This window comes from Patella vulgata, chromosome 1 (assembly GCF_932274485.2).
Source record: "Patella vulgata chromosome 1, xgPatVulg1.2, whole genome shotgun sequence".
Taxonomy (NCBI): Eukaryota; Metazoa; Mollusca; class Gastropoda; family Patellidae; genus Patella; species Patella vulgata.
The window spans coordinates 38,675,764-38,734,517 of NC_065879.2; the positions used below are offsets into that span (position 1 = coordinate 38,675,764).

General features: G+C 35.4%; 3 protein-coding genes across 4 annotated transcripts; 1 reads left to right on the forward strand and 2 right to left on the reverse strand.

Annotated features, from left to right (window-relative positions):
• Positions 1–7,941: 7,941 nt before the first annotated feature.
• Positions 7,942–19,460, reverse strand: LOC126808426 (metallo-beta-lactamase domain-containing protein 1). The gene is made up of 6 exons (XM_050533129.2): positions 19,155–19,460; positions 17,352–17,431; positions 16,800–16,898; positions 15,456–15,619; positions 13,129–13,243; positions 7,942–10,266 (listed from the first exon to the last, which is right to left on the reverse strand). Exons 2-6 carry the CDS (start codon positions 17,401–17,403, stop codon positions 10,007–10,009), a joined length of 690 nt encoding a protein of 229 aa, XP_050389086.1. The 5' UTR covers positions 17,404–17,431; positions 19,155–19,460; the 3' UTR covers positions 7,942–10,006.
• An 8,409-nt stretch (positions 19,461–27,869) lies between these two features.
• Positions 27,870–43,728, forward strand: LOC126810001 (oxalate:formate antiporter; the record flags this gene model as incomplete). The annotated part of the gene is made up of 8 exons (XM_050534892.1): positions 27,870–27,885; positions 28,311–28,327; positions 32,391–32,494; positions 32,858–32,987; positions 35,320–35,442; positions 37,013–37,222; positions 38,217–38,316; positions 40,345–43,728. Coding segments are annotated over 8 exons (756 nt in total), but the record flags the coding sequence as incomplete, so codon positions are not given.
• Positions 43,729–46,833: 3,105 nt separating this feature from the next.
• Positions 46,834–55,911, reverse strand: LOC126808424 (uncharacterized). Of its 2 annotated transcripts, XM_050533124.1 has the most exons (16): positions 55,863–55,911; positions 55,326–55,392; positions 54,238–54,315; positions 53,580–53,738; positions 52,962–53,126; positions 52,446–52,610; positions 52,190–52,327; positions 51,578–51,688; positions 51,207–51,329; positions 51,046–51,072; positions 50,738–50,839; positions 49,257–49,283; positions 48,938–49,039; positions 47,820–47,978; positions 47,144–47,181; positions 46,834–46,904 (listed from the first exon to the last, which is right to left on the reverse strand). In XM_050533124.1, exons 2-15 carry the CDS (start codon positions 55,387–55,389, stop codon positions 47,147–47,149), a joined length of 1,455 nt encoding a protein of 484 aa, XP_050389081.1. In that variant the 5' UTR covers positions 55,390–55,392; positions 55,863–55,911; the 3' UTR covers positions 46,834–46,904; positions 47,144–47,146. The 2 variants fall into 2 exon arrangements, with proteins under 2 accessions (XP_050389081.1, XP_055954261.1); XM_056098286.1 differs by lacking the exon at positions 51,046–51,072 and having other exon boundaries at positions 50,738–50,809; positions 51,279–51,329.
• Between the last annotated feature and the right edge of the window lie 2,843 nt (positions 55,912–58,754).

Consider the following 58,754-nt stretch of genomic DNA (forward strand, 5'->3'; position numbering starts at 1 on the left):
TGGATATAAAAATATTCAGCTCCACCGTCCAATCGAGACAATCGAATAAGCCTGATCAAGAGTTTATGGTGTGATAAGAACCTGAATTATTAAATTGCTCTTTCATTCTGCTCTCACTAAAGAGGGCTTTAGTTTGAATTCGTTCGTATTCACTAAAGTTGATTGCTAGTGGGTGGGTTGCCGATGGCAAAAAAAAATTAAAAGAAATGGGCTTTAACGTCCTACTTTTCTGCTGCGGTCCGTTAATGAAAACGGGCCTACGCCATGCTGTGTGCTACGAGGACAATGTTGCACGGATAGCGGCGCTACGACCTACTCTTATTTCGAATTCAAACCGTCAAGAATTCGTTTACGCGGGCGCAAACATGTACACTGGACCTTGGTTTTTAATCCCATCCGACCGCATAGACGTTGTCTTGGTCGAGCCTTTGTCCTGTACCACTGATAAGGGGAAAACCCGAAATGAACTTAAGTGAGCCAGTGTTTTCTCACTGACCCAACGTTTTGCCAGTCCTTTAGATCCATTATGTAGGACTATAGTGCAATTATTTCAATGCTATGGATATTCTGTTTCTGATATCCTTCGTAACTAGGCTTCCACTAATCCCAATGTATTACTGTATTTTTTAGAAGGCGGAAATAAATCAATGATAGTAAACGAGTTGATTGGTATCAGGAGCGAAGCTGTGGAAACTGTGGGTGAAGTAGATGCAGCATTGAGAAATATCCAAAATTAGAAGCATCGGAGTAAACCATTACTGACAAAATAAATAGTATAGAAATTGCATGCTTATGTTTCAATATCATCGTCCGTATACGTCCGCAAACAATTGGTTCGTGAACGCGATTGAAGCTATATATACAGTCGTTAGCTGCCTTTTTTCCAAATTGAGTTAAAGCTGGCGACCCCTTTCGATTTTCAGCACCCCGCGACCTTTTGTTCCTGCTGAGCTATAAACTTTTATGAAAAACTTGTTGACCCGACACAGGCTAAAACTGATTTTTGGTTCCAATGTTGTGTTATGATTTTTCAGCTCGCGACTCTTCGTTCCTGAGCTATCGCCAAAACCAAAGGTGTGCTGGGGTCTTGGAATGGAAGTTGTTGGTTAGGAGTCGGTGGCGCATACTAGAGTTGATTCGACGTATATTGATTCGTGACACACTCACTATACCTTGATGCTTGGTTGAGGGATTGTGATTAATTCCTGGAGATCTGAATATGAGCATAGTTAGCAACCACAAAGCACTTAACTACCCAAGGGACTTACTTTCCTTACATGGAGGAGAGAGAGAGAGAGCGAGCGAGAGAGAGAGCGAGAGAGAGAGAGATGAATTGAAATGAAATGAAATGGGGCTTAACGTTCCACTGTTCTGCTCCTAAACTGGGCTATTGAAGACGGGCATACGCCATACAGTGTGCTATGAGGGAAATTTTGTCCGGGCAGCGGCGCTACGGCCTATACTCTTATATCGAATTCCAACTGCCAAGGGATCTTTTACGTGCACGCCAATGTGTACACGGGACCTCGGTTTCCGTCCCATCCGAACGACTAGACAGCTGTCCTTGTCAGGTCCTCCGTCCTGCATCACTGACAAGGAGAAATCACGCCGGAAAATCTGGATGAACTTTATCGGCCAATGCAGGGATCGAACTCCCGACCTCCAGAGAGAGAGAGAGAGAGAGAGAGAGAGAGAGAGATGGGGTTTAACGTCCACTCGACACAAACTAGGTCGTTTGATATTTGTGTCAAACTCTGACACTTTTTCCTCAAGTGCCCCAGGGCAAGTTGTTCTAATGATAAACATTGCAGTTACTAGGGGCCCAGGTCAGGGGCCCACCAGCCCCAATTGAAAAAAATATAATATGACATACTTTTTTCTTCAAATTAGCTGAAATTCGTCTTCACATCTATTGAAAAATATAATGGCCCCAATCTTAGGCCCGATGAATGTTAGGGAGGATCTAGGAATTTTGAAAAAGGGGGGGGGGGCAGCAAAACGAGTGCACTGACCGCGGAGACGGGGCACGCCGCTAAGAAGGTTTTTTTGTTTTTTTTTGGGGGGGGGCAAGAAAATTATCCGCCATTTCCTTACATCTGTAGCCATTCCAAGGGCTATTTGGCTGATATTTTCGTCTAAGTAAACGTTCGGAAATCATTGAAAAAGAGCCTTAAAATCGAGCAAAAAAGCCAGTTGAACATGCGACTCGAAAATTGTCATGGCTAGCTAGGCATTATAATGGGAAAAAAGACGAATCTATATTCGCTAGCCACTTCACTATTTAAAGTAGCTAAGTCTCTAACTCAATATCATCCAAAATCTTCAACATTGAAAACACAAATTATTTGTCAATTTAAATCAACATTGATGCTGTGATCTTACCGGAAATAGGTGAGCTTCTGATATCCAATATTTAAGACAAAATAAACATTTTACAATTGGTACTGCGTTTCAGCCCCAGTTCTAGCAAGAGACTCGAGGAACGAGGCTAGACATATTGCACCAAACCAACCGGCGTATGTAGACTGGAATAACCAGGCGCTAGAAATATGCATTCGATTGAGACTGCTGGCATATTTCGCGGAACATAACTGATTTGAAATTAGAGTAAAAACGGAAATCATTGAATGTATACCAGTTTATATACGTTCATATTACAGTATTATTTGAGTTGCGACCCACTTGTGTCAATTTCTAGGTCCCAAATGTTAGCGATTTAGCTCCTTTAAGCCTTGTAACTTGTACTGTATACTGTCCACACATGAAACAATGCTACATCAAGTTGCACTCATGCGCTTCGGGGATGGGCACGAGTGTTTACGCCGCCGATTCCACAAGATGCTATCATTGATGTCTGTCTATAGTCACTCTATAGGATTAGGGCGCCGTCAGCTAAACAACAAGAATTCGTTTGAAAGAGAAAGCATTTATTAGACGAGCGAGACTGGTGTGTTTGGGTCGATGGTTTGAGTCATTTGGGATCCCTGCAACGGGTTGGGAACGGACCATATTTGGGTCTGAGAAAAGGCACTTTCAGCAGTAAAAATGGGCACTGTCGAAAATTAGGGGGGCGCCCCCCCCCCCCCCGGATCCGCCTCTGCGTTTTTCCTACTATTCCACGCCGAAAGAATAGCAACTTAAAAGTGGTCTATTTCAATCGGTCAAGAGCCACATCTCTGTCGGAAATAATAGGTAATCATTGACATGCAGTGAGATATTTTTGGGGTGGTAGACGTACTGTTATATTCTGGGCTGGGGTAATGTTAGTGAAATGTAACCATTACATTTTGTAAGTAATGGAAGATTTCATGTAATGGTCAATTACATTTCATTTACATTTTATGGCACATTTAAATATTTCAAATATAACTAGCCTCAAATTTTATAGCACCAAAAAAGTAAACTAAGTGTATCTGACACAAATCCAGTTCAGTAGGCCTATAATTTTTAAATAATAAAACAAATTTAAATCAGTTTTAACAAATTATAATAAGAATAAGAAGGCATTAAACATTTTCTTTTACAACTTTTTATGTACTTGTGAGACCCTTTTTTTAGTGGATTTCTGAAAAGATGTATAATGCAATCAAAGATTACTGTTATTTTGCAGGCAATCACCCTGGCAATCAATCAATCAGTTAGATTAAGACATTAATAGTCTTACTACACTTGGGGGGGGGGGTGGCCGAATGGTTAGCACGTGCGCGCTGTATCATGAAGCCTGTCATTGAGTCAACTGGCGTGGTTTCGAATCCCCAGTTATAGTTGTATGTACGTGACAAGGAGTGGGGTCGCCTGTCCAACCTCATGGAGTTTCTCTGGGTCCCTCGGTTTCCTCCCACTGCTAAAGACCCCTACACGCAAGCGAATTATTGAAATAAAATTAAAACCATATGTTAGTCCCGACATGACCTAGTGGACCTCTCTCTCTCTCTCCACTGTAATCATAATCACAATTTAACTAGTTACAAACCAAACAATAGCTTTCAAGTATCTCATCATTTTATGGTAACCTAATATAAAATAAATACGTATATTATAGACAAACAATTTGGATTGATTAAGAATTGTATAAAATTACTTTTAAAAAAATACAGTTAACTCGTGTATACTTTCAGTTCATTTTTCAAGTCATACAGTGAAAACATCAGTTTTTGTCAGCACTGCACATCACTTGAAACTTTGCCTTGTTGTTATAATATATAGAAATAACAGTTTATACACAAATATCTATTATCGTAAATCAAGGATTATTTTGACTTTGGTATTTGTAGGGGCTTCATTGGAGAAAAATACGGTTGTCCTTTGATTTTCTATAAAAAATGTTTTGGTTTTTTTTATTGATATACTCATACAGGGGCGGAAGGGCCGGTCAGACAAAAAATGAAAAAAATAATTTTGTCCAATTCGTCTATAATTTTCTGCTGAACATTATATGGGGGGGGGGGGTATTGGACCGGCCATGGAGCGAAAATGTCGAGGGTAAAGCAATTCTCATAATTAAATTTGTGTGGACTTATACTCGAATATTCATTATCTGAACTAATGCTATGTTCATTAATCAATATGTAGTGTGTCAAATGTTCAAGTTCGGAGTCAAAGTAAAATAATTTACCTGGAACAACAAATCCAAAATTCAAAAAGCAGCTTTCATGAATTTCAGTTTCGTGATTATAATCAGATATGCCACCAAATCGCATATTTGGGGTTCATTTTTCAATATATTCCAAGGGGGAAACTGGCCCCAATCCGCCCCTGTACTCATAAAGTAATGGGTAATGCTAAAATGAGAAAGTAATTGTAATGACTACATTTAAAGATAGGTTGCCAGGCAACAAAACATACGCCCAAAGCAGCTAAATCGTCCGAGCAGTCGACACGGGTTGTCACATATTTATTCTTTTGTAGGTAATTAGGGGAATTTAATAAGACAATTCCATACAGATGGCATAATTTTCGTCGTTTGACGGTTCACAAGGTTCTAAAAACTAAAACAAGGGCCGTAACTCTGGCAGTAATCTACAGAAATTGTTGAAATTCAACAGGCTTTTTCGTTTTACTAGTTCAAATAATGCATATAAATTTCATACAGACAGATCAGATGATAACTTTTGTTGTTCGAACGTTCACAAGGTTCAACAAAGTAAAACAAGTGCCATATTCAATAGGCTTCTTCATGTAAATGATGCATATGAATTTCATACGGATTAAGTGATAACTATGGTCGTTCAAGCGTTCACAAGATTCAACAAAGTTAAACAAGGGCCATAACTCTAGATGTAATTAACGGAAATTTGCTGAAACTCAATAGGCTTGTTCGTTTTACTAATTTAAACGATACATATAAATTTCATACCGATCGGATAATAACTTTTGTCGTTAGAGCATTCACAAGGTACAACAAAGTGAAACAAGGGCCATAACTCACACCGTAATAAACAGAAATTGCTGAAATTGCATAGGCTTCTTCGTTGCACTAATTTAAATGATGGATATCAATTTCAAACAGATCGGATGATAACTGTTGTAATTAGAGTGTTCACAAGATTCAATAAAGTGAAACAAGTGCCATAACTCTAGATGTAATTAACGGAAATTGATGAAATTCAATAGGATTCTTTGTTTTACTAATTTAAATGATGCATATAAATTTCATACAGGTTGGATAATAACTTTTGTCTTTGAGCATTCACAAGGTACAACAAAGTGAAACAAAGGTCATAACTCACGGCGTAATTAACGGACATTGCTGAAATTCAATAGGCGTCTTCATTTCACTAATTTAAATGATTCATATCAATTTCAAACAGATTGGAGGATAACTGTTGTCATTAGAGCGTTCACAAGATTCAACAAAGTGAAACAAGGGCCATAACTCTAGATGTAATTAACGAAAATTGCTGAAATTCAATAGGCTTCTTTGTTTTACTAATTTAAATGATGCATATAAATTTCATACAGATCGGTTGATAACTTTTGTCGTTAGAGCGTTCACATGGTGCAACAAAGTGAAACAAGGGCCATAACTACTGAAGTTATTGAAATAAAATAGGCTTCTTCATCTCACTAATGTAAACAACATACATGTATATCAATTTCAAAACAATTGAATTTTCAGATATCCTCTCATCATCTCATATAACAACTTTTCATCTTCAACTGAATTATAATTGAAATGAAATTCGATCGTTTGTCTGTTACCGCTCGTTACTTCAGTCTTTTATATAGAAGGACAACTCGTGTTTGTCATGTTTGACGTCACTTCCCGTTTCTTCACGTACTTGTTACTCAGCTATCGTAGCAATGATCTCTTGTGTTAAAATTATACTATTCAAAAAAAGTAGGGGATATTTGATTTTTAAGTGTTATTAAAGTCACCTAATGAAACTGACGAAGAAACAAATGACAAAATGAAATGAAGTTCACATTCATCGATTTATTCCAAATGATCGTTAGACTAAGTAAGGCACAGACTGACCATTATAAGGGTAAAATGATACCCGGGGTCAAACAGCAAAGTTACCACAGCATCACAACCAAGTCAGTAACGGGTAAATCCTCCTCTGTTTGCCAAACAAGCATTGATCCGACGTGGCATACTCCTAATGAGACGTCTAAGGTCATTTTGGTCCAGATTGTCCCATTCCTGTTGCAACGCAGCAGCAAGTTCTTGGACATTGGCAGGACGTTGTTGATGTTGACGTTACCTCTGTCCAAGCATGTCCCAGACATGCTCGATGGGGGAGAGGTCGGGACTCAGTGCTGGCCAAGGTAATGTGGTGATGTTCTGTTGTTGGAGGTAACCTGTAACGATCCTGGCCCTGTGACATCTTGCGTTGTCATCCTGGAAGATGAAACGGCGGCCATGACGTCGTGCGAACGGCACAACATGGACTGCCAAGATGTTGTCCCGGTAGTACTGGCCTGTAACACGCCCTGCAACAACATGTAAAGCCGTTCTTCCAGCAACAGTGATGCCTCCCCACACCATAACAGAACCACCCCCAAATCGATCATGTCTGATGACGTTAACGTCTTGGAAGCGCTCGTTTCGACGACGCCACACCCTCCTACGTCTGTCCAAAAAATCAACAGTGAACCTTGACTCATCTGAAAACATCACATTGCTCCAGCGTTGATTATCCCAGTGTTGACGATCCCTACACCAACCACGTCTTGCCTGAATGTGATGATCTCTCAAACAAGGGATCACGCGAGGACGTCGGGCGCGAAGGTGACCCCTATGCAGTCGATTCCGAATCGTCTGGCCACTCACTCTCACACCAGTGTCTGTTTGAAGACGAGCGCTGATCTGATTTGCTGTGATGACACGATTTCGCAAGGCCAAGGTACGGATAAATCGATCCTGGGCTTGAGTTGTCGCCCTTGGTCGACCTGAGCGTGGTCTGTCCTGTACAGATTGTGTATCACGGTATCTGGACCATAGCCTGCTTATGACAGACTGAGAAACAGTCATCGTCCGCGCCACAACCGCCTGTGTTGTGCCGATCTGTAGCATGCCAAGGGCACGTAACCTTTCATTTTGGGTAAGCCGACGCATATCAAAATTTGTTTTCTGGTCACTAAAACAATTAAACTGATGTTTCCACCCTGGAATTCAATGCCACAATGACTGTAACATTCAAAGTCAGAGTCGTGCAAATCTTGGGTTGGACCCCCATGATGATCCCAAGCATCACCTGCATTCCATGCGGTAGCTATTGGTGCGTTTGGGCGTCACATGTAACTGGAAATGTTTCTTCTGTTAGGTTCTATAGTGACTTTTTTCGTAGTCATTTGCATATTTTAGTATTATGCCCCCAAAATCAAATATCCCCTACTTTTTTTGAATAGTATATATTTGGGATGTATTTAACAGGCTCTATAACACATTTTATAATGACTGACACCAATATTGTCCTTTAAGTCACAACAAAACCATTTGTTTGGGACAACTTTAATTCAACATCAAACGATAAATATGACGAAACTCTTAATGATAATGAATAGACAACATTACAAGCAGAAAATGAATTGGAGTGATGGTTAAAATTTCACTACATGATTTAAATAATTTTAATGACCATGTTTCCAAATAGAGATCACAACTCCACCAATAATAATTGTTTTTGAAGTGTAAATTAGGTGTATTGCTGTAGATCTTACAAATTTTTCTTCTACTTCTATCTTTGCCATCAGTCTTATTTTCAAGATCTGACACTGTCATTGTTATTAGCATAGTTAGGATATACCCCATTTATTACTTATTTCGGATAAAATTCATTCATTGTTAAGCAGTGTTGTGTGGTGAAAAATTGTTCCCAAAAACAGTGTAATATAACAACTTTTGTGTCCAGTAGTACTGCAATGAGGAGCCACGGTGGCTCAGTGGGTAAGACGTTGACTTGTTAATCTGTAGGTCCCATGTTCAATCCCTGCATTGGCCAAGAAAGTTCATCAAGATTTCCTGGCGCGGTTTCTCCTTGTCTGTGATGCAGGACCAAGCGCCTGGCAAGGGCCAACATAGTTGTTTGGATGGGACAAAAAAAAAAAACAAAAAAAAAAAAAACGTCCTATGTACACATTGGCATACATGTTAAAGATCCCCTGGCAGTTGGAATTTGATATAAGAGTAGACCATAGTGACACCACTGTACGGTGTCCGTGCAAAATTTCCCGGACAACAGCACACTGTAAGATATATGCCCATCTTCATTAGCCCAGTCGGAGCAGAACAGTAGGACTTAATTCCCATTTCATTTCAGTACTGCAAGGGCTAAATTATTAATATAATTTTTACCCAAAGATCCATGTATATTAAAATAATAATGAATCAAATAGGGTTTAACCTTCTACTTTTCAGCACAAACCTGGCTAATGAAGACGGGCATACACCATACATTGCCCCACCAGGGAGCTTTTGCTTGGATAGCAATTGAATTCCAACTGTCAAGGGTTCTTTTACACTCAAGTGTAAACTGGACCCTTGGTTTTTTAATCAGATCCAAACAACTAGACGCTGTTTCTTACCATGACCTGTCCTACACCACTGACAACACCTGGATCAAAACCGCGACCTCCTGGTTAGTGAACCAGCACCTTACTCACTTAGCAAGAAATGTTATATTTAAATATAATCAATGACTTTCAAATATTGTATATTCAAAAATATAAAATATATCTGATGGCTAGAATGATAGGAAATTTACAGATTTAAAAAAAACTAATGTGAGATTTTATTGATGTAGAATTTGAGAAAAGGGCAAGAAAATATGTTAATTCACCACAACAGCAATTAAAGCGCACAGCTTCCATTGAGCAGTATTTTATAATCACCTATTATCTGAGAACATACAATAAATGACATAATTAATGACATAATAAAGGTAAAGATAATAACATATCAACCGGTTTTTTTTTTCATGAAGGAAGTGTGATATATCAAAGCCTCTGTTACCGGTTGCTTATCTTCATTTTCTTCTAAACATTAAAGGAGAGACCCCAGATTTCTGTAAATACTAGTTAAATATTAATGCAAATTGAATGCTGAAGATTATAATACTGTTGTCAATTTAGAAACTTGTCAACATTCATACAAGAAAATTTACAGTATGAATTTCTTTAACAAATATGAATGTACTATCTATATAAACAACAAACCAAGTATGACGTCATCTTGCATTTGTGACGTCATATAAAAATCGAAGTCCATCAATCCATGTGCAACTCTCAAAAGAACAAGCATGTCAAGTATCATGTTAATCTTACTTGAATTATTTATTTTTTTATTTATTTTTTAAAGAGCTTGAACCCAATAACAAGATGATTAATAATAAGTGTATGCAACCAGTTATTGGTTCAATATGGTTTCATAGAGCTTCAGATACTTGGAGAGAACTTTGATTTTACACAGAATTATATCAAAAAATCTGGCACGACTCCTTTAAGTTTAGTAATGTTATCTAGCATCTGAATGCCTAACACTTCTGGTAAGAGTAGCCCCAGTTTAATCACATTCAAGCACTGTGTATTCAAAAGACGATTTCATATTAGAGAAATTTAGTTCATGGTATACACCTATCATCATAACACGCAAGTGCCTCTTGTACTCATCTGGTACTTTAAACATGGTGCCATGACCTGGTACAATGTAATCCGCATATTTTAACATCTGGATTCGACTTTCTTCCTGCATTTCACAATTTTCACTATTTTCTTGCCATATTTCTGGGTTCTCCAGATCCTCTTCACATTCAAATAAGTCCCCTGAAAAATTAACGAAAATCAGCTTAAGGGCTAATATAGATTTTCAGACCATACACAATCTGAACCAGCGGCTGCCAGGCAGGATACTGCCCACATTTTGCATGAGGTTGATAGAGAACAAGCTAAGAACAAACGTGATTTGTTGTATAATCAGGGGCAATAATCCAGAAAGTTATGGCCTGAAATGTGCAAATATCAAAAGGGACAGAGATATTTGTGATATAAAGATATGTTTTAAGTTTCATCAAAATCAGATAAAAATTGTGACCTCAAGTGGGTCCACAACCATCGCATTACACACTTCTACACAATTTGCGTACAAAGAGCGACCATTTTGTCGGGCAGTTTCATTTCGATTTTCCCGAAATACGAAGTCAACCTTCATTATGGAGTAATGGTGATGTATTTAAAACGTTTTTTAAAATTGGAAAAAAGAGAATCCGCAAGTTAAAAATGCGATTTTTTGAACAAACATAATCCAGGAAGTTAAGTTCGGGTATCCACGATTATTAAAAGGAACCAAGATCTTAGTGTGTAATGGTGATATATTCACACCTTTTTTTTTTAAATCGGATAAAAATTGTGACCTCTACAGGGACTACAAGCTAAACACATGATTTTTTGTTCAATCAAGGGCCATAATTCAGGAAGTTACGATCCGATATGCGCGAATATCGAAAGGAACCAATATCTTTGGGTTATAAACATGCATTTCAAGTTTTACCTTTAGAGGGACCACAAGCTAAAAACTTCATTTTGCATACAGAGGCCATAATTCAGGAAGTTACGGTCCGATATGTGCGAATAATGAAAGGGACCGAGATATATTCGAATGTGTTTTTTAAATCAAATAAAAATTGTGACCTCTAGAGGGACCACAAGCTAAAAACGTGATTTTGCGTACAATCAGGCCATAATTCAGGAAGTTACGGTCCGATATGCGCGAATAATGATCTTTGGTTTATAAACATGCATTTCAAGTTTCATCAAAATCAGATGAAAATTGTGACCTCCAGAGGGTCCACAACCCTGATACACAATATTGTGACACTATTTGCGAACGAGGGGCAGCCATTTTGTCCGTCAGTTTCAGTCCCATTTTAACGAAATTCGAACTCAACCATCCTTAGGGTGTAACATTGATATATTGTTTCATTTTTTTTAAATCAGATAAAAATTGTGACCTCTATGGGGTCCACAAGCTAAACACACGATTTTTCCTACAATCAGGGGCCATAATTCAGGAAGTTATGGTCCGATATGCGAAAATATAGAAAGGAACCGGGATGTGTGGGTTATAAACATGCATTTCAAGTTTCATCAAAATCAGATGAAAATTGTGACCGCCAGAGGGTCCAGAACTCTGTAACAATATTTTGACACTATTTATGAACGCGGGGCGGCCATTTTGTCTGTCAGTTTCGGTCCGATTTTTACGATTATTCGAATTCAACCATCCTTAGGGTGTATGGTGATATATTGTAACGTTTTTTTTTTTAAATCGGATAAAAATTGTGACCTCTATGGGGTCCACAAGCTAAAAACGTGATTTTTCGTACAATCAGGGGCCGTAATTCAGGAAGTTATGGTCCGATCTGCACGAATATCGAAAGGAACCGAGATCTGTGGATTATAAACATACATTTCAAGTTTAAACCAAATCAGATAAAAATTGTGACCTCTACAGTGTTCACAAGCCAAAAATGTGATTTTCGCACAATCAGGGGCCATAATCCATGAAGTTACAGTCCGATACATGCCAATATCGAATGGAACCGAGATCTTAGGGAGATAAACCTATATTTCAAGTTTCGTTGAAATCATATAAAAATTGTGATCTGTATAATGGTCACAAACAATTGTGGAAGGACGGACAGGGGCGACGACTATATACGTCCACAAGAAAATGTGGGCGTATAAAAAGTATACTGGTCTAGAAATTTTTTTAAAAAAAATAATCATTCCTAAAGTAGGTCTAAATTACTTTCTATTGATTTTTGTTTTAATCATCTTAACTATTCATTCTAATTTTTGTTAAATCTACGTAAGTTAAACGTACATTATGCAAGAGCTAAATCTGTCTATTGCAGGTCTTTCTTTAGGCCTGAAATGTTATCTAAATTATTGATTAGACATTATTTAACCTATCCAGACCTTAATCAAATTTAGGTGATTATGCTAGTCTGCGGTCTTTAGTGGATTATGAGCCGATTTACTGCATAACTTTCCTTCACGATTTAATGATTAAATGGATAATCAAGACTATGCTGTTTAACGTACTGACTTTAGTAATGATGATCGAGACTAGCTGGAAATTTCAACCACTTAGTTCTCGGTTCATAGTGGATCAATTTGAATGAAATTTTCAGCAAATTGCCTTTACATTATCTAGGTTTTAACTATTATAGTGAGAACTGCCAATTCGTTATCGAATCTCCCATAATGTATCTTTAAACCACATTTTGAATTTCACAGTGATCGATTAGGGAAGCAAGAGACTTAACTATGGTGTCTTATTTGCTTGTCTTGTCTCACCCTAAGGTTTGGCTTAATTTTACAAAAAACCTAAATTAAGATATATTTTATTATAGGCTTGATGCATAATTTGCATTTTCAATAAAATATAAAATAATGTCCCAAGTTGTTATGAACTGTGTTTAAAATACAAGCAAACATTTTGTTTTTTCAATAGATAATTACTGTAGGTGTTGGAATATTTATAGTTTTAAACAAATACCTGTAACTAATTCAAACATAATACCTGCACATTACTATGTTTTATGGTTTGTAACTAATACTATGTTTTCTAATTTTTAACTAATTTTATAGTTTTAAACTAATACTGGTATTATATCAACTCACCAGATACTAAAACATTACCATGTTTTAATGTTTTCACTAATACTGATACATCTGCTCCAGTATGTCCTGGTGTAGCAACAACTTCTACAAAATCATCGATTTCATATGGTATTCCCTGAAAATAAACCAAATTATCAATACCATAGCTATACAAGTAGAATGCAACAATTTCTTGAACATTTATACATTACTCAGTATAGTCAAAGACTGGAATTTTGTAGAAATAAATGTGAAGCATCATCTCCTCAAGAAAGATTGAGAGAGACAGAGAGATGAAACAAATACGGTTTAACGTCCCCACTCAACACAAACTAGGCCATCTCGGGACTAATATACAGGGTCTTTAACTGTGGGAGGAAACCAGAGAAAAACCAATGAGGTTGGACAGGTGACACAACACCTTGTCACATACGAGCATACAACCAGGGAATCGAAACCACACCACTTAACTCAATGACAGACCTTATGATCTAACGTGCACATGTTGAACCATTTGGCCACCCAACCCCCCTCAACTGGCAGAAGGTAACTGTAGAACAATCTTTTATACACAATGTCCTGTAACCTCAAACCTTGTATAATTCATTTTTTAGTATATTGCATACCATCTATGTCAGGTGCCATAGATCACAAATTAGTTATTCCTACAAAATAAATGTTCAAAACAGGAGTTAAAATTTTGCAAGAAACTTCCACAAAACAATACTATCATTGAGCACATGTGACTAAAGGATAGACGATAACAGTCCTCAACAATGCACATGTTGGAATTGACCTTGTGTACACAGCATATGTACACTGTGTCTGCATAACTTTGGCTAGTAATAATGCAGGGATCTTAATCGGCTGATTATAGTCAGCTGATTGATAAACAATAAACCGGCCACTATGGTATTCTAAATCAATCTACTTTTGACCCAATAACAAAGAGTTAATTGTTGATTAATAAATCAATCAAAAAAAATGAACCTACATGTACTGAAAACTTAATATAGTGATGCAGGTGAAGAAAGCAGGAGACTATTAAAATGGGTTCGTCCGTCTGTCTGTATGTCTGTTCGTCACACTTTTTGGGACACAATAACTGTCTTTCTAATTTAGCTAGAATGTTCAAAGTTGGTATAGGTCTTTATTAGTTCAATGCCTTGATGGAGTTTGAAGATGAGCATTTTCTGCTTAGGGTAAGCAGAGATAAGCAATTTGATTGGTTAATGCTTTGGGACACAATAACTTTAGTTCTAATTAAGTGAGAGTGATGAAACTTGGTGTATAGTTTTATTAAATCAATACCTTGACTAAGTTTGATAATGAGCATTTTCTGCTCAGGGTAAGCAGAGCGATAAGCAATTTGATTGGTCGATTCTTTGGAACACATAACTCTCATTCTAATTGAGTTAGAATTTTCACACTTGGCGAAGATGTCTATTAGGTAAATGCCTTGATGGAGTTCGAAGATGAGCATATTCTGCTTAGGGTAAGCAGAGATAAGCAATTTGATTGGTTGACGCTTTGAGACACGATAACTTTAATTCTAATTAAGTGAGAGTGATGAAACTTGGTGTATAGTTTTATTACAGCAATACCTTGACCAAGTTCGATAATGAGCATTTTCTGCTCAGGGTAAGCAGAGCGATAAGCAATTTGATTGGTCGTTTCTTTGGAACACAATAACTCTCATTCTAATTGAGTTAGAATTTTCACACTTGGCGTAGATGTCTATAAGTTAAATGCCTTGATGGAGTTTGAAAATGAGCATTTTCTGCTTAGGGTAAGCAGAGATAAGCTATCTGACTGGTTGATGCTTTGGGGCATGATAACTTTGGTTATAATGAAACGAGAGCAATGAAACTCTGAAAATAGATTCATTATAATATTACCTTGACTAAGTTCGATGGTGAGAATTTTCTGCTTAGGATAAGGAGAGATAAGCAATTTGTTTGGTCAAGAGTTTGGAACATAATAACTGTGCTTTTAATTGAGCTAATTTATTTCATTGGTCGATGTTTTGGGACAAGATAATCTTGATTCTGATAGAGAGTGATGAAACTTAGTGCATAGTTTGATAGCTCGATACTTTTGAAAAAAATAAATGTGCGATTAATTAATATGTGTCATCTTTTATTTTGGGATTTCGGCGGGGGACATCAGCCTCACTATCGGCTTGTTATTTTAGGCCTAAAAGGCAAAAATATTATTAATGCCTTTTTTATTTATGTGAACATATAATGCTGCATTGTGTGAATGACTGTAGATTTTAAAAATGTCTTGAGGACAAGAAAAATAAAAACATGACGAACTGAGCTAATTAAAAAATACATTCTACTTACAGATTTGAAATCATGTATCACATAATTATCACCAATACAGATATCATAGGATACGATATGTACAGCCTCTTGAAACAAATTCAGATTTCCTACATGATCAACATGGCCATGAGTACACACCACATAACTTATATTCTCAGGTGTCAAACCATTTGCTTTTAATGCTAAAACAAAAAGATAAATAATGTATTTTGTCTGTTTTTAAATAATTTGATAATATTAAAATTGTCCCCACCCCCACTCTGATTTTGTTTGAAACTAAACACCGAGTTCATTGGATTGTCTATGTTGGTTTGTTTGGTGAATTTTTTTTTTTTTTTTTTTGTCTTATTCATGACAGATCTAAAAATGAAATGAAATGGGGTTTAATGTCCTTATGTTCTGCTCCGATTGGGCTAATGAAGACCGGAGATAGAGATAGATAGAATAGTCCATTATGTGACGTTGTCAACATAATCACATTCTCTCAAATTGTAGACATTGGACCCCCCTCCCACCCCATCTCGAAAATGCCCAATTACCCCTTAAATTGCCTATCATCACCCAGATTCGGAATCTAGTAAAAAAAAAAGATAAGATAAACACCATATTCAGTCAGCATGTAAATTATACATTATGCATGAAAAATACATAAAAACTGGATGAAAAAATACATAAAAACTGGATGAGATATATAACCACATTAAAGTCTGCAAAATATCATATTCCTAAAGCAATGGCCCGAGAAATCCCTCTCTGGTCATTGCTGGAATGGCCTCTGATACTTGAGCTTTTGAAGGAGTGTGTCTATTCCTCCCATTCATCAAATCTATCCCAAGTACAGCAACAGCCCTTCGTTTAATCTGGAGTCTTCCGTAAAACTTTGGACAGTGATTTAAGGCATTAAAAACGGTGAAAGTATTGTTCGTCTCCAAACAGTATTGTTTACATTGTATCCGTTTAGATAGCCTTGATTGTCACGCAATTAGTTTTTCTGCAATATTCTGCTATGCACTGGTTAATTGGGCCTAATAAAATCATGAGTCATGATGTAACGTTATGTATGTAAACATATTTGGTCCAATTTGGAGCTCTGTTTAAAGCATAATGATATTATTACGCAGTTAGCTATTGGTTGTTAATCGAACTATTGACCAGTCATAATTTGGAACAGAAATTCGCTTCCATTACAGCACTGTTGAGTGGGATTAGCTCTAATCAAACGGAACACTGCGAAGAGTATGGTAAAATATCTATTTTCTGTCATACATTTCTACTTACAGTCAGCAATTCAAATTTAATGTACCATCAAACTTGATTGGCAAGTAGGCCTACAACCAAAATGTGCAATTGGGCTGTTTTTACCTGTTAATATTTTGTCTTTATCTCTTGGGCTACCGGTATCTACTATTATGTTGTGTCGTCCTTTAAGTAGAGTAACACTTCCATCAGCTCTCTGACAGCCTAAAACAATCAAATTAAAATGTTCAAGTTTCGCTTTTAAATATTTTGATGGGCTCTTTATAAATTAACTGAATCAAATACAGGAGATTATAACCTATTGTTCATAATAAAATTCCGAATTTGTTTTCTTAATTTAATGCTAAATAATCAATTTAAGTATATTTTATTTTAGCATGGATTAAGTCATGGAAAAATTGAAATTTTCTGAAAATTATTATTCATATTCTTTGAAAAAATGTTTTTCCAATCTGAAATGCACAAAATGCACAATAATGACAGAAAGCATTGCTTTATTGTTTTCTCTGTGGTTACTATGAACAATCAATTAGCTTTAAACAACCATGTTTTCAAATTTCAAAATAATACCTGCTAATCAAGCACTTTCACTATTGTCACGAGACAATAGGTCTTTCCAAGCTACATGTAAAGGCAGCATACTATATTTATACTTACCTTTTCCCCTGTCAAGATTGTATCCTTCTTTCAAGACAATAACTTCATACATTACTGCAGTTCTACCGACTAAACATCAACTGAAAATAATGTCAACAAGCAGTTAGACTTTAAATTTAATTTCATGGCATGACAAACACTGATCAGAACTTTAAGTTCATATATTATCATATTAACACAACACAATTTGAAAATAAGCTAACAGAACATTAATTAGCCATAAACTATAAACTAAAGCAGTTAATCGTGATTTAGAGACTGAGGAATCCCTTGCAAACTACAATATATATTGAACCCAATCTCTAAGTAAAAGAAATCAAAAATGGTTCAATTCCATTATCAATATTTATCAAGGATATGATATGATGATTTGAGAATTTGTCAACATTTGTCCACAGCAGACGATGCATGAATAGGATATTGCATGGACCTTTATAAGGTCCATGTATATAGTCAACACAAGAAGCCAATTAAAGTTACAATTTCATATTTTTAAGTTATATTTTTAAAATGTATTAAAATAAAGCCCTAAAATAGATGGTACCTATAAACAGTCCTACCTTGTTAAAGAATAATCCTATTAATCCTATAATTCACTATATTGCCAGTTGAGAAATTGGCAAAAATATCATTTTCAACTTCAAATTCAAGCGTTTGAAGATAGCTATTCCATGGTGGGGAATAGGAGAACAAGGGAGGTAATTGGGCGGTAATTGTGTTATTAGTTCCAGTGTGAAGATTTTGAAGTGTGAGAAAGATAACCTATGATCATATAATTGAAAGATAACCTATGATCATATAATTGTGAGTTGACAACCTATTGAGCAAAAGACATAGAAATAATTATATTTTGACTTTCTTAGAAAATATGAAATTGTAACTTTAAGTTTAGGCAGTGTATATTTTCCCGTCTGACGGTTCTTTTACTTTTTACTCATCACTTCCGTTTGACATGTGCAGTTGTCTGATTCCTGGACTTAGCAGGATTCCTGGACTTAGCAGTTTTCGCTGAGGCAATGATTTCAACTCCCCTTCTGACATTAACCCAACCCACCAGACAGTTCTATTCATCCTTTGTCTAACATAGGCCATAACTCCTTTCTCCGTTTCTTATAAGGAAGCAAATAGCCATACTTGCATTTCTGATGGTAGAAACTGGAGAATTATTTTTAAAAGAAAATAAGATAATAAATGTAAATTGTAGAAAAGCATTTAGAATATTATTCTATTTTGGTCGAGGGCGCATTTCTGCGGATTTTGGTTTTTAATTTAAGTACTTAGACTGTCAGTGGTTTATGTTTTTCCCGTAAAATCGTGCTTCTGTGCCGAACTTGAAAGACGAGTTGTTTTTAATGTTCCAAAATGGTGGAATATATCAGGAATCGGACAACTGCGCATGTCGAACGGAAGTACGGCTAAATAGTAAATAAAGTAAAGAACCGTCGGACGGCAAAATATACACTTCGTTAAGTTTGTTATGTCATGATTTTTGCAGCAATCTTTGATGGTCCTCTTTTAATCCAAGCCGTGACATTGTATCCCATTTTTGATTTTGTACTATGCTCATTTTCTCAAGTTGCAATTACTTGCAATAGACTTAGGGATCTTTAGCAGTGGGGGGAAACCGGAGGACCCGGAGAAAACCCTACTCCTTGCCACATTCAACTGCACTGGGACAATTTGTGCTAATGATAATGATAATAATGATAATAAAGACATTGCCTGTATTAATATAATATTTGTGATGATATTGATAGCCTAGCTTATACATAGTTATAGTATAAATCTTTGTATACATTTTACCTCCTTGTTAAGACGTTGTTTTCCGTGTCGCCGCGGCTTCCCCTGGCTGTCACTCAGTCAGTCTGTACAGTCACAGTCTTGATTAGTATTATTAATCAGTCTGGTTCGTTTCTTATTTTCAAAAATGTATTGTTCTAAAACTTGGCTGGTTTTGTTTTGTTAGTCAGACTCTCTGCATATTCCTGTTACTCATGCAGTAAATACAAGTATACTCCGGTAACGAATGCATACAAATCCCAAAACAAGAAGCAATTTATTTTATAATGCTTAATCAGAATCAAGATTACTCCAGAAACATCTTTGCATTAGATTATCCAGCCTCAAATCGAGGACCAATCGAATTTCACCGAATAGCTTTAGAAGAAATAAAACCCGAAAAGCCACGAATGTCCGAGAATTTTCGTTGACATTCGTCTTCGATAACTTGTCTAAAAAGGTGCATGTATTGTTTAGATTGTATTAAATTTTTGACCTATGTCCGCAAGATTTGCTTTAATCATTTATCTTAGATATTTCCCAGCGTTAAATATACGAGTGGTGGTGTGTGTATCTCGTATCTGGTGTGATTTATCTGTACGACTGGATGATAAAGAAAATAAAATGCATCTTGGCCATGTGACTGTCACGTGGTTTTTGTTTACAGTATGGTACAGGTGGAAGTGGAAGTGGGAACACTCGTCTAGCTTAACTTTTTTCATACTTTCATCATACTACATGTGTTGGTACTTGGTAGAAACAGTAACATAATTATCTTAAGAGATTTATGATAGGTTTTAAGATATTTGTGTATGTGATCTTGACTAACCACAGATAGCACAATGGTTAACAGGCGTCTGAGAGCCATATTGGTGATTTGCGGTGGAGTATGCATCCATTTAACATTGGGCACTATCTACACGTTCGGTAAGTAAGAAAATTATACAAGAGCAATAAATATCTTTTTTAAGCTTCAGCCCCACCACACCCCCTAATCATTTGAGAATATGTGTTTATTAGTTTTAAAGTAGCTAAGTCTCTAACTCAATATTATCCCAAGTCTGATACGTTGAAAACACGAATTATTTGTCAATTCAAATCAACATTGATGTTGTAATCTTACTGGGAAAAGGTATAGGCTTCTTATATTCAATATTTAAGACAAAATAAATATTTTACCATTCGTGTACCATAGTGCGTTTTAGCGTCATTTGTAACAAGTGACCAGAAAGAACGAGGCTAGACATATTCAACAACTCATGTCAAATGCGTGGTGACGCCATATCTTATCTGGAGAGCATCCGCAATAGACTGGAATAACAAGACGCTAGAAATTGGCATTCAGTTGAGACTTATGCCGTATTTTGCTGGACATAACTGATTTGAAATTAGAGTCAAAACGGAAACAATTGAATGTAAATAAGTTTATATACAATCAGATTACATTATTATATGCGTTGCAACCCATTTGGGTCAATTTCTAGGTCCCAGATATTAGCGATTTAGCCCCTTTAAAACTGCCCGTGGTACCCACTGCTACACGGGCAGTGAGAGCTACATGCTATCATGCACATCTCCTCCTCATCCGCCTCCTATGAATTTCTGACAATCATGTTTGATCCGACTCCCTTTTCTATTTCCATCACTTTTACATTTTATGATTAGGGTTAGGGTCAGGTATTTAAGATTAAAACCTATAAATTCAGGGTTAGGGGTTTAAGATTAAAACCAATGAGTAAGACAAAATCTTCAACAGCAATGAAATATTGAGACACAAAAATTGGAGTCACATCAAACATGAATGCCGAATTTCTTTCCGTCGAACGTGAAGGATAAATAGGAAGTACTCCAAAGAGATCCCGACGAATTATCGTATATTATAGTTAGCCCCGGAACCTACATGTACGTTCGTATTCGCCAATACACTGTACCTCAATTAACTCGCCCTTTAAATATGAAATATGAAAATATCACTCTCCCCCACCTCTGTTCTAAGGCTTTTTTGGAATCCTTACCTTTTTTCTTTGAAGGAAATCATTTATCACCGTATCTGAAAACAAATTTATACTAATGTTTGTGACTGTCGTTTGTCTGTTTGTGGGAGCCACGGTGGCTACGTGTAGGTGGGTAAGGCGCTGGCTCGGTAGCCTGGAGGTCGGGTGTTCGATCCCTGCATTGGCCGAGAAAGTTCATCCCGATTTTCCGACGTGGTTTCCCCTCGTCAGTGATGCAGGACGGAGGGCCTGACAAGGACAGCTGTGTAGTCCTTTGGACGAAAAACCGAGGTCCCGTGTAAACATTGGATTGCACGTTGGAATTCGATATAAGAGTAGGCGATAGTGCCGCTGCCCGGGCAAAATTTCCCTCATAGCACACTGTATGGCATATGCCCGTCTTCATTAGCCCAGTATAGGAGCAGAACAGTAGGACGTTAAACCCCATTTCATTTCATTTGTCTGTTTGTTTGTCTGTCTCTTGGCAGCTATACTAGGGCTGTCCCGAGGCTGAGATTTGGTGGATAGCTTGGACCGGGGAGTAACATAGGCTATACATTCATATTACATTAATATGTTCTTTTGGAGCCATTTTCATCTATTTTAAGGTTTAAAAGAATAGAGCCATATGCCCTTTGATAGGGATGAATAGCAACGGTCAGAGGACAGCATCCGGTCAGAGACCGTTCCTAAAGGATATTCGTTAGCGTTCATTATGATGGGAACCTGCGGTTAATATCTACATTCCCCAATATAAAAATCAGGATTTACCAATTTAGTTAATATTATGTATACGTTTGCTTGTTTGTTACTTCCATTGTCTTCCATTGTCTGTGTATTTATTGTGTATCTTGTACGAGTATAATAATTGGGGTTTGCTCAAGTTTGGTGCCATCCGCAAGAACTTAATGTTAGCTACCGAGGTGATCAATAGGAAGAAGAGAACGCAGTTAACATTTTCACAAGTCAGAAAGCTTGAAAGAAACTTTATGTGAAATTAAATTTTGCGTGTCCATTGTCTCATAATTAATGGTACAGTATTTTACGGGTCATTTTGTTTTCATGGAGTAAAATAATGAAATAGTGTTGGCCTAAAGGAAACGTTTTTGTTTAAAAATTTCTTTTCATTCGTCGTTAGATTGTCATTCGTCATTCAGGTTATCAAAAGTCCATAAGTCACCCGTTTCAAATAATGTCCATTAAATTCAGTTAATTCAAATCAAGGACAAAATGGCGTCTGGCCCACAGTTTTTGAACATCTGTGTTGAATGTAAAGTTGGAAATGCTTCTTGGCTTTCATTAGCATTATTATGCTTTAATATTGTTTTTGTTATTATAGTTATACTAGTTATTCGCTTTTTATACGCCCACATGGAAATGTGGTCGTATGTTGCCGTCGCCCCCGTCCGTCCGTCGGTCCGTCCGTCCATCGTCCACAATTTCTTGTGAACACTCTACAGACTACATTTATCAACCGATTGTTTTGAAATTGATATATGTTGTTTGTATAAGTGAGATGAAGAAGCCTATTTAATTTCAATAACGTCTGTTAATTTCTTCTGGAGTTATGGCCCTTGTTTCACTTTGTTGCACCTTGTGAATGCTCTAACGACAAAAGTTACAAACCGATCTGTATGAAATTTATATGCATCATTTAAATTAGTAAAACAAAGAAGCCTATTGAATTTCAGCAATTTCCATTAATTACATCTAGAGTTATGGCCCTTGTTTCACTTTGTTGAATCTTGTGAACGCTCTAATGACAAAAGTTATCAACCGAGCTGTATGAAATTGATATGCTTCATTTAAATTAGTGAAATGAAGAAGCCTATTGAATTTCAGCAATTTCCGTTAATTTCTTCTGGAGTTATGGCCCTTGTTTCATTTTGTTGCACATTGTGAAGCTCTAACGACAAAAGTTATCAACCGATCTGTATGAAATTTATATGCATCTTTTAAATTAGTAAAACAAAGAAGCCTATTGAATTTCAGCAATTTCCGTTAATTACATCTAGAGTTATGGCCCTTGTTTCACTTTGTTGAATCTTGTGAACGCTCTAATGACAACAGTTATCATCTGATCTGTTTGAAATTGATATGCATCATTTAAATTAGTGAAATGAAGAAGCCTATTGAATTTCAGCAATTTCCGTTAATTTCTTCTGGAGTTATGGCCCTTGTTTTACTTTGTTGCACCTTGTGAACGCTCTAATGACAAAAGTTATCAACCGATCTGTATGAAATATATATGCATCATTTAAATTAGTAAAACAAAGAAGCCTATTGAATTTCAGCAATTTCCGTTAATTACATCTAGAGTTATGGCCCTTGTTTCACTTTATTGAATATTGTGAACGCTCTAATGACAACAGTTATCATCCGATCTGTTTGAAATTGATATGCATCATTTAAATTAGTGAAATGAAGTAGCCTATTGAATTTCAGCAAAAGTTATCATCCGATCTGTATGAAATTCATATGCATTATTTGAATTATTAGAACGAAAAAAGCCTTTCGAATTTGAACAATTTCTGTAGATTGCTTCCAGAGTTACGGCCCTGGTTTTAGATTTTAGAACCTTGTGAACCTTCAAACAACGGAAATTATAATGTCATCTGTATGAAATTGTCTATTAAATTCCCCTAATTACCTAAAAAAGAATAAATATGTGACAACCCTTGTCGACTGCTCTGACGATTTAGCTGCTGTGGGCGTATGTTTTGTTGCCTGGCAACCTATCTTTGTATTCTAGGTAACATGAGCCCATATATCACATCTTATATGAGAAAATATAACGTGGAAAAGAATTTACGCTATACAGACAGCGTATGGATATTTGCTTGTTCTGGAATGGGACAAGGAGCTTCCATGTTTTTAGGTGGTATATTAGAAAAGAAAATAGGACCAAGGTTAGCAACGTTATTAGGCTCACTTTTCATGAGGTAGGTATAACTGAACGTTTTATATATTTATAAAGATCTTTAATGTATCAATGACCCCAGATTTGGTATTCTGAATGATTGCCTGTGTATTAAGTTTTCTTTCAATATAACCTATTTCAGAATAATTGTTTTAAATATACCCCTCAGAAACCGTAAAGTTAAAAGCAGAAATTCAGGAGTGAGAAGTTGCCTGTTTAAAACAGTACTCTGTGGGAGGATTGATCAATGGACTGATGTGTTGCTGTTTTTATCTCTTAAATTTTGTTTTCTTTGATATATTTTAGTTTGGGTGTATTTCTCTCGTATTTCACTGTGAAGTATTCATTTCCATTGTTAGTTTTAACCTATGGTCTTATGATAGGGCTAGGTATCGGTGTGGCTTATGCTGTACCCATGGCCTGTGCTATGAGGGTAAGAAGATTTATTGTTTATACTTACCTAAACCTCCATAATTTTTTTTTTTTTCTACCCTGCCATATTTATATTATTGATCGTTATGGAAACATAGAACAGTCTATATTCCTAAGTGGCCAATCAAAACATACCGCGATGCTTATCAATATCGAAAAATAAACACCATTCTTATATAATTCCCCCCATCAGTTATGATTTAGAACTACCGGTAACTAAAGAAAGAGTACTGACGTCAAATGGCATCTTCCTGGTGTCAAAGTAATACAGTCTAACCGTGTATTACCATGACAACACCTACAGATTATATATAGGGATCACAGTGGCTAAGTAGGTAAAACGCTGGCTCGCTAGCCTAGAGGTTGTGTGTTTGATCCATGCATTCGAAGAGAAAGTGCATCCAGATTTTCTTGCATGGTTCAACATTGTCAATGATGCAGGACGGAGGGCCTGACAAGGACAGCTGTCTAGTCGTTTAGATGGTATGAAAAACCTAGGTCCGGTGAACACATTGGTGTGCACATAAAAGATCCCTTGACAGCTGGAATTCAGTATAAGAGTAGGCTATAGTGCCACCGTACGGGCAAAATTTCCCTCATAGCACACTGTATGGCGTATGCCCATCTTTATTAGCCCAGTTGGGGTAGAACAGTAGGACGTTAAACCCCATTTCATTTCTCAGATTATATATTATAGAAACATTCCGTCAACTCATTACTGTCTATTCAAATTATAAGGAGTTCGATACAAGGTTTAGCAGTCGCCTTGTGTATGAACAAACATCACTATTTTCCCGTTATAGATTTCAAAGTTTGATTTGCATATGTACACGAACTTTTAGGAGACCCAATGAGAAATGGGACTTCTCCTTTAATATTTTGTTACGGTTGATTTTAGAAAAAATATTTTTACTTCAATATTGACCAGCCATGTTCAAATACATATTTCAATTTCGTCTTATTATTATATAATTGTGTCCAATATAATTCAATTTAGTGGTTACCAGACAGGAGAGGTTTAGTTAATGGTTTTGTGGTGGCAGGTTTTGGTGGTGGAGCTTTTATATTCGACCAAGTTCAAACAGCTTTCATTAATCCTAAAAATCAAAAGGTTGGTGATGATAAGTAAGTAGATATTTTAATATGTAAATTGCTAACCAATATGGTAGACAAATTTTCATTCATGAGAGATTGTCACAAAATCATGGTATGTGAGGTATATGTATTGCCCCTTTATAGATTTGGGTACTGTCCCTTTAATGTACTGATTGACCTTGTTTACTGCCATAGATTGTTTACTGATTATCCAGACTGAAATAAATGCATTGAATTTAACAAGGTGTTTTGGTTGTCAATTATAAAGCCAATAAATATCTCCAAATATCTTGACAATTACACCACAATATTTATATATATATACCAAGGCTTAAAGGACAATATTGGTGTCAGTCATTATCACATTTGTGATAGAACTAGTTAAACACGTTCCAGATATAATTTTAACACATAGATCATTGCTACGATAGATGCGTAATAAAGGTTTCAACAATCTGAAGTGACGAATGCAAAAGGAAAACACATGTTATCCCTCTGTATAACTAACTGAAGTGACGAGTGATAACAGATATATGGGCGAATTTCTGCTCACTAATGATTCCTTCGAAGACCAAAAGTTGTTGAGTGAGACTGTGAGAGGATGTCTGACAATTCATAAAAAATATTGACTGTCACTAGATAAGAGAACACAAAAGAAAAATAGAAAAAGTCTGTGCATTACCATGTTTTTATTAAGTATAGAATGAATAAAAACAAGGGAATGTTTGGACTATTTCTATATTTCTCGTGTTTTCTTATCTAAATTCACCCGTGTATCTGTTATCCCTCGTCACTTCAGTCAGTAATATAGATGGATAACTTGTGTTTTCCTTTTGCGTTAGTCACTTCTGATTGTTGAAGCCTTTATTACGCATCTATCGTAGCAATGATCTATGTGTTAAAATTATATTTGGAATGTGTTTAACCAGTTCTATCACATATGTGATAATGAGTGACACCAATATTGTCCTTTAAATCAGTTTCACTCATTTATAGCCACTAAATAAACGGTCATGTTGTACTTAATAAGCTATGAAAATTTAACCATTATTATATAAATAATAGACTGAAAAATGGTTACAAGTGTCGGCCATAACATCCGGGCACATTTGAGTAAAAAATAGGTTACATGCCCTTGTTTTGAAATTAGTCTTGCTTAACCAGTCTGCTTAACCTTGTTTTGATTGACAGGCCGGGATAATCAGGACTACATTATTTTTTTTTACGAAACATAACAGAAAGTTGGAACAAGAAATTGAACTTAGAAACACGCACGTCAGGCAACTCAACAATTGTTTAAGAACCTTGTAAAAGTAAAATGAAACTACTGCTAGTATCATGTTCTTGCCTAACCCAAGTGTTTCAGAGATATTATTTGTACTAAACCAAAAGGTCAATTGAATAACAATAGTTCATTTTTAATATTAAAAAAAGAACTGTTCTTTGAAAATACAAAAAAAGTAGTTCCTTTTCAACTGACCAATCAAATTCATGTAAAGCGATATCTCCTAAGGAGATATCGCAGTAGATTATGAAATATATCACACAAACGATATCTACTGTAGAAAGTATTATTGGGTGATAAACTCGGTTAACTGTTTTTGTCTTGTGATAGGAAATATGTGGCTATAGAGGTGGCCGTTCGTCCGTCTTGTAACATAGACCCACAGTTTTCATGTGTACGTATTATGCTGTCGCCCCTGTCCGTCCAGACGTCTGTCCTCCATTGGTTTGTGGACATTCTACAGGTCACAATTTTTATCCGATTTTGACAAAACTTGAGATATAGGTGTATCTCCCAAAGATCTCTGTTCCTTTCGATATTGGCATGTATCAGACCATAACTTTATGGATTGTGACCCCTGATTGTACGAAATATCACCGTTACAGCGTAATGTCGGTTGAGTCAATCTTGGGTTCCTTTCGATTCATGCATATCGGATCATAACTTCCTGTATTATGACCCCTGATTGTACGAAAAGTTGCATTTTTAGCTTGTGGTCCAGTGGCATTTACTGAAGACAGACTTTATCATCAGGGCTACTTGTATCTTTAGATTCATATTTGAAAACGAACGGGTTGGACTCTGATCTGAAATAGTCTGGATTAGATTAAACAGATCTTTATAGTGATTAGGTTGTCTGTTACTGAACAGTGTTATATGGCATCTGTAACTTTTCACGATTGTTTCAGTTTTTTCCACCAGTCTGATGTTCTAGATAAAGTGCCGGATTGTTTTTTGTTGTTAGGGGGTTGTTATGTGGCTATGCAAATTTTGGGTTGTCTTTTATTAAGTAATCCACCACAATCCGAGGTGAGTATTTAAATAAATAATAAAACTGGTTACACACTGGTAAAGGACAATACTTAAGACGAAATCTTGAAACATAGATTTAAGCAATAAACGGTGAAATTTCAGCTTGTACATATGCATATGGACCGAATTGCAAGGGAAATTTAAATACCCCCCCAAAAAAGAATTTAGGTCGAACAGAAACCAATGATTTCCACGTTACTTCCTAGCATTATATTCATACTAGAAATATAATTGATTTATTAAATAAATTCGCTAATCTTCTTACAATATTTTATTCTACATTGTTACAATTCTGGTCATATAATTCTCTTGACATTGCCATTACATTTGATAGTCATGAGTGTGTGGTGGTGGAACGTCATTTTATGTATGTCTGCCACTTTATGTATTTTTCAATGTCTTGATACAGAAATATTTTATAGAGTTAAACCCTATTAAGGTAAGTTATCGATGATTGATCTGTGGTAATGGTGCATGTAATCGGGAATCTTCATACTTGCTTATTATTTACTTATATTGGTTTTGGAATGTGCTTTTATTAACGTTTATGGTGTTATTGTCAGAATTAAAGATACATTAGTTAAGAGCTAAATATGCCTATTGCATACGGAAGACCATTAGGGTCAATCAAATTTAAAAAAAATATTCTGAGTATCTTGTAATTACAAGATAGCTATCACATGAAAAAAGGTGTTCTAACTAGTATATTTCAAGGTCGCCCTACACTGATTTATCAGATAGCTAGGCCAACAAAGTACTTTTTTATGTTACAGGATCGGCACATTCAGTTCATGCTCCCATTAATATCATTAGTTATTTCGTGCCCTCATTAAACACCATTCAATAAGTTCATACTCTCATTGACTTCATAGTTCCACCAACTTTATACCCTATCATTGATATCATTTATTAATGATACATTGATTTCATGCTCTCCTTAAAGATACTTTCCCAGCATACCAACTGGGTGATTTGATGATATATTTGGGCTTAAAAAAACATATTCAAACTAATTAATCTATCAAACATTTGCTTCACCCCCCCCCCCCCCAACTTTGTATTCGTCAGGAGATACCGCAAGCTATAAATAAACTGTTGTTAGATGCCATGCCATGTCATTTCATTGAGGGAAGATTCATTTTTCAGAATGTATTTTTCGTTACTTACTGTCCATTTATCGTACATATTGAGATCTAAGTAAATTCTTAATTATTTTCTGTCAACTACTTTTTCCGTTGACACCTTCAGTGTTCCTAAAACCGCATAACCATTTGATCAAGAAATAACAATCGCTCCCCCAGTCAAGCTAGCACACAATAAGCTGACAAACAACAGTCGGATTGCAAGTTAGTGATGTCCTCACATTTTTGCCCAATGCTTACCCCATTGGTATTTTTCGGGTAATCTAGTATTGGGTGTCTATACTTTCCATTTATACGAAATTTGTTCGAAATAACCACCCGATAATACTTTCGGCACAATGTATCTTTAAAGCCACGGATTGCTATATATATTTACATAGATAGCTATCTTGTAATTACAAGATCTTAACTAGTAACGTATCTTTAAACGTACATTTTAAAATGCCATTAACATTTTGATGATGGAGGATGTGCTTTCTAGAACACATAATACCATTTTAATTTGTGTGTGGGGGCGGGGGGAGTTCACAAGGTAATTGGGTTGAAGTTCAGTATCTCAATGGCAATTGATGAGTTTGTCTCAAATATTTCTCAAATGAAATTAAAAATTATGTTTGTATCGACCGATGGATACCATTAAACTGCTAATACATTTTTAACGATGTGGTTATAGTTTTGAAAAAAAAACAAAACAGGAGTACTATTGATTGATTTACCACATTTTGTATACTTTATCTGTTGCCATACACATTTAAATATAATTAGTCAAATTATACTTGCTTGGGTAAAAAGTGTAAATCCTCTTCCGCAGAGTGTTACACTCAATATAGTGTAACGTTTAAACCTGCCTATATTTATCACTGTATTACAGGCACATGTTTTGTATAATAAATTTAAGCACAAGGAGTCTACGACCGATCAATTTTTAATTATTTCTGATCGTTACTATAATATGATCAACGCCCAAATTAGTGCTATAATTTTCAAAAACACACAAACTTGAGTATAACACAAAATATTTTTGTGTTTGGCATGATTTTGAGAATATTTCCCCAATATAATATACCGTTTGATGTTAATACACTCGTAAGGGCGTACTTCAGTCGGAAGTGCTCCTTAGATCGGAAGTGATGTCATTGGGTTAAGTGGTGTAGTTTCGATCCCAAGCTTGTACCTGACATGGATTAGGGTCGTCTGTCTAATCTCGATAAGATTTACCATAATATGCTGGTCCCCAAATGATTAATATCTCTCTCTCTCTCTCTCTCTCTCTCTCTCTCTCTCTCACGCATGCTCTGGTGTAAATTTTACACAACATGTTAATTTTATTTATAGCTTTTTTATCAGTGAATGTTACAGTTAGCATGCAATTATAGTTTAATAATCAAAAACATATGTTGCCATTTTAAAATTAGTGTGAAATATATATTATTAAGAATATCACTATACCGTTATGTATGACATGGAATGAACATTAATTTTGTTACGATAGACGTGTGTATAAAACATTTTGTTATTGAGTCGTGGGCAAAAGACCTATACCACCAAACCTCAATATATACATTTATGATGTAAACTATTTTTTCATTGATTTTATCATCAATACATGTGATAAAGCTAGATACCATAGGTACATTTGTATGTTTATTTAAAAAAAACTTTATCAAACGTAGGCTATATGCAAGACATGATCTAGTTAACATTAGATAACGCCAGTATTGACTAATGTAAATATTACCTGTTTTGACATGTTATAAGATTATCATTGGTGTCAAATCAACGAATGGGGTAAACCGTACCCCCTTTGATTTTGCTGAAATTTGGTTTATATGCAAAAGCTGCTATTCAAAATCAGGAATGATGGTTCCTGAGAAATTAGGCGATTTTAGTTAAAATGGGTGTTGTTGCCAATATTCAAATACCCGTAGCTTAGTAACCGATTGGTAAAAATTGCTGAAATGGGTATTGATGGAAGGACCATTGCACAAGGATTCCAAATTAGACATTTACGATTAACTTTCTTTCAAAAACCAGCCCTACATGTGTTCTACCTAATATGAACATGGGGGATATGATATGTTTAATTTGTCTGTAAATCAAGACAAACACATAATAATATACATATCGGATACTAAAATCGGCTTGTTTGCCCTTTAATATGGGATATGTATCCCCAAAGCTTAACACTAAATCTAACTTAAAGGGCTTGATTTTATAGACAAATATAAAGTTTTACAACCCCAATTTTTTATACGGCCAGCTCAATTTTCATCAAAGTATCTGAGATGTAAATAAGATTAGGGCACGTGATTGTTGGCAAGATTGTAGGTTAGGGTTAGAGAAAGCATTAGGGCTAGGTCCAGGGTTAGGGTTAGGTTGGGATTAGCGCTAGCCCTGTTTACATGTAGATCTCTTGTCCTTTGACCAAACTTGAAGTTGGCCTTATCAAATAGATCTAACCCTGTAATACACCTGAAGGTTAAATATTATTCCGAATTCTTGTGGAATTCCCCTCCCCATCAATACCAAATTCAGTAATTTTTACCAATCGGCAACTGCGCTATGGGCATTTGAATAGGAGAGGGCATGAATGGGGCTTATCTCAGGAACGTTAATCCGATCAAGTTGAAATTTGGAATATCAGCATTGTCAGCCAACATGAGCATTGTAGAACAATCGAGCGTGGTAAGATTTACTTTTTCAATTTAAAAAAAAGAAGAATGGGGCGGGATTTGACACAGAATGGCTCTTTAATGTCCTTTAATATTATCCTAAACTAAAAAGATGCAAGTCAGTTATATTCAACACATGCTGTTACATTAGACGCGTCAATGATAAAGATGATAGTCAAATTCCTTGATGTGTGAATGTAGAGAACTTGGTCATGTGTATATAAGAACCGAATTACACTGAGCATATGTTCTGGACTGGCTCGAGTATGCTTATGTACGATTATGTGTTTTCATTCGGATTCATGTACCTGCAATCGAGTTTAAAAATCATTAGAGAACAAACTGGATGGATTTAAGTTTTAAAAAAACCCACGATTCTTATTCGTGGCATTGAAATACCTTCTCGTAAATGAGAATATCAATATGGCCACTGTTGCAATACGTGGTATGCAATCAGTCACATAGCCGGCATCCTTTCATTCTTTTGACAGATGAATATCTACGAAAGGTCAGGAAGCAGAAGTTTAGAGCTATTTGTTAGTTGTTTAACTCAATACATCGTTATGAAATGATAACAAAAAAGAAATGTTAAACAAATATACTAGAATGGCATTTCTGTAAACACCTAAATCTTGGCACATTTTTCATTAAATTACATATATTAATAATTTGTGACGGTATATTTTAGAGTTTACAGAAAATAAATTCACCAGCTGAAAGAAGACCTATTCTAAGTTCAGATGAAAATAGTCCAGAGTCTTCTTCAGATACAGATCAAGATGACAGCATTGTGTAAGATATACATAAAGCTATTCATAAGTAAATTAGGTTTTGAGTGTATAAATTCCAAAAAGTCAAACCTGACCATATGTAAAAGTATGCACTATACTTTACTGAGCATGATCATTATTGAGTAGGAATCGTGAGCTTACAATAATTTTTAAATGAAGCTATGATTATGGGATTTACATAAAATTGACTGAAATGGTGATCTTGGCTTTTTGAAAGCCCTGAGGATTTATTTAAGTGACGAGGATCGTGTGCAATACCACCATGCACTCTTTTTCGGAATATTTTATTCTGTTTACAGACTTTTCATAACTAGCATTGTATATTAGCCGTTTTCGACCCATTGATTTCCCTCATTTTTTCCAGGCCGCCAGATGTAGAAGTAGAAAGAACCTTGTCACCAGGTGAAATGTTACAAACTAGAGAATTTTATATATTATGGTTTATTTTATTATTAAATGGCCAGGGTGTTCTTTTCATATCTACTTTATACAAGGTAAATTATAATAAAAACTTACTATTTTACTGAATGACTCTTTAAGTCTTAAGTGATGTCCACTTAAAGATACAATTTCATATTTTTAAGTTATATTTTTAAAATTTATTAAAATAAAGCCTTAAAATAGATGGTTATAAGCAGTCCTACCTTGTTAAAGAATAATCCTATTAATCCTATAATTCACTATTGCCAGTTGAGAAATTGGCAAAAATATCATTTTCAACTTCAAATTCTAACGTTCGAAGATAGCTATTCCATGGAGGGAATAGGAAAACAAGGGAGGTAATTTTGTTATTATTTCCAGTGTCAATGATTTTTAAATGTGGGAAATAATGCCTATGATCATATAATAGTGAGTTGATAACCTATTGAGCAAAAGACAGAAATAATTATGTTTTGACTTTCTTAGAAAATATGAAATTCTCGCTTTAAGTCAGATTACGACCCTATTTGTTTTAGTCAGATTACGAATATGTTTAAGTCAGATTCCGACTCTGTTTCTCAATCAATTACTCAGTTGGTAGAAAATATATATTCCGGTGGCGGTCAGTGACCACAAAGCTGTTTGTTATGAATTTTCCTCGTAGACACAAGCGCCAAAGATTTGGCAATCTTATGTTGATGATCGAGTCATTTTGGTTTTTTTTTTTTCTTTCGCCGTTTCTGTATATATGAATATATCGTATGTTATCCAGATACACAAAAAATAGGTTTGTAAATTTTTGAATTATAATAAACTAAAACACAACTTATATTTACTGAATTGCATTGCAATATCTTGATATGTAATGATTATGGCCCCGTGTTGCTTCATAGGGAGATCCCAAATGACTGACCAATTTCCATTTTCTTTGTTAGCCCAGCAAATATCCGTACTAATTCGAAATTAAATCCCAAATAATGCATCATATGCTTTTACAAACACCAAGATAATCACAATCTTTCTTTGCAGTGCTAAGTTCAGATGACTTGAATATACATGTAGCTTAAGTTCAAATTCCCGCCGGTACTCATCTTTCATTCATATTTAACATGACATTTGTAACAATCCTTGAACTACTTGTTACTTTTGTTCTTTGATTTTGCCACTTTTGAAATAAGTTAACAGCCCATCTGTATTTGTCCTCGGTTTGAATACTCAGAACACTTTCAACTAGATTTTTTTAGATCTGACTTCACTAATGGTGTTGAAACTCCAGACTTTGTATGTTCATTTGATCCTGTGTCACTGTCACTTATATCAGAGTATATATCAAATTTCAAATCAAAATTTGGACGGCTAATACCCGCCATATTAGCCACAGTACTAAGAATATTACCAGTATCTAATTCATTTTCGCGAGTATCCTTTCCATCATGGCTATTAACCTCCATATTAAGTACATCACAATTTTGACGGCTATGATTCACCATATCAAGTACATTACTAAGAATGTAATCGGTATCCAAATCCGTATCACAAATATCCTCATCATTAATATTTGTTTTCGACTGTGTTATAAATATATCGTTTCGTTTTTATAGTTCAAAATTTCATTTTACTTGTCTTTACTACACTAGGATCTGGAAGAATTATCATTGACGTGTTCTGAATGGTGTGAGGTATTAGCCAATGAAACGGTCTGTTACGGCGAGCTTTAGGTGTGTTTTGCACGGAACTGTGGGTAATCCACTAGTAACACCAATGCTGATTAGTCAAAAGCCGCCCGTATGACCTCTAAGGTGACCTATCGCAACAACCGGTCAGATCTTCATGTAGTGTAGATGATCGAAAGTATAAAAATCAGATTGCATTTGAAGACATCTTGCTTAATGAATATTTTGGACTTCCTGTGTATGCTTGCATTATAATGTCTAGAGTGCTTTGTCACATACATTCAGAGGCATGTACATGTTGTTTTAAGAATCTGTACATTATTTTAGTGGCTTGTTGTTTTAGAAACCCATCCATTATTTGCATCTCTATGGTGCTATGTCTTTCTTCCCCAGCATAACTGAGACCGGGGACATTATCTTGCTTATAAACCGTCTATGTTTACATGTACAGAATATCCCAGAATTCCAGTAAGAAAAACCATTATATCATGTTCTCGTATGGAAAAAAACCCTACCCTGGTAGAATAACCTAATACAGATTTAAAGAAAAACTCTCAGAAGAATAACCCCAAATTCCTCTCAATATATTGAGACCGCAAGTTATTCCGGGCATAGAATATACCCCAAAGATCAAAGAGATTTACCGTTATAGGTTTATAAGTAAATAGAAAGAACAACTGAGGGGCCATTATCCATCACTTAATATACTACTTTATTTCTCAATATTTTGCAGGCGTATGGTGTAACGTTTATAAATGATGATGTATTTCTAGCTTTAGTAGGATCTTTTGCTGCAGTATTTAATGCTCTAGGAAGAATAATGTGGGGATATTTAGCTGATAAAACTTCCTTCAAGGTATTAGTTTTGATTTTCTTTATAATTGGTTTGAACTCAGATATGGGTAGTTACATGTATTTTACTGTACCTACAACAACAATACTCTCTTAAAGATACATTATGTAATATTTAAATAAAGAGCTGGTCGCTCTTGCTATAATAGTAATACAGTGATTCTCAACCAGTGTGCCGCGAGATCTTCCAAAGTGTGCCGCCAAATTTTGAACAGCACACTAAGAAAATGTGAAAAACCATGTGATCCCAATTGACTATTCACTGGTGTCAACTGATAAATTCATAGCTGTGTTTTTCTTTATTTAGTTTGAATAATTCTATGTGTCTATGACTAATCTCTGTCTACGGTTGTATTCCGTCGCACTTACCATGTTTTTATTTTGCAAGATTTAAATATTTTTCATATATATTTAGCCAGGTGTGCCACTATTTTTTCATGAGTTCCAAGATGTGCTGTTGGCAAAAAAAAAGGTTGAGAACCACTGCTATAATAGTTCAAATAGCCTAATGCAAAATAAATGTATTGAAAATGTCATTCAAGTTACTTTGTTCTGGGCGAAGTTATCACAGTTTGGAGTTTTGACCAGTTGTGGCATATGTTTTTTATTATCATAACATCGGTGCTTGTTATTCGAGACTTAACATCGCTTCGCCATTTTTAAATTAAATCATTAATCGGCTGCCGTCTTTTAACCCGTTTAAATATCCGCCATCCGATGGTCTAGGGAGTTGATTATCGGCTTATCATGTGAATAAATGTCTAAATAATAGTTTATATAACATTTGAAGCCAAAATAAAGACCTGCAATAGGCAATTTAGCTCTTACATAATGCACCTTTAAGCCTTACCTACACAGGGAACTGGAATCTTTGAAAGACCAAAACACTAGTCGCCTCATCTCATCTCATAAATTGTCAGTATCCATACATGGATCAACACATTCTTTGCGAGGAGATGATGAGTTACGTTATATACACGTGAACATACGTTCTTCAAACGACTACAGTTGTTGATAAGTTTGATTGGCTAAGAGCACAATTCTTTTTGAATTCTGTTGCAGTTACCCACATACGAGCGATTTTTTTTTGGGGGGGGGGGTTGTCACAAAAGATTGTGATCAAGCATTTTTGATCTGGTCGATAAAAATCTGTAACTTTCGGCTAGAAAGACTGTATCTTTCGTGTTTGATGATCACAACTTCCCCGTATACACTGGGCGCAATATTAGCAGTGAAAAAAAAAAGTTGTACGACTGTAAGCTGCTTTAACATACGTATACGTATATGTATGTGTAATCAACAATGCAAGAAAATTACAGTTTTACATAAAGGTGAAACATGGCCTTTACTATTGGTTTATATTTTATTCATTATCTATTTAATATTAGAATAGTTTCAAAAATGCACAAATCATTTCGACTTTGACATTTAATTACGAGTTCTATTTACTAAACTATATCTGAGACGGTTCCTTTAAGATACAACGCGGCAAATAAATGTAAATGCATGAATAGTGATAATCTCGAAATTTAATCAAACTACCGACACCCTTATGTTTGTTTATTTAATTGCAGGTTGCAATGGTGTTATTAAATGGAACATTTACTATTTTAATATTAACTCTAGGATTAACAAAACTTGTTGGAAAAGGTTTATTCTTTGTGTGGGTATGCCTTATATTTTTAACCTTTTCTGGCAATTTTTCTCTGATGCCCACAGCTACCTCGAAGTGTTTTGGTCAAGCACATTATGTTATTAATTATGGTCTAGTTTTTACATCTCAGGTATAGTATAATATACTGTATTTGATATTTTACGAAAAAGATAATAATAATTAGTATTCGTTTTGACAGGCCAAGTGCCACCTTTGCGCACAGACACCGAGTTTAAGCCCTGATCCCACTGACAAGGCAAGTCTGGTTTGTCTAGGATGAAAAACAGTGTCTATAATAAAATACTATATCATTCATGACAGAATTACCCCCCTCCCACCTTAACTTCGAAATGGTATGTTAGTCCAAATAGATAAAGCAATGAAAAATTTACGACTACTATTTATTGTTGTGCAATGGCTTTTGCAGTATAGATCAGGTTATCCCCTTTTGCTACTCTGGGATATTATTAATGTTATCATAGTTTCATGGATATCGGTTGATAATTGCGGTCTTCAGTCGTGTCATGAGATGGGTGGTAATCTGATATCTCGGAAACCGCTAAACGGAAGTGGCCGAAACTTTGCCTACTCTGAGATATTATTAATGTAATTATAATCTGTAATTTGGTAATTGCGGTCTGCGGTGTGGTGCCATATGAAATGTGTGGTAATCCGATGTCTCGGAAACTGCTGGCTGAAAGTGGTCGACATTTTGGCTACGCTGGGACATTATTAATGTTAACGTGATCTGTAAGTTTCATCGAAATCGGTTGATAATTGCGGTACGTAGGCAATTTGTTATTTGTGAGGAATGTAATTTAGGACTAAACACTAGCCACTCTGCAACATTGTATGTTTATATTATCTTATCACCTGATAACACATTTTACTGTAGATATCGCTTAGTGAATCAAAAAGGATGGAAAGCGTTGGGTGATAAATAAAATTTTCTACTGTAGATATTTTTTATGATATCAAAAACTGATATCATAAAAAATATCTACATTCCTCGATAAAGTAAAAAAAAAAAAAAAAAAAATCGGCAAAGGCTCGTTCTTTTTTTACATTATCGACTGGTGTTGATATTTTTTTATATTTTCTTTATATATTTCTTGTATAAATAGGTAGTGACAGGTCCTATAGGTGCTATATTACCCTCCCAATTACAGTCAAGTATTGGATGGTATGGTTTGTTTTTTATGGTTGCTAGCTTCTCATTTATGAGTAAGTCCATTTCGATTATTACATAACTTTTAAATAGTATTTAGTAGTAGACATTCTTGACAAATTACTTTGTGTTTATTGAAAACTCTGTTCTTTCTGACACGAAAACCAATGGCAAAGTTCAACTCCAAAAATGGCACTTGCACGGATGCCAGTAGACAGATGTTTCTTGTAATACTGTCTTACCTGAATTTGAATTACTTTTGACAAATAAACGAACTAAAAAAATATAAAGGATATAATATAGTTGTTCGTGTGTGTTGGTGTTGGCGAGTTCTATCTCTTATAAGAGCTGCTTGGAATATGTGCTTATTATATTCTTTAGAATGTATTTGTTAAAGGAGCTAAATCGCTAACATTTGGGACCTAAAAATTGACAAAAGTGGGTCGCAACGCATATAATACTGTAATATGATTGTATATAAACTGATTTACATTCAATGGTTTCCGTTTTTACTCCAATTTTAAAATCAGTTATGTTCGGCAAAATAAGCCAGCAGTCTCAAGCGAGTACAAATTTCTAGCGTCAGGTTATTCCAGTCTACATACGCCGTTTGATTTGGTGCAATGTGTCTAGCTTCGTCCCTCGAGTCTCTTGATACAACTGGGGCTGAAGCGCATTATGGTCTTCGATTCGTGTACCAATGGTAATTTGTCTTAAATATTGGATATCAAAAGCCCATCTTTTTCCGGTAAGATCACAACATGAATGTTGATTTAATTTGACAAATAAATCGTGTTTTCAATGTTGAAGATTTTGGATGATATTGAGTTAGAGACTTAGCTACTTTAAATTCTGATATTGAGTTAGAGACTTAGCTACTTTAAATTCTGCTGTTAGTTAGTATCTGTTGTGAATAATTGCACCATAGGAATCTGATTCGTAGAAACCGAATGCTGTTTGTACCAGGCCTAAACAACAAACATTTACAGTATTTATTAGAAAATCTATAAACATAATAGGATGGTCCGATGATATTTCACCATCGCTTCCTGCGATAGACATTATTTGGGGATGCCATGGTGGCTCAGTGAGTACGACACCGACTACAAGGTTCGATCCATGCTTACCCTGGATTTTCCATCGTGGCTCCCACCTTTGTCAGACGTGCCGGCCATAAACCGAGTTCCCGTATATACGTTGGTGTGTATACAAAAGAATCCATCAAATTGGAATAGGTGGTAGCGCTGCTGTCCGGGCAAAATATTTCTCATATTCACTGTACGATCGACCTCTGCCTGTCTAGATTAGCACCCACCCCCTCCCTCTGGCACAGAAATGTAGGATGTTAAACCCCATTTCATTCATTCAAAAATCATTTTGTATTGTTTCATAGCACAGTTCTATGGATAACAATCACTATGACGATATTATGAACGCACGTCATTCCGAGCATTCTTGATGACGACTACTGAAATCTTGAGGTACGTCGTATAATAAAGTGCAATTCAAAGACTAAGTTTCACTTATCTATGGAAGCGAATAGGAGCCAATAGCGCGATGGATACCGCGATATAAATAAGATATTATGTCAAAATATTGTGATCGTTGCGGTAATTATACCCCCGAATGAACTGTTTTTGTCGAGTTGGTTGAATCAACGCACTGAGTTGTCTTTCGTCATTTTGTTTTGAATGTGCACGTATGCGGTCAGATATTGCTATTATGAAGCCTTGTCAATATATTCCAATTATGTCAACATAGCGCATGGCGATATTTAATATACGAACATGTCGAAATATACTACGGCGAAATGGAATATATCGACAAAGCTTCAGAATAGCAACATCTCAACGCCAACGTGGTCATTTAAACCGAAAAAACGACACACAAAATAGCGCGTTGATACATATCAACTTTTCAGGTCTAAACTCATCTCGGCGATCACAATACATGTATGTTGACATATTACCCTATTAACATCTCTGTCTCGCTCCCATACGCAACAGACCGCAGGGACATCTTTGCTGATGTGGTCGAATTTGCTACCCCTCACATTAATGTACTTTATATTATTAACTTTTCAGGTTTGTTGCTGACTCTTTTGTTTAAAGTGAAAAATTCGAAAGGAAAGGATATTTAAGTGTTCCATAGTTTAAATACGGTTATCGTGTTGTCGAATCATTATATTTTTTTATATTTATTTTGAAGTTACAATACGAATTTCTGTCTCTATACATTATTGTATTATATACTCCTAGGTGTAATGCTTCTTGACAGATATCGGTATTTTTTAAAAGGATTTCAGTCAAGTTGGTTAATATTGTTTTTGTTACGGGACATAGGTAAAATAAGTGTTCCTGGGTTTCAAGACAGGAGTTACAGAAAGAACAAAGCGAAATCCATGTACTTATATATCCTCTGTATTCCCAGTGGTATCGTTCTGTTCCACTACACTTACCCCTGGGTCCATTCACGGGGGAGAAACACATTGCTAATTATATCGACCAGTCAAAACATTCGACAGTCGGCGAAGGGAAGTAACTCGCAATTTATGGAAATTAAGATCGTTGTCGAACTTTGTCAAAATATTTTAGGACATTGTTTTGTTTGCATGTCACTTCTTTGACATTAAATTATTGCAACCCGTTCTCATAATCGAGCGTAAACGCTGCTTGTGATGAATTTAAACAATGGCGCTAAGACTGTTAAATAAACTGCTTTTTGATTGGTTCGTAGATTTTAACTACGCGACCTATGAAATCATCATATGGTCAAGGTATATAATTTGAATTCGTGAAAATCTCCTGAATGGATCCAGGGGTTAGTGGAGTAGAAGGGAACGGTGTCAGTGGTTATGCCGAGGTTGGTACTTATAATGAAAGTTACACATTGTTGTGTTTGTGTTACAGCATATGGTTTTTGCTCGCTTAAACTAGTTAAACATACATTATGCAAGAGCTAAATCTGCCGATTGCAGGTCTTTCATTAGGCCTGAATTGTTATCTAAATTATTAATTAGACATTAATTAACTAATCCGGACCATAATCAACTCTCGATGTCAACGCTAGCCACCGATATTTTTGGATTAGGATCCGATTTGCTGTTCAACTTTCATTCATGATTTAATCATGAAATGGATAATCGAGACTATGTTTTTATCGTACCGACTTTAGTAATGATGATGGAGTCTAGGCCGAAAATTCAATCGCTAAAATCTCGGTTCAGAGTGTATCAATATTTGACTGAAATTTTCAGCAAATCCCCTTTTCATTATCTAGTTGTTAACTATTATAGTGAGAACTGCCAGCTCTTTATCTAATCTTCCATAATGTATCTTTAAATATTTTTTTCTGGTTTCTGTATTATTGATAGTGGTATTTAGAATGGTTTCCATCTGCTTTATAGATATTTCTATTAACTCATCCGAAATCGCCATCAGTTTTAGGAAGTTAGCGTGTGCCTATCTGCCGAACATTATATGTGCCAAGTTTGTCTATGTCTTTTGTTGGGACTATTAAAATGGGTACGTTGGTCAATCTGTTTCTAGTTGTGCTAAACTGTTCATGAGGTGAATGTCTTGACATAATTATATCAAGGATGATTATTCTCGGCTGTGGCTTAGCAGTGGCCCGTCACGCCCTTTAGAACACAATATAAATCTGCTTCTAATTGATGTAGAATGTTCATGTTCGTTGATATTCATCGCAGTGTTTCATTTGATTAGACCTAATCTCACTCAAGCACTGCCGTACTGAAAGCAAATTTCTGTTCCATATTATGACTGGTTAATAGTCCGATTAACAACCCATGCCTAACTGCGTAACAATGTCTTTCGGGTTTAAACAGAGCTCCACATTGTTTACATAACGTTACGTCATAACTCACGAAATTTTTACCCACAATTAACCAATGCATAGCAGGATATTGCAGAAAAACTAATTGCGCGACAAACGAGACTATCAACGGTTACAATGTAAACATTATTTTCACCGTTTTTAATACCTTGAATCACTGTCCAAAGTTCTAGGGAACACCGCAGATTAAACGATGGGCTGTCATGTTGCTGTACTTAGGAGAGATATGATTGAACGGGTAGAATAGACACATACCCTCAAAAGCTCAACTATCATAAGTCAATTCAGCAATGACCAGAGACGGATTTCTTGGGCAATTGCTTCAGGAATATGATGTTCGTTATGTGAATGTGAATGTCTTGACGGATAAATATTTTCTGCTTAGGCTGTGCAGAGATAAGAAATTTGTTGGCCGAGACTTTAGAACTCTGCTTCTAATTACACCAGTTGACTAATATAAGTTCGATAATGAGAATTTTCTACCCAGGTTGGTTAGGCTGATAAACAATTTGGTTGCTAGATGTTTTATAAAAAGAGAAATGTACAAGAATGAGTGTAAGTACTGTCATCTATTTGTTGTGGGATTGCCTTGTTAAGTAATAATAATACCAAGCTCTATCATTTCATATTATAGCATACAAACATTCCATTTTTGACGTTATAATTATGAATAATTTATTTATAGAATGTACATAATTTGTTATCTAAAGCTATTAGCTTGGAGTTTTATTAATGCTCTCTGATCAGACTGATGCAATTTTTGTGTAGTCTCATTTGTCCTAGTCTTATGTGTAGATTTATTTGTGTATCTAGTCGTATATATATTTTTTTAAATATTCGCCAATCTGATTAAAACACAGATCCTATTTTCTTTCGTTTTTTATTGTGCAAAATTTCGTTTTATTTCTTTGTACTACACTAGGATCTGTTGTTATATAACCTGCGTTCTGGATGGCGTGAGGGTTTAGCAAATGAAACCATATGTTGTTACGGCGACTGCTTGGCGTGCGATGCACGGAACTGTGGGTAAACCACTAGAAACGTCAACGCTGATTGATCAATCGATGTCTTACGTCATAGGGTCAAAAGTCGCTGATACGACCCCTGACTTGACCTTCCAGTACAACGGGTCAGATCTTCATGTAGTGTAGGCCATCGAAAGTATAAAAAAACGAAACGAAATATAGATCTGTATTTTAATCAGATTGAAATATTCCTGCACATAATTTATTTTGATTGCCTTGTAGATGGATACTTATATCCATAACTTATGGAGATTTTTACGGTAACTTATTTAGATAAATGTGTAGATAATTTATTTAGATACATGTGTAGATAATATATTTAGATTAATGTAGATAATTTATTTAGATAAATTGTAGAGAATTTATGTAGATAAATATGTAGAGAATTTATTTAGATAAATGTGTAGATAATTTATTTAGATAAACGTGTAGATAATTTGGTTAGTATAGTGTGGATAATTCAGTTAGTTATTTGTGTAGATCATTTATTTAGTTATTATTTTGGATAATTTATTTGTGAATCATTTATTTAATTATTTATGTACATAATTTTTTCAGTTATTTATCAAAAAAAAAATCAACATCTTACCTATATGGCTATGTTTGGTTGATAATCTGAAATGCAGTAACGTTACTTTAAGCTAGGGAAGTTTGAATGAAGGGAGTAAAAGACCCTTGCAGGACTTCGGAATGATTTTCACCAACTCTGGGTCTTTTTATCTATTCAGGGACTCTTCCTCCCCTACAACCTACTACTACATTTACCTTACGAGACAATTTTGTTTTATAATAGTTGCATACTGCCAATATTTGACTATTGCTCTAATATTTGGGGGAATGCTCCCAAAAGTAGATTAGACATTCTTTTAAAATAACAAAAGAGGGCAGCAAAAAGTATTCCTGATACACCAATTGGAACTCTGTCCACATCTTTGTAGCTTAGGAGAAACCGGCGGGACGATTTACCCAATACTACCCAATGCCACCCAATACCGCCCGAATACCACTCCAATATCACCACATACTACCCAATATAGCAACATAATGGTGCCAAATGAGCATATTACTTGATTTTTTTTCAAAAATAATGAGATATATCGTGGGAAATCTACTTCAAATGTGATTACCGATGTCTGGCTGTTCCATTTGCCTCCCTATATCACCCAAATCAAGCAAATAATAACCCAATACTATGAAATACTTATCAAATACTACTTAATACTACCAATATTATAAAATATTTACGCAGTTATCCCCCTTTACAACCGACAAATAGATTTTTGATTGCTACTCAGATTAATCATCTTGTTGGTCTTTGCAGTTTGTTTCCAAGACAAAAAAAAGTTTTAAAAGAAGTTAACAAAGATTTAAAAATGCATTAAAATAAAATCAGTTTATAAAATAAACAGCCAAGCATCCAAATAAAAAAGTATTTTAGAGGTTGATTTAACGGTCTCGTGGCCTACTCAAAAGTCTTTTTATACTATAATTATTTCTTCATCCTGTTGATTTTGGTATGATAACAGTAAAACGCTGTCTACAAGTGCACGCGGTCCTGTAAAAATCATTTGGGTATAATATGCCAGGAAAGCACACGAATTTATCTTTATATCTGTCTTTTAATGACTTATTAACGCGTCTTCTTTGTCTTTAAAATGATTCCGGTTCCAAACCAATCGCCTTTGAAAAAAAAAACCTTTTGTCAAAATTTCACCGATTCTTTGAATATCGACACTATTGAACAAATTCTAAGTCTTCTACGGTATATACCCACAGGTGGCGATGTCGCGGCGATGTCATTACCACCTAAATGAATAGACACGGTCACCATTTTTCTCCCACATATGCATATGTTTATATTTATTTTATCATGTCAACGATTAAGTTATTGCATATTAATGGACGATGTTTTATTTTAAAATTTAATTTTGCCTTATTTAAAAATATTTGCCAATACGAGTCGTCTATCAACTTTTTAGGGTAATCTCATAAAGTTAAAATTCACCGGAAGTGCCACCATTTTGAAAATGTAAATCCTACTCGTGCTACAATTTTTATCCAATTTTCAATATCGTCATATTTTTGGAAAGCATTCACAATTCGCAATCGATCGGCGGGTTTAGATTTTTGATATTTGATAATGTCGGTATTCTGGGGTGTATTGTCCATTTTGCCTCCTGTGAGTAAATGACAACCATGTCTCTTCCTTTTCCAAACGCACTACTTTGATATTGGAATTGTTTTGCCGAGTTTATGCAGTAATTAATGATTGACAATATTATTTTTAAGCTGTTAATACCCGTTTAAAGATACATTATGGCGGATTAGATAAAGAATCGGCAGTTCTCATTATAATAATTAAAAAATATATAATGTAAAGGCAATTTGCTGAAAATTCCAGTCAAATTGATCCAATATGAACCGAGAATTAAGAGATTGAAATTTCGGCCTAGCCTCGATCATCATTACTAAAGTCGGTACGATAAAAAACATAGTCTCGATTATCCATTTCTTGATTAAAAATGAAAGTTGAGCAGCAGATGGGGTCATAATCCAGTAACTACCGCAGGCTAGCAAAAACACCAAGAATTGATTATGGTCTGGATAAGTTAATTAATGTCTTATTAATAATTTAGATTACATGTCAGGTCTAAAGAAAGACTTGCAATGGGCAGATTTATCTCTTGCATAATGTATGTTTAATTGAGGAATGCCATATCGGGATATTTAGTTGTTATTCTACATGTAGTTACAGGTTTAATGTGACAATCCTTTAGAATATGCTAAAACGTAAGTTTGGGGGCAAACACCGACATTAATGAGAATATTATTAATTTCGAAGATATTATTTTTAGATGTAAAGGCAATGTTGGGGTTAGTTTCATTAGCATCAAGGTATTAGGCTACAGATGTATTTTTATACGCCCACACTTTCATGTAGATATATATTGTCGTCGCCCCTGTCCGTCCACCCGTTCACATTTTGGTAGTGGACACACTACCGGTCACAATTTTATCCGATTTTGACGAAACTTAAATAGGTTTAATTATATCCCAAAAGTCTCGGCTCCCTTCCTTTCAGATCAGCATTAATGGATCAGAACTTCCTGGATTGTGGCCCCTGTGTGTACCAAAAATCACGCGTTTAGCTTGTTGACAGTCTAGAGTTCACAATTTTTATTCACCCACATTTTCATGACAGAGACAGGCGACCCATATTCCTGAAGCAATGGCCCGAAAAACCGCTCTCTGGCCACTGCTGGATTGGCTTCTGATACTTGAGCTTTCCAGGGATTATCTCTATTCTTCCCGTTCAATCAAATCTATCAGAAGTACCGCAACATAACAGCCCTTCGTTTAATTTGGGGTCTTAACTATTAAAAACGGTGAAAGTATTGTTCGACTTCAAACAGTATTGTTTACATTGTTTACGTTTAGTTTTTCTGCAATATTCTGCTATGCACTGGTTAATTGGACATCATGACGTAACGTTGTGTAAACATATTTGGTCCAATTTTGAGCACTGTTTAAACCGTAATGATATTGTTATGCAGTTAGCTATTGGTTGTTAATCGGACTATTGTCCAGTCATAATTTGGAACAGAAATCTGCTTCCATTACTGCGAGGAGTATGCAGGCGACCATGCACGCTGTAACATAACCCAGTTGAAATTCGTAACAAAAAGCCATTAATTTAAAGGTTTTTTTTATAATTTATTTTTTTCCAAAACATGATCTAGATCAAAGTTAGTACGTAGCAATATCTGGAAAATAAGAATAGTTACTTTATTATTAATTGAAAATATAGCACAAAGATGTGTGACCCTCTTAACTTACATAAATTGAACGCTTGAAAATTGTGATGCTTTCGACAGCCTCTGCTGTTGTTCACATGACATATGAAATGCGGTTGAAACTATAAAAACTAAACGAAATAGGATCTATGTATTTATCAAATTGAAAGGTTATTCAAAATTTATAATTTAAGCACTGTAATATTTACCCTTTAGATTCCATTTGCTGCCAAAAGAGCAGTAAGTTCTGAAATTTATAATATAAATTATATTTATAAATAAATACAATTCAATGCCTTTTTTCTGATCGATTATATATTTCACAAACTTGAAATAAGTTATATAGAACAAGTATTTCAGCCTTCAATGACCAGAGCCTTATCTACGGGCCAATTCGTTATTACAGTTCTTCAAAGATGGCGAATTATATATACATAGAGGTAAAGGTTTTATGCTTGTCCGAATATTATGTTAAAGATACATTATGGGAGATAAGATAAAGAGATGGCAGTTCTCGCTATAATAGTTAAAAAAAAAGATAATGTAAAGGTAATTTGCTGAAAATTTCAGTCAAATTGATCCACTATGAGCCGAGAAAGAAGCGGGTGAAATTTTTGCATAGTCTCGGTCATCATTACTAAAATCATTAATATAAACAGCATAGTCTCGATTATCCACTTTTATTGATTTAATTATCAATAGCCGTTAGCGGCATATAGGAATCTAATCCAGCCAACATCGAAGGCTAGCCTTGACATCGAGAGTTTATTATGGTCTGGATAAGTTAATTAATGTCTAATTGATAATTTAGATAACATTTCAGGCCTAAAGAAAGACTTGTAATAAGCAGATTGTGCTCTTGCATAAAGTGACTGATAAGCTTACCTTTTTCGAAAAGGGCTGGAAGACCGGCCATTGTCTCTTTTACAAGATCACCAATTTTGTTTACATCTAGGGAACCAATCACCTGACCAATAAGTTGTTGTAAAACATCAACATCGGCGGCGTCTCTCTTTCCAATTTTAGAGATGAGACTGTTCAACTCTACAAATGATAACAGTTACAAAAACTGTATCCAATCACTAGACTTAAATAAGAATTTTGATTAATGATCTCTGTCCCAGACAAATATACTGAAAACTAGGCACATTTGTCTACGGAGTACCCTTTCCATTGTTACTGGTTTAATAGCTTTTACCCAGGAGTGCTAGAAACATACGGGATAATATATTATATAATCACCGCTCGCGTTCTCTTCTCATTGTCTTCTCTTCTTGTGAACATTTAGTTTGTTATCGGAACCATCCGTTCATGATCGCATCTTGAGAAGCTCGCTGGCAACCGTGGGATTGCCCTTGTGTATGGCTTGTTATTTCTTTAAATGCATGTTGCGGGTAATTATGTGAGGACTAGAATATATGTCATGAAGTTAATTTAGAAACTGTTATAGGAATAATCTGTTCATGACCGCATCTTGACGAAACTCGTAGGAAACCACAAGAATGTCCTTGAGACTGGCTTGTTCATTCTTTAAATGCATATTACAAGTAATTATATGAGGACTAGAATATGTCATGAAATGTAACATAGAAACTATGAGTTTAAAAACATGTTACCAGTAAATATATCAGGACTAGAATATGTCATGAAGTTACACACCGTGAGTTTAAATACATGTTACTAGTAATTATATGAGGACTAGAATACGTCAGGAAGTTAGTTTAAATATCTGTTACCAGTAAATACATCGGGACTAAAATATGTCATGAAGTTCATTTACACACTTTAGTTTAAATACGTGTTACCAGTATATATATCGGGACTGAAATGTGCCATGGAGTTATCAAGACACTATGGGTTTAAATACATATTATCAGTAATATTCCATGAAGTTAATTTAGACACCACGAAATTGATGCAATTCAAATTTCATATTGAATATTTCGCACACAGTTATTCCACTTAAGATTTTCTCAAAAGATCAAATTAAAAAAAAAACTCACTCTCAGTGGCCAAACCAGTCAAACTTTGTAGAGCAGATTGTTCAACACCGACAATAGATTGTTCTACTCCACTCAACAAATCTTTGAAGATATTTCGCTTTCCTACAAAATGATTAATAATATGGTTGTATAATATCGATTTTTTCAGAAAGTCCTATTCTTGTATTCCGATAAGCCTAAAAACACACAGAAACTCTTAACAGGTCTTATATTCAGACATATCGGACAAAAAAGTCTAAATACTAGCTGACTTTTGTAAATCAATTCAAACCTTAATTGACAATATCCCGTTGAAATTATCAACAGACAGTATACTTACCGATTTTACTGATGAGGGAATTCAGTTCTGTAATAAATAAAATATAAGGATATCATGTAAAATGTTATAGCTATTATGTTTTGATATATTGACGCTTATTATTACAATATTGCAAACATTATATTGTAACCAGACCTTATAACATGCTACGGATATTCTATTACCAGGATTCAATCGACCGGGGCTAACATTTACAGCCCAAACTCAGTGAAAATATGAATTATTTTTGTCGGTCTCGATTGAAATTGAACCCCAAAGTTATCCGAGCCTTTAGGGCCGACATACATTTTTCGTATTTAAATTGATTTTAGACTGTATGGTCTAATCGGCCACCCTTTGAAAACTTATAAACGGCTATTAAAATCTCATATAATGAACATGGTATACATGTAAAGGTTATAGCTATTATATTAAAATATGACATAGCTATAATCGTGACCTACGATGGATTCTTAAACAACATTTATAAATTCAAGTAATAAATCATTCATAATATACGTTTTGAGACGTCTTACATAGAGGAGGGGGGGGGGTATTTCCAGGATTCATCAGACATTTAATCTTGCTAGCCCTTTTGCTAATATTTTATATTTCCAAGTTCGATTGTCGGCTAGACAATACGAGTCTGTTGGTCTTGCGTAGTGGCTCCAAAAAACAATCTGACACTATCCTGTGTTTCACAGAAGAAAAAATTAACAAGGTAAGAGCTTCAAAGATTTCATTTTTATGACAACTGTTTCTACCTTACTTGTATTCACGTTGTGTTTGTCTAAATCCGTGTATAAACAACAATAATACAGGAAACTACAAGTTAAATGGAACATCTATGTTTTTAAACGTTATATAATAATATTATAATTTAAAATACAAAATACAGATGTGACGTCATCCTTTGATGTTGGCGTACCATTATTTCAAATAATCGTACGGGCAATGTGCCAAGTGTAACTAGTTAAAATATTGAACCTAAGTGACGTATTTCATTGCAAAGCACGTGACAGTGTCTGTATTTTGTGTAGTTTAATATTCGAGTACGAGACATTAAGTAATATATTAATATTTTACGGATGTGATAGCACGAGGGCAATATTTATATATTACGCAATGTCTTGCACGAGACCATTAGACAACTTAAAATACAGACACTATCCAGCACGCACATTTCAATGAAATGCGTCACGCGGGTCCAATATTGCGACTAGTATAAATAATGTACGATTGGCACATTGCCCGTACCATTATTTGAATTAATGGTACGCCAACATCAAAGGATGACGTCTAATCTTTTATTTAAAAGTTGTTTAATGGTCTCGAGCTTAAGACATTGCTTAATATATTGTAAAAACATTCGGGCCTCACAGCCCTCTTGTTGTTACAATATAATGTCTCGCTCTCGACCATTAAACAATACATAATGAACTTTATAAACATATTATTAAATTGTCATTACAGACAGCTTAATAAGAACACTTTACACTCACTATCTGTGGCCAAACCAGTCAAACTTTGTAGGGCAGATTGTTCAACACCGACAATAGACTGTTCTACTCCACTCAACAAATCTTTGAAGATGTTTCGCTTTCCTACAAAATGATTAACAATAATATGGTTGTATATTATCGATTTTTCAGAAAGTCCTATTCTGGTATTCCGATAAGCCTAAAAAAACACACAGAAACTCTAAACTGGTCTTATATTCAGACATATCGTATGTAGCCGACTTTTGTAAATCAATTCAAACCTTATTTGACAATATCTCTTTGAAATTATCAATAGACAGTACACTTACCGATTTTACTAATGAGGTTATTCAATTCTGTAATAAACAAAATGTAAGGATATCATGTAAAATATTACAGCTATGATTTTGTGATATATTGACGCTTATAATTACATTATATTCTAATACGATGAACTTTAGATAACTTAATAAGAACGCTTTACACTCACTATCTGTGGCCAAACCAGTCAAACTTTGTAGAGCGGATTGTTCAACACCAACAATAGACTGTTCTACCCCTTTCAACAAATCTTTGAAGATGTTTCGCTTTCCTTCGATTTTCTTGCCTATTTCTTAAACAAAACAAAAGTAAACAAAGATTAGTAAATTGACCCGATCAAACTAAAGTAGTTAGGAGCTTAACTCATCATTCGCAATGGTATTCATGGACGTCGGCGAAAATTATAACAGTTACGTGCGGAATAAAATTATTATAAAAAGATTCCATGAGTTTTTACACTCAGAATGAAGATAATTAGGCGAGTCTGAGTAACATCAAATAGGATTGTGTAATCTCATGTAATTACTTGTTAACACTTACCATGTCCTGCAACATTTGCAATGGTGTCAACAGCAGCCTTCTCCAAAAGATCAACAACGACGCTTCCTAAACCACGTTTGCCTAAATGTTTATCGATATATTTACCGATCTCTTAAATAAAAGATATGTATATTTATAGTCCAGTAAGAAGTAATGATAGGTAATCGTGAATATGAGCAGAGACAGAAAAGAAGTATGCTACGGTCGAATCATGTTCGAGTGTCAAGGCAACTGTTTAAAGGTAGCCTCGTTGAGTGAATCGAGCGTCATCTTTAAGTGGAAAACTCATAATAATTTCTAAACACGACATATTTCAAAAGTAGTGCTAGAGCATCCCTCTGTCTCTGATCGGTACAAATGGTGCTATTGGCTGTGAACGATGTTAATGATTTGTACAAAATTGGTGAGAACAGAGGGTGACATTAATGTATTCTGCCAAATCAGATAATAATAATAATAATAATAATAATAATAATAATTTATTTGTAGAGCGCCTATAATCCAATATTTTGATTGCTCTATGGCGCTCTTACATTATGGTAAAAGTATAAAATATAAAACATCTCAAGAATAACATCTCATGACAACCATATGGAAAGAAATTAAACTTACCGTGTCCAGCGACCTCGGCAGCGGTAGATACGGCAACTTTTTCAGCGAGATCAATAGCAACCGCTTGCCATTGTCGTTTTCCGATGTGAAGATGTCCCAAAAGGTTGGTGGCAATGTGTCCAATTTCACCTGTCAATTCTATAAGTAACCGTTTTACCATAAGTCATTAAAATATATTGACATAAGGATTTCGATGCTTTCAGTTTACTTTTACATCCTACAATTACCTATTTTAAAAAGAGGAAAAACTACTTACTGGTGACAGCGGTGTTGATGACCGTATCAATGACTGGGGTCAAAGAGTTTTCGACAGATGTGATGGCAGTTCCTTTCAGGGCCTCCAACAAATCGTGGCCAGTGTTTCTCTTGCCAATGTGTCCGAGAAGCTTGCCTATAGCTCCTGTGAGCTGACCGGTCAATCCTATAAATTAAATACGATAAGAATTTATTTTACCATCTATAATATGGGGATGATTTTTATCGTATCGCTCCCGCAAACACACCTTGAATATTTCTACCCTTAAAAAATTCCAGCAAGTACGATATTATTGAATTTTAACCAGATTGCCAGATTGTGAATTATGTGTTCGTATGATCTTTATTGCACTAATATTTAACAAAATGATCTTTTTTTCTCGTGATCGTGGCTGAATCAAGATACTGGGTCACTTTGAACAATAAAGAAACACTAGAACAAAGAGGTATGTTTGTAGATCTACAAAGATATTTAAAATCATAAGATATTACACTTCTTAAAAGGGTAAGATTGTACCTGAAACAAGCTGATTGACGGCATTGCTGACAACACCAGTAGCAGCAGTAGTCAAGGAGTCGATGGCAGATCCTTCCAACGCTTTCAACAAATCTTTACCGGTACTTCTCTTGCCAATATGTCCGATCAAATTTGATATAACACCTGTGAGTTTACCTGTCAAACCTGGAATATTCGAGCGTTGTTAGTTCATAAGAACAAAACATAATAGTATAATTGTTTGCTTCTCGAATTAGCTCAGAAAAAATGTTTTTCCTTAGTGTCAGTATGGCGTAACATCGAATTTGTTTATTTGTGCTCCGATACAATTGTCATTCGTGTATTTATCCTTAGCTAATATATGGTTCTTAATCATTATTGACGTCACAGGCCCATTCTTTAATTTAGTGTGGACCGGGGACATGGATGCTAAGCAGTCGGTAAAAAGTTGATTAGAGTAGTTGAGGTTATCCATCAAAAGTTCTCACTTTTCATCCTTGGTTCCGGTGGGATTGTCAATGAAAGTGCGTCTAGTTGTTCAGTGTTCCTAAAATAATCCTGTAACATTTGAAATTTTAAGAAACTTAGGTGGGAAAACCACGAAGAAGTCGGGTAATCGGTTTAAAAGAATGTATTTACCGGAGACAAGATTGGTGACGACATTGCTGACAACACCAGTAGTAGCAGTTGTCAAGGAGTCGATGGCAGATCCTTCCAATGCTTTCAACAAATCTTTACCAGTATTTCTGGTTTGATGAGATTGTAAGTGAAAAACATTTTGAAGCTCACTTTTAATTTCTGCAAACAAATAGCACGAAAAAATAAAAATATGGCCAAAATGTTTTATGAGTATTAGTCAGTAATAAGATATTAGGTTTGAACATTCAATATATATTAAGATAAATAAATACACCAGCAAGATTAGGTTTGATTACTCAACATCCATTAAAAGGAGAAATTGTATTACTTTGGCATAATTAAATTAAAATATTTAATTCGCATTAATCAATAGATAGATAATATTAGTACATGATTAGGTTAGAATATTCGATACCTATTACTAAGATAATTAATGTGGAATTCCGGACAAGTGTTACAATAAGATTATTTAATACACGGGCTTAAGAGATCGAAAGGGTAAGCATTCAGGATGTGGCACTGAATTATTCCGAACGCATCTAAAAGCAACTTTACCATTTAACTTGAACTTTTCGATTTCAAAAATGTCCAAAATACAAGTTTCAATCTACAAATGGTATAGATGATCTTATTAAATAACTTTTTAATTAAAACTTACTCTGTTCAGCTTCGTAGATGAGATGCTGGGCAGTGGTTTCCAACTGAGACTTCAAGTTCTTCTCAAAGGTAGCAATATCTGAAATAAGGCATACATTACTGGCAATGCACTTTTTCTTCAAGAATATGAAACATGACCCCTAGCTGGCTTAATCGTCAATTTGTCAATTCATCTGCTTCATAGGGCCAAACAACTTTATGTTACACATATTTGCATATATTCATTATCTGAATGAGAAAATTTATTCATTGAATAAATTTGAATAATCAACACCCAAGCAACATATCTTGGAAGCAAGTGAATTGTGTAGAAAATGAAAAACATCTAAATCGGTGACATTGATAGCCATTAGCAGTCATATTTACATGCATTTGAGTTTATGCATTACCATTGCAACATATTTACAAAATGTGAACAAACACGTTTAAATACCCCCTTCAACAGACCCAAATAACATACCTACCCATTTTGGTTGAAGTTATTATTTTAGAAAATGTCCCCAAAATGTCTGAATACGCTTCTATGGGAAATGAAATGAAATGAAATGGGGTTTAACGTCCTACTGTTCTGCTCCTAACCTGGGCTAATGAAGACGGGCATACGCCATACAGTGTGCTATGAGGGAAATTTTGCCCGGGCAGCGGCACTACGGCCTACTCTTATATCGAATTCTAACTGCCAAGGGATCTTTTACGTGCACGCCAATGTGTACACGGGACCTCGGTTTTTCGTCCCATCCGAACGACTAGACAGCTTTCCTTGTCAGCCCCTCCGTCCTGCATCACTGACAAGGGAGAACCACGCCGGAAAATCTGGATGAACTTTCTCGGCCAATGCAGGGATCGAACACCCGACCTCCAGGCTAGCGAGCTAGCGTCTTACCCACTTAGCCACGTGATCCCCGCGCTTCTATGGGACTGATAACCTTGGTGTTAAGGAATCGGTACCACCCAAACAACATTCCTACACAATTTGGTTTAAATTCAATAAGTATTTCAGAAGAAACAGTCGAACATTTCTCAATTTCCCCTTTCATATGGTCACTTTAATTTAACGAAATAGGAATAAGAGCCACCCAAGCAACTTACCGACCACTAGAGGTGCTGCCACACAGGCAGTAGCCAAGAGCAAACAAATGATTGGAGTGTACATTTTCTGAAACAAATATTTCATAGGTATATAGACTTATAAACATAGATAAAAATTATTAGTAAGCAGAAATTTGCCCGTGTACCTGTTATCACTCATCACTTAGGTCAGTTAAATAAAAGGGTAACTTCTCTTTCTTGCAATCGTCATAACGCGTCTATCGTAGTAAGGATCTCTGTGTTCTATCATTATATGTAATAATGACTGACACAAATATTGTCCTTTAATAATAACAAAAATAAACCAATTTGGTCCGAAAATGATTGAAATCAATCAATTGACTTCCTCTTTGAATACATAAAGTAACACTAATTGTGCTATCGTTATTGCACAAGCCAACGCATAGTACATAAATTTGAATTTTGAAATATACGAGATTATTGGAGAATATGGACATTTCTAAATTGTGAATTCAAAACGTTTACACATTGGTGTTTGAATGACCCATATAGATATGCAATCCAAGGAATACTTACCAATAGGCTTATGTCCTATGCACTGCAACTGCAAATATATGCTTGACACCTTTTCCTTTTATACTCAACAGATAAGAACATTTGTGTTCTTTCAGGACCATCCTAGAACTTCTCACAAAGTAGATTCCTTATGGTGTCACGATTAAATGATTTGGATACCATAAATAAAAATTTCAAAGATACACCATGAAGTATTCACATAAGTGTTTGAGCATTTGAAATCAAGTGATTTCTGAGCCATATGGGGTCGTTGGGAGTTGCTTAGCGGTCCAATGTTGGACACATTATCAGTTATATTTAAAACATTGACTGTGGATCTACTATATTAAATGTAGACAGACACACACCAAATTTTATAAAATCAATACTTTTACATTTACCCAAATATTAGAAAAGACAGCTCACTGTTTTAGATTAACCATTATTTCATGAAATGGCTTCATTCAAAAACTACCTATGGCTATTCCTATGAACAACGCGATTGTGTATAATAGATTCTGTTATTTGTTATGTACATGTTATTGTTATTTTCGGGAATGGGGCAGGTTACGTATAGTGATCTAGGCATCGCTGAACTTGAGAGGGGGGGGGGGGACAAACACATGATTCAATTATATTTCAATAAATTGTTTGCCCGTAGGGGTCTTTAGCAGTGGGGGGAAACAGGAGTACAGGGAGAAAACCCACGAGGTTGGACAGGCGACCCCATTCATTATCACCTTGTCATGTACAACCGGGAAATCAAAACTACGCCAGTTGACTCAATGGCAGACCTTTCCATTCCGCCATCCAACCCCCCTCCAAATATAGACTGACGAAAGGCTTGGAATATTTTAGTTTCATCTTACTTTGGATGTTTATATTTGGAGAGTTTATGCACGGTAATGGAGTATTTACTGCAGCTATTTTGGGGCACCTTACCACAGATATTTCCAAATTTAAGCAGGGTCACCAAAGGCGCTCAAAATGTTGGTTACCCAGAAAGCCTACAAAGGGCGCTAAAATGGAATTGTCAATGGGGCACCATTACTAAATCTGACCTCCCCTGTTTCCGACCTTCCCACCACGCCACTACTAACTCTTAAGCTCCTGGGGATATAGCGACAAAGATGGGGCTTTACCCTTTACTTAAAATTTATTAATTCTATAGACTATTATTACAACATCAAAAATGGGTAAATTACATCCCTCATTTTGTAATGCACACCTTTTAGTTATATGTATGAACATAAGTTCGGTTTCTACCCTAATAACAATTTGCTCACTTTGAAGCCGGGGGAGCCACGGTGACCCAGTGAGTACGGCGATAACTCGCCAATCAGATTGTGTTGGGTTCGCACCATGTGTTGGTCGAAAAAGTTACTCCTCTGGGTTATCCGATGTGGTACAGGTTCGGATGGGTGGAAAAAAACTAGAAGATCCCCTGAACACATTGGCGTGCACGTAAAAGAACCTTCGATATTTGGAATTCGACATAAGAGTAGGCCGTAGCCACGCTGTCCGAGCAAACAGGGCAGAACATGGCATATGCCCGTCTTTATGAGTCTTATCAGTGCAGAAAAACAGGATGAACGCCATTTCATTTGAAGCCCAGCTATTTCCGTACATAGTGAATTTAATATTCATAACATTAGCATGGTTGTGTTTGTTGTTGTTGTTGTCATGCCTAACATTACTTATTTTTGGAGTTATCTCTCTTAAAATATACTTTGCAGTGTACGGTACCATATTGATTACCCCCAAAGTTTTGGAAAAGGTGACTTATAACGAAAAATCCTCTTTCTGGTCTTCGCAATTCTAAATATCAGTTGATTGTCACCTTAACAAGAACGGTATACCCCCAGATACCCCGCAGATATCTTTAGCAGTAAATGGGCATTTGAGAAAACCTATGAAATAGCAGTCAGGCGACCATGTACCCTGTAACATAACACAACCCAATTGCTGACAGTCTTGAAATTCGTAACACGAAGCAATTAATATAAAGGTTTTTATTTATAATTTATTTATTTCCAAAATGTATTCTAGATAAAAACAATTAGCACCTTTACGTAGCAATACCTAAAAAAATAAAAACAGTTACAGTAATATTATTCGAACATATAGCAAAAGGGTGTGTAACCCTCTTAGCTTATATAAATTAAACGCCTAAATATTATTATGCTTTCAACGGACTCTTCTGTTGTCCAGAGACAAATAACGTCATTTTAACTGTAAAAACGAAATGAAATGGGATCTATGTTCAATCAAATTGAAATTTTAATTAAAATTTTTAATTAAAGCATTGTAACATTTACCCTTTAGATTCCGTTTGCTGTCAAAAGAGCAGTAAGTTCTGAAATTTAAAAAAGAAATGACAATTAAGAGTACTATTATTTTCTTCGGTGATATTCCCCTCTTTACGGAATGTCAAGGTCATTAGATAAATACAACACACGGAAGAGAAGAAATCAAATATGATCTTAAAAGCAAGGCCGTTAAAGCATTATTAGCAACGTGAGCAATGTAGGGCCATAGAATAATGACAGATTATCTCCAACTGTCGTTCTTTTACCTACCAAAATATTAGAATTGTCGATTAAAACGAATGTCCAAAATTGTTTGTAAATGTTAGTTTGATGGCTAATCTTTACAATACATATAGGGGATCGATGGCATTTTGGTAAATATGGCTATGCAGTATTTGAAATCATAATTCTATGCCAGTGTGTTACTGATGGTTTAGATGTTTCCCATATACACGCTTTAATAACTGGGAAACAGTGGTTTTAATCCCCGAAATGGATAACCAAGATGGTAGCAGATTTCGATGACATGTCACTTTGTTTGTTTGAAATATCGACTTTAAACTTTAGGATAGAATATGGTTTTATAGCCCTTATGATCAAAATC

What these genes read in the sequence shown, in the direction of transcription:
- LOC126808424 (XM_050533124.1), bottom strand. Translation starts at nt 55,389, where the DNA reads ATGTACACTCCAATCATTTGTTTGCTCTTGGCTACTGCCTGTGTGGCA. An exon ending in CATCTACGAAGCTGAACAGA is followed by an intron (nt 53,739 to 54,237) that starts GTAAGTTTTAAT and finishes ATTTGTTTGCAG; the next exon opens with AAATTAAAAGTGAGCTTCAA. An exon ending in CGTCAATCAGCTTGTTTCAG is followed by an intron (nt 52,611 to 52,961) that starts GTACAATCTTAC and finishes TTTAATTTATAG; the next exon opens with GATTGACCGGTCAGCTCACA.
- LOC126808426 (XM_050533129.2), bottom strand. Translation starts at nt 17,403, where the DNA reads ATGTATGAAGTTATTGTCTTGAAAGAAGGATACAATCTTGACAGGGGA. An exon ending in CAATCTTGACAGGGGAAAAG is followed by an intron (nt 16,899 to 17,351) that starts GTAAGTATAAAT and finishes TGATTGTTTTAG; the next exon opens with GCTGTCAGAGAGCTGATGGA. An exon ending in TGGTAATGTTTTAGTATCTG is followed by an intron (nt 10,267 to 13,128) that starts GTGAGTTGATAT and finishes TTAATTTTTCAG; the next exon opens with GGGACTTATTTGAATGTGAA.